Source organism: Lycium barbarum, chromosome 12, assembly GCF_019175385.1.
Source record: "Lycium barbarum isolate Lr01 chromosome 12, ASM1917538v2, whole genome shotgun sequence".
Taxonomy (NCBI): Eukaryota; Viridiplantae; Streptophyta; class Magnoliopsida; order Solanales; family Solanaceae; genus Lycium; species Lycium barbarum.
In genome coordinates, this window is record NC_083348.1 from 61293437 (window position 1) to 61365525 (window position 72089).

The following is a 72089-nucleotide window of genomic DNA, read 5'->3' on the forward strand; positions in this document are numbered from 1 at the left end:
GGGCTGGCTCCGCCCCTGATGGTCGCAGAGAGCAATATGCTCACAAGGGCACCACGACCGTTAGAACCTATAATTGGTAAAGATTTTGTTGATGTTGAAGCAAGCTTTCTATTTTGTTGATGTTGAAGTAAGCTTTCTCACCAAGTTTCCTACTTGAGAAACTAGTTGCTAGGAAAGAAGTAAGGAGGGGATCATCTCACTTTCGATGATTGAACTTGTCATCGATATGCAAATTGGAACTTGGGTAGAGTAAGTTTAAAATCTTTATAAGCTTCTTTTTAATGCTTATAGTTGCTTCATTCATTGTATATGATGATATTTAACTGAGTTAAAAGTTTGAATGGTTTATTGAATTCATATAGTATATGTAAGTGATAAGAATTAAAAAAATAGTGGGTAAATAATAATGTGATGGAAATATATAAAAATTAAACTTTAAATAGTTTAGTGAGATCAAATCTTAAAATTTGTAGAAGTATATATAAAATTAACACTATTATAACAAAAAGAATCGTTAAAAGGAATTATTTTATAACTCGACAGTTACTGTAACTTGAGGTGTATGTGACCTAGGATACGACAAATTATTGAAATAATTAAATGTCCGAAATGATACCTAACAGGCGAAATAGTGGCTAGTGTCTGATATAATTTAGTGGTGTAATTAAGATAGATGTGACCGAGGCTACCATAAGTTAATTGCACCAAGTCCCACTCTATACCTAACAAAGGAAATAGTTCTTTGTGCAGTAATTGATCTTGTGCTCGTGAAAAGGAATCCTACCTATTGCATGATGCAGTTGAATGACTTTCTAACCCCGGTTTCGTGATTCTTTTGTTAAAAAAAAAAAGAAAACAAGTCATATGAGGAGTATATATTAGCTTAGTAAGTAGTATTAGTACATAATATAGTGTTTGTGTAATGCATGGTTCCTAATCTGTCTGTTTTCAATATATCCACAACGTAGGAGGAACTACAAAGAATTGTAAAATATTTTAGTGGTCTTCTGCCTCTTGCTACCATGCTTTGCTAGTCATTTGCAATTTTATTCTACTCAGATGTAGTTATGCTTGACTGAAGTGTCTTCGTACTGGCCAAAAATTATGGCCCCCTATCAGAAATGATTTTAGAATCATGTGACCCTAGTCTTTTTTTTGTTTTTTTGGTTGATGACCCTAGTCTTTTGACATTAACGGCTCTTAATAATTTATTGATCGAACAAGAAGTCTATCATATGATTCGAATATAAATGAGTGATAAAGTCCGTGTTCCATTAACTTAAATTGGAAAAGCAGAGCAATTTCAGGCCACAAGTTGGTAACCTCTGTGGACTATTTTTGTCTTCTCTCTTCATCAAGTGTAGCAGCGTAGACACATTGATTACTTTTGTATACTTCAATTCAGCTGGTGCAGTAGAGTTTATTGAAGGGAATTGAATCCTGCACTGCATCAAAAAAGGCAAATCCAGCTGCACCTACTACTCATTTGTATCAATGAACATATTTTTTTTCAAAAAGATTTAGAACTACTAAGATTTTCATACCGGAGTGACTTCTGAAAGGAATATTTGACATTTCAGGAGTGAATCATTGATGTTCATGTTGTCACAAGTGTTTTGCATCAGAAATCTATTTGGTAATAGACTCATTAAAGACCTAAAGAGATAGCTTTAGCATTTAATTGAAAGTTCCCACAGAGATGGTTTAATCTTTTCATTAATGAATGACAAGACAACAAAAAAGAGACGATACTTTCATTAAGTACAAACAAATGAGGCCTAGCACCACTCCAATGAAAGGCTATTATAGGATATTAGGAGTACAATAAGCGCAAGAACATGAATTACCATAGAGGACAAAGTAAAAAAGCAAACAAAAGTATTTTAAGTTAAACAACATCATCTGAATTACCTAAAATTACAGATTTTTGTGATTGTTTTGTTTAGAGCAAAATGCAATGACGAGCATCTCTTATGCTCTTCCACTTGCTGAGTAAACCGATCTTTGACTAATATTTAGCTCCATCTGGAGATTTCAAGACATAACAAATATGAACAAGGCCCACTACTGAACCAATCATTTCTGGAATTGTTCCAGGTTCCTGCAGCCTAGATTTGATAACTGATTGAAAGGGTGCTTGGGTAAGCTTGTATGTAAAATCAATTTCGACACCTAAACAGTGTTATGTTCAATATCTCATGTTTATTAACTACTTATTTATAATCAGTTAAGTCAAATGAAATATGGTACTATTAACTTCAAAAAGTGGAAGTTGCTAGCTTTGGCTGCGTTAAGCGAGTTACAACTATCCTTTGTCCCAATCATGTATCAGGGATCCCAAGTTAATAAAAACTTGGAAAAAGGTATGAAGTGAACTTATCTAATAGACTGCGGCTCCAAATTGGTAAGCAAACAGACATGACAAATTTGTAGAAAGTACTCGCCTCCCTTATAAAACTGATAAAAGATGAAGTAGTTCTGATTAGTATAGATGAGGGATAAAGGCATCGTTACTGTAGCAGCCAAAATCTGACTGGGCCAAGCCACTGATTTCTGGCATCACACCTAGAGGCGACTCAAGGATTATATTACCGATTCGACTTTGTTGTAATGGCAAAAATTTGACTTGACCAAGGCACTGATTTCTAGCATTACACCAAGGGCTGGTTCTAGGATTTGAACATTATAAGTTTGACTCCAGATTCTGCCACATCCCATTTTATTTAATTTTTTGTTTTGCTTTTATTGTCTGGATATTCAGGAGTTAAAGACCTTTTTCAGAAGCCCATTCACAACCTTCAGTCAAGGTTCGCTCTGACTTCCGTGGTTTAAGATGTAGTGATGGATGCTCCACTGGCAAAGAACTGATATCAACTCCAAAGCAATCAGGCACATCCAGGACTTTATTGCCGTGTTGAGGAATTAGAATAAAACTTCTTTTCCCCTTTGGGAATATATTATTTCATGATAATATTATTCCCACTGCTACTAACAGCTCGTCAACAGCACACCAGTTTTGTCTTCCGTTCTGTAAACTTAGCCTTCTCCCTCCAGCACTATCTTGAATTCTCTGCTTCTCTGAAGTCAGTGGACTTATAAGGTGCACGTTGATTTTTTGTGTATCAAATCAGATCAGTCTGATAGACTTGGGTGATTAATTACTACAGTAGTACATAATAGCTGGAATTTAGATGTTCTCAAATGGTTTCTCGTCTCTTGTTTTGGTTCACATATAGGTTTTAATTTCAGCATTTGCATGTTTCATGTCACATAAGAAATTGTCTCATTAAAAAGAAGCTTCACAATTAAGACCAACCACCAACACAACTTGCAAGTCTCACAAACAAGCACACAAATACTACAAGCCCTTCGCCCTTGATTGGGCTGGTGACGGGTAGATCATACCAACTTTTTTTTTTCTGCAAAGATGTTTGACGCCTAAAGATCTTCACTTTTTGAGATGCGGAAAACAAGCAAAGAGATCAGATTTTGGGTGTTTTGCTTCAGCATGTTCCTTACACTTCACCTCCGATGTTGTGCACATGAATGTCTGCATACACACCTTGCACTGCCATCATCCACAAAACAGAAAAGTTAACTGAGAATCAAAACAATTTTTTACGCAATATGCTATATATATAGGGAAGGAGCTGGCTAATGTTTGTTCTCTCCTAAAATCAGGTATATTTAGCCTATATTTGTAAAAAGGCTCACACTGTGGAACACACGTTATCAATGAGCTCATATCAAAATGCTAAGCAGGGATTAGATTGTTAAAATCTCTTGTATACTATTGGACAGACAAAAAAAATGTATGTAATTAGCAATCAGTCAATCCTCAAGTCCTCAATCCCCAACAATATGTTCGCAATTTAGTGATTTACAAAGAGAAATACTTCAAACACATATGATTAAAAGTAAACCAAACACGAAAGGTTTAATAGGAAAAAACAATACTACTAACAGGATACAGAATTCACTATAGCCTGTTTGGAAAGCCACATGGTAATTGGAATTGATGTAATTACTAGGGTAGTATTTACACAGCCTAGTAATTATACAGTAGTGTAATTACGACGACCTGTTTGTTTGTCATAACGTAATTACGGTGTAATTACAAGTGTATTGTTTGATTGCACAAGTGTAATTACACAGTTAGTTTAATTTAAAAATAAAATTTAATTATAAAAAATTTAAAATTAATATTTAAAAAATAATTGCCTTTATAAATGATATTAAATTAGTTATTTAATAACACATTGTTTCTTGAAAATATATTAATTAATAATCATATATTTTTAACTAATATTGTAAAAAATAATTGATATATAGTTTTCAAATTAATAATATTTAATTTTAATTAATTATAAACCTTAAAAGAAGACTTTCTCTGTGAGAACAAGTCAATTAAATATAATGTCATAACATTATTTAAATGTTTGACACAAAAATCCATCAAATGTAAGTGAAATGTAAGTGAAAAATAAACAGCATACAATGTGAAAGCAACTTAAAATTGAAAATATAACCTAAATTCAAAATTCAAAACCAAATAATACTCTTATGTCAAATTCCAACATTACATAAGTAAGTACCAACGTAACTTAAGTAAAACCAACGTAAATTAAGTAAATAATTCAAAAGAAAGGAAAAATATAAGTCTATAACATCATTCACAACGAACTTCTACTTTAATGTCAGTCGTTATAAGTCAAGTTTGTTAATGACTTATTCTTTCCAATATTAAGAGGTGTAGTTTCAAAAATTAGAATAATAACACGGTTATGCTAAATGAATAAAATAAAAAATACGAGCAATTACATGAAACCACAAGAAGTAAAGGTTGGGAATGAAAAGACCGAAAATGAAAAATAAATACATTTTAAAAAAATAAAAATTAAAAAGAAATTAAAATAATAGAAATAAAAAATAAATTAAAAATAAAAATAATTAAAATAAACAAAAAAGAAACAAACTAAAAAGTATCCATGTAATTACAGGGTGTAATTACACCCAATTCTCAACCCCCTTGAGAATTGGAGAGTGTAATTACACCCTCTCAATTACACCCAATTCCCACATAACCATGTAACTACTTGGTCAAACAAACAGGCCAAATTGTGTAATTACATCCAATTCCAATTACTTGGGTGGCTTTCCAAACAGGCCCTATATATGCATCCCTGTTCTATTTTTTTTTTTTTTTTATGAGATGGAAACCCGCCGCCGCTACCCTTCGAGTGTGCACAGGGTAAACCCAATTCTAATTTTTGACTCAAGACTTGTCACGTCTCAATCTCACTCAAAATAAAAAATTTCCATAAGCAACTAACATAATTCTATGAATATCAAATTGGATAGCTTGAGCTGGTTCGTCTGTAATCAACGACAACGACTGCTAACTTCTTTCTCCTTTCCTCCATTAAGCCATACTCCTATTACCATTAAGCCATACTCATGTCATTTGGCGCTCAATTGTGCAAGATACTCTTTTTTGCTAACTTTGGTTTCTTGGGAGACGCAAGCTTTTGGTTTTCCAGAGCTTCACGGTCAATCCTGTCTTCCCACCTACTCTTCTGCAGTTGAATTGGCCGGTTTCCTACCTATTTCCCATTCATTTCTTTAAGTGCTACGACAAGATCTGCAGGGTTGGAAAAACTCACAAATCCAAATCCCCTGGTCTTACCAGGCTGCTTGTTTCTCACAACCCTGGCCTTGTTAAATGATGGAAACCTTGAAAATGCTTTTGAGAGAATATCATCATTCACCTCATTCCCAAGGTTACCACAGAATAGACGATAATCATTCTCTAGCCAGTCTGCAAAAGTAGGGTCTTCCCAAGTCTGTCCTGCGGCCTTTCAAGGCACAACTTTCTTTTTGGTGTCAGCTTTTTGCTCACTCTCACTGCTTCCAAGTGCAGCTTTCACATTCTCAATTGCTTCCAGTGTGATAGTTTGTGCAACTCCTTGAAATAACTGATGCACCTGTTGATACTGAGGTAAAGAATAAATGCCAGCAAAAGCTGCCGGAAGTTGCACCGTTGGTGGAGCAGGCCCAATGCAGGACGACAGTTGTTGTTGGAGATGAAACGGCGCCGGAAAGCATGTACCATCATGATAATTGTAAGCAGCTGCCGCCAGTGGTGAAGTCACTTGTTGATACTGAGGTAATGAATAAACACCAGGAACAGCCGCCAGAATTTGCACCGGCGGTGGAGCAGGGTCAATGTAGGACTGCGGTGGTTGTTGCTGTAGGAGATGAAACGTCGCAGGAAATTCTGTGCCGTCATAATAATTGTAAGCAACAGCCGCCATCGTTGAAGTCACCTTCGAGGACACATGAGCTATGAGAATTTCTAGTTACCCTATTTTATGAGACTTCTATCTTATTTTTTATTCCTTTGTATTGCAGTAATATCTGGACCCATCTAGCGCGCAGCTCGACTAATCCACGGGGTACATGCAACTAGCATAGGTACTGCATAACCCTGCCTGCCAAGGCTAGGCTAATGAGAAGGATTCACCCCCTTTTGTGTAGAGGTAAAGAATTCACCAAATGTCACCTCTATTGGTCAATGAATCTTGATATCCAAGTAGTTATTACAACTCTTCAACTGCTAAGCCACCTCCTCGAGGAGAATAATTCTATAGCAACAATGATGGAAACATTTTCAAAACTGGATATATGTGAAACTTCTTCATTAATTCCAGCTCGAGTGGCAAGGGGAAGTGTTAGCAATTTTGTCCAACAATATGTATATTAGTCATTAACTTTAGTACTCCTTTTATCATATTTATATGACACTCTAGAAGCGTTTTGTTTTGGGTACCACACTCTAGAAATGTTTGATACAATTCGCAAATTTCATGAATTCAAATTCATTAAACTATTTAAATTTTCACGTAATACTTTTTAAATTAAGCTTAAATTTGCAACCATTATTGTAATATTCTCTTTCACAAGCACTAAGATATATCGGTCAACATAACATATTAAATTATGTATCCAATCAAATTCCTCATAAACTATAACATTGAGTAACAAGAGAACTCACCTAGACTTTTGTTACCCTTTTTTATGTATCTATTCTCTCTTAAGTAGTTACATAAATTCCTTAACAACGATTGTATCTCCATTACTTAGTAACTTTTCCTAGTTAACACTGGTTTTCAATTGGCAATCTTATTTGGCCCTAACTAATTTTTAGTTCCAAAAATTTTCTGATTCAAACTTTCGGACACTAGTATCTCTCAATAGGTACAAGCAGAATTTCAGTTTTTCATTTTTTAGATAATTCAACACAATTCAACTCTTTCAACAGAGCAGTTGATGAACCTTTTTCCTTCAAGGAAATCTAAAACTCTAACTCTAAACTTCAGAAGTAACTGCAGCAACAAAATGGGGTCTTAAAATTAGATCCTAGACTAAGTTCCAACAAAGGGGAAAAGAAGAAGTCCAAGTTGCAACCATACATATAGTGTTCAAAAGGACAATTCAAGGGGGAAAACGAACATATAAAAATTATTGGAAAAACACAAGGTAACTAACTCTCTCCTTTTATTTCCAAAATAATCCCCGCAATGCAGACATAAGTTACAGTTCATTTTACGTTAAAAGGAACCTTTTTTGAGAACGTACTTTAAAAGAAATATTAATTACAAATTGAAGAGTTCCCTCATATCCCACATAAAGGAGCAAAAGGAAAGAGTGAAGAGAACTGGGAAGAAATACTAAATGAAAATAGGGAGCATTGAGGTTTGAATTTGGGCCTTGTAGAAGTTTGACGCACAAAATTGAAAGATAATCAATCATTCATGCATGTTACAGACAATAATCAACCACTCATACAAGAATAATTCTCCAGGTATGTGTTATTAGCGTAACTGCATGAGTATCAGATAATGTGTCATCCACTAAGGCTTAGGCAAAAAAAAAAAAAAAAGAAAGAAAGAATTCACCTTAGACTGTAGACGGGAAGAACTCACTTAATGTCACCTCTGCTGGATATGAATCTTGATATCCGCGGTTGTTCCACTAAGCTACCCCCTCGGGGGCAAAATTTTATCCTATTACTATTGTCAATAGCCTAAACAAATGGAATTTTTTTTCAAAACTAAAGATATTTGCAACTTCATTATCATCCAAATCGAGCGGGAAGAGAGTGTGTTGGTCATTCAGTCTAACAATATGGATATTACCTACTATTTACTTTACTGCTCCTCTCATCCAATTTACATGACACTCTACAAATGGTTGATACAATTCGAATTACATACAACTCTCGCAAATTCCATGAACACAAATTCATTGAATTACTTATATTTTCAATTATTACGTGATATTTGCAACCATACTGTAATATTGCCTTTCCACGCAACAAGACATATCAGTCCCATTAACACATTAAATTTTGTATTCAGTCAAATTCCTCATAAACTGTATCAAGAGACTACTATTAACCTGAGTAACAGAAGAAGTCCCTTCAACATCCCAATTACACATTTTTACGTCAAAAATTGTGTATTAAAAGTGAAATTGAACGCGTTACCTGGATATTCATGGCCTTTTTGTTCGTATCGAGCTGACTTCCTGCATATATGGGACAATTTAAAAGTTAATATAAAAGAGAGCTAATTTATTAATGTAAAAGGTTTCGCGTCTAGAAAACGATTTGAAAAAAAAAAAGGTTTTGCGTCTAAAACAATAGAAAAACACTAAATGCCCTACCAGCTACGTTTTCTCCCGAAACCGCAATCAAATCGGAGTAATTCAAGGCTAAAAGAAGACTTAATTTACCAATAGTTCAATCAGTAATATTCCAAAATTTATGTGGCTCGGTTCCGATTTCGAGAGTCAAATATTTTGATTTTGACCGTGTATTCGGACATGGAATCTTTGACATAAAATTTACATATTTGGTAAAAAGTATACAATTAAAAATCATGGTCAAAGAAAATGAAAACCGAAAGGTGCCACATGAATTGGGAGGGATGCAGTAACAAAGATCTGGATTTAGAGATTACAATTGGTATCGAGGGAGAGAGAGAGAGAGAGAGAGAATATAGAGACCTTTGCCACCCTTGAGTTTCTCGGCATTCCTTTCGCGAGCCATCTTGGCTTTCTGACCGTTGCCACCACCCATTATTTGCCTGCCTGAATGAAAGAGAGAAAACCCTAGAGCTGCCCTCTTTTGTTTGGCGGGGAATGGCAGCTGAGGAGGATAGAAAGGGAATTATATACTACAAAGACTCGGAGTGGGGGGGTTCGCGTCTTACGAGGACTATTTTGTTTTTTTGTTTTCGTTTCTTACGAGGACAAGTTTTGGGACAACAAAAATTTGTGCCACCAAATCAAGTATTCTTAATTTAATTTTAACACCGATTTTTAGCTCTTTTCACGCCTAAATAGAATTAATAAGAATAATATATATATTTTATTACTTGTTTCGTCCTAAAATAAGTGTTATCTTATCAAAAAATATGTTTATTAAGAAATTAATAAATATATGTGAAGTTTACCGGACTAGCCTTATTTATTAGATGTTTTTTTAGAATTAAGCAATATTTAAGAGGACTATTTTTTTAATGTTAAGGGTATAGTTGAAAACACTTACCAATTTTATCTTAAATTTCCAAGAAGACACTTGTTTTGGGATAAATTTTTAAGGAAAATCTATATGGCTTAGCTAAATATTAGTAGTAATTATATTTAGAGCTCGTTTGGATTGGCTTATAAGTTGCTTATAAGCTATTTTCAGCTTTTTTGAATGTTTGGCTGGTCAGCTTAAAGTCATTTTGTGCTTAAAATAAGTTCAAAAAATTAATTGGGTCCGTTTGGCTTAGCTTATCTAAAGCAGTTTATAAGCTGGAAACAGCTTATAAGTCCAAAAAAATAAGTTGGCCTACCCAACCTTTTTTTTTTCTTTTTAGCTTATAAGCTGTTTCCAGCTTATAAACTGCTTTTTTTAAGCTCATCCAAAGAGGCTCTTAGTAACAATAGTTTGAATTAATTACTTTCCATAGCTAAAAGTTATATCTTAATAACAATTATTAACTATTAAGTTAAAATACAGTAAAAAAAAAAAAAAAAAACCATCTCTCACCTCCATTTTCTGTAAACGTTATCACATAGAGATGATTTCTCACCTTCATTTTCTCTCTCCACCATCCCCTGTATCTCTCTACCGTCACTCACCCCTCTCGCCTCTCTATCAGCCGTCTCTTGCCCCTCTCTCTCTGCTGCACCGCCGCAACTAAGGCGGCAGTCATAGCCGTGAACAAGCCGTGTATTCTCGATTTGCTTGAGGAAGAAAACAGCGACGCCGTTGCCGCCACCGCTACCGCCCAAATCTTCATCTTGATGTACAGCTAGCACATTCACAGATCTGAGCGTATTTCGAAGGATATTCCTTTGGCCTCTCATTTCTCCTCCTTTGTTGCACCCATTTCCTTAGCCTTATCGCCATCAGAAATTACCACTCGCCTAGCCATACGTTTCTACTTCATTTTTTTTCGATCTACCTTCATGTTTTCAGTAGATGAGTGAAAGTGAGTGTTATTATTTTTCCCAGATTCTAGGTCCAATTCCATCATATATTGAAATGGAACAGTCTCCCCTTTCCCAAGATCAGAAATATATACCTATTTATTCTTCTCGTGTAGTTAATTCATAGTGTTTTGCACGTATCAGCCTCTCTTTTGTCAATTTCAAGATTAGCTCTGTCGATGTAATCCCCCAAGTTTTGACAATATGAATAGTTCTTTAGCTTCTCTTCATCTGCTAGTATCAGGAAATATTATTTCGTCCATTCCTTCCCATTGTTTTATGCTTGCAATAGCATACTCAACCATCAAAGGATCTACTGGATCATTTTTACTTATATCAGATGGCCCTTCTCCTTCACCATCAATTAGATCTTTTAAAGCATTATGTAAAATGACCTCTGCAAGCTTCTTTTTTTGGCCATGTATTTTATTTTTCAAAATGTCGGTAAGTTTTGAAAGCGTAGCAAATTCTTTTCCCCTTGTGAAGATTGATATCCCGCTTCATTAACTCCTTCTATCCATGTCACGGCCTAATTAATCGTGACCGGAACCGGACCGGTAACCGGTTAGGGAACCGGCCGGTTTCCGGTTAAAAACCGGTTCCGATTTACCGGTTTGAAATTCCAAACCGGAACCGGTCCGGTTCAAAGTGGTTAAAACCTTTTTTTTTTGTATTATATATATATATATATATATATATTAGTATATTGCAGGTATATTTACATATGTTATACAAGTTTATAATTAAAGTTTAAATATTTACTGACTAACAGGCTAACAGCAAGTCAGCAATACAGAATAGTGTTTTTCGTATACATATATATTATATATATATGTATATAAGTATATATATACTATATATACTTATAAATATGTATAACTATAAGTACTATATATACTTATATACTATATATATGTATATAAGTATATATATATATATATACTTTTTTTTTTAATTTCACCGGTTTAACCGGTTCCGGTTTAAAAAATATTGGAATCGGACCGGTAATTTTTAAATGGTTAACCGGAACCGGTTAACCGGTTCTACCAGTTCCGGTTCCGGTTCCGGTTTAACCGGTCCGGTTACCGGTTTTAACCGGTTAAACCGAACTGGTTAACAGGTTTAGTGGCACCCACACTAATTCTCCTAGTGGGCGAATCATCCCTTTAGCCAATTACTTAATCATAAAAATAATCATAAATCAATAACCAGAATTAAATCATAAATCTGTTTAATCTTGCCACAAATAAATAAACTGCAGAAATCCTATTTATTACAACTCCAAAATCCGAAAGTCATCGTACAAGGACTTTCAAGCATAACTGTCTAAACAATGGACAACTATCTGAAATAATCATAAATGTTTGAAATGAAATAGACATCCAAAATAAGAAAGATCTTCAGGCGTCATGGCATGGATAGGAGCTCACCCTCGGATCTGATCAGTAACTAGCCTCAAGCTAAATATGAGGTCTGGACGAAGTCTCTGGCACACAATCTGCACTCAAATAAAAAGTACAACAAGGTAGTATCAATACAAACACTATGTACAGGTAGATATCATGGGCCGACTAAGATTAGTATCATGCATACCATAAAATTAACAAGATGGGCAGATAGGCACAACAACACACAACCAAATAATGTCATCAACAGAAATTAGCCAACACAGGAATAAGATAAGTCCAACCGCAACCATCAACAGGAATAATATGAGTTCGATGCAATGCAACAATGATAGTATCTCAACTGTATACACATGCTACTGGCAATTTTCGCTCAATAGTCATGACCTACAGGGGACCCATGGTGTACATGTACCACTTGCTCCGGAACTGACCCCTGATCACGAGCCCATAACTAGGCCACATCCTCAACCCCTGTCAAATGTGCCTTTATATATATATATATATATATATAATCACAATATGAATTCCAACGTATTTCCAGTTCAACGGTCAATATGGAATATGATCAGTCAATAAGTTCAATGTTAAGAATTACGAGGCACCATGCCACAAGTCATAACACGACTCAGATAATTCAATTCAACAACAGCAAGAATATGCAACCATCTCAATCAACAAGAAGAGTATATTTTGATTCCTTCCTTCTCAAAACACAACAATTCCATCTCAAGTTTTGGTATATGAAGAAATGGCAACAAGCCCACATAATCAGAATGCATACCAACCAAATCATACTTTCTCCTATCAACTTTACTACACATACAATCAACTAACCAAAGTCTAACTCAAGTAAACTATAACCTACCTCGGATGCAGAATTGGAACAATGCAAGCTACTCCGCAACAGGTTTTCCCTTCCGTAATGCTTCGGAACGTTCAAAGTCTGGCAATGTAATGTTAAGTGAGTAATGAATCATCTACTCAAACAAGAACAACAATTGGAGAAGAAAACCCAGCTACTTCTACCCTTTTCAAATGGGTGAACTATCACTTATTGCAATTTCGTCATAATCTTAGTCCTAATGATCATACTATCCCCAATTCGTGGGTTTCTAATCAATCAACCCCTTTCAAACAGATTCTAGGCTAAAACTTCCATTTTTATGTGAACCCTAAGTCTCAATACGCAATTTCCACCATTAATAATCAAGTTCTCATCCTAGATGATCTACACTTCTAGATGAATAAACAACAATTAAATCAACCACCCATCAATTATGTAAGAGTTTACAACTTCTAGGGTTCTACCCTTTTTCTCCACCATTAGAGGACCTTCAATTAATGTAAGAACTTAAGATGAATAAGGAATGAACAATGAAAAGGGTTGAGACTTACCTTCAAAAGAGAACCCACAAAGTCTCTAGGAATTTCACCTCTTACTTTCTAGGGAACAGTTTTTGGTGTAAAGTGGCGAATGGCTCAAAATTCCACGATATAAAATCAGTTTATGCCTTCCGCCGACCGCTGCAGTGGTCTCGCTATAGCGGAGCCTCTCCCGCTTTGGCGAGCCTCATTAACTTCCCGACTCCCCGCGGCGGCGACCATTGCCCCGCTATAACGGGCTCGCTGCAGCGGTATTACACCCCCTACAGCGGTCACATGCGACCAGTGAGCTCTGGTTTTTCACCAGATTTTCACTCAAAATCCCAACATCAATCCGAAGCCCTACAGACACAAACCAGACGTGCACATCAATGTAAAAACATGCTACACACTCACTTGTGGCCTCGGAATTCCTAACAGAGGTCAAATTTACTACGTCAGCCCCCAACGGAAATGAAATAAGTTTTCAAACAATGCACAACATACACACAAGGATAAATTAAGGCCTAAATTTTTAGACTTCTAACTCTTTGAGCTTTCATTAAGCTCATTCCTAGTCTCGGAAGGGTACGGGTAGGGATAAAATGGTCAAAATGCCCATAACGACCTAGCGGGTCGTTACAATCCTAGGTCTAGGTTGAGTTTCGGAGGAGCCCGTACCTTCAAGAGAATTTTGGATTGTTCATCTGCGATTTTCACCTCTATTCCTTGTAATAACATTGATATTTCTCTGAGCAGCACCTTCGAATTCTCCATTCCTACCATAACGTCTTGTAGGTTCGACGAAAACTCGCATGATTTTCTGCTCTTATCCATGTACCAAACTGATCACTTTTAACTCTTCCGAAGCACACATCTTCCTTTCTCGAGAAATAATTTTTTTTCCTTGTGCCCTAGCATTCCACAATAAAAACAAACAAACGATAACTTTCATACCTTAATTCCACCAATTTTGTTTCATACCTTAATTCACCCAATTTGATAAGTTTTTCCCTTGGCAGTGGCTTGTTTATATTTTATATTCATCATCACTTTAAGTCTTAAGTGTCTTCCTTTGCTGGTTCCGTTTTCCGGAATGAAAATGTCTGTCATTCTATCTAGAGCATGTCCAATCTTTCCACCGAGCTCCTCCGACATCCAATGCAGTGGAATGCTCCAAACTTAAACCCACAGTTCACATATATTAAAGGCAGGGGAGTCGCTCTTTATATGATTCAGCAAGTATCTGTCAAATAACCATGGCACTCCAAACAGAACCTTGTTCATGCCTTTTTTGTTCTTAAATATAAATTGGAAGAAATTCTTTTCAACTTTTTAAATTTTTAGTCCGGCAGGATTTTCCCAAACCAATGGCATAGTATTCTTCACTCCCTGAAAGCTCACCTCCTTATCGGAAATTACATTGCCAAGAAGAATGACCTCACAATCCTGCAGACTTGTTTTGATGTCATCTGATTCAATCTCTATCGCATGTTCTCCTCTTTCGTTAGGATAAGTTTTTGAAGACGATCTGTAATTTCTTCATTCATCGGAAAGGATTTTTTGTTGTTGTACTTCGCTTATAAAAGGAGCTCAATTTTCTCTTCTGACAATTGAAATAGAGAGTATTTAAAGTGAAGTTGATGAGTAAAAACATAAACTTTCCAGGTTTCAATAATAAATGAGGATTAAAGTGGTAGTTACAGTGGTTTTGAGATGAATATGCATGGCTGTACGTGGGTAGAAAATGTAGGTAGTGGTAGTCATCTTAATATCTGAGTAGTTAAATTTTAAAAGTTCAAACCCCACTAAGGAGGAGATAACTCTCACGTAGAGAGAATCATCAGCCTAAAAACGAGGGACATTTTAGATCCACTTTTGACATATTAGGAGAAGGATAAACTTTTTCTTATTTTACCTTTAATATTAACTACTAGTTCTCCAAATCATTTCTCAAGTCTAGTGATATTATACACCAGTTAATATGAATATTATGATAAAATATGCATTTCATTTTTATTTATTTTTAATTGGACTACAAAGTTCGTTATGGGCAAGTATAAGTGAATAGAGGAGTATAATATTTAGGAAAATTTACCTGTCATAGCTAACTCTAAGATTTATTTATGGATAATAACTACCTTTTAATTTAATTACTTTTCATAACTTCAATGAATTTTCAATCTATCCATCATACCTATACCAAATAGATAGATTATTCCACTGTATCAATTTTTTCCCTCAACCCCCTCTCTTTCCTCCCTCAACTCTCTCTCCTTTTTCCCTCTCTCTTCTCTCTCGGCCGTCGTCGGTCATTTTTTCTAGCGGAGCTCTACTGGAGCCCAAACAAACAACCGTCTCTCTCTCTCTCTCTCTCTCTCTCTCTCTCTCTCTCTCTCTCTCTCTCTCTCTCTCTCTCTTCCCTTCTCTCATCTCCACCCATCACCACCCTCCACTGTCTCCGCAAATCACCACCATCGAACCAGACCCATCACCGCCCACTACCAAACGACTAACCTCTTCACCGTGAATCACCGTTAAACACCGTCGCCACCCACCGTCAGATCCAGATCTGAAATCACGAAGTTGCAATCAATCCGTCTACATAGAAAAGCAAATAAGGTTTAGGGTTTTTCATTATTTCTCCCCTTTTTTTCAGTAAACCCTAAGATATTCAGAGGTTAAAGCGTCGCCGCTGTTCGCCTTGGCTGATGTCTAAAGCAGTCAGTCCTGGCCCTCATTTTGTTTATAAATCAATCTCTTTCACTTTTAGTTAGGGTTTTGTATAGATTCAGATAGTGTGTTAGTTAGTTGTGTTGTTGCATCACAATCACAATCACATCAATGGCTCCCAAAGCAACAAAGGCGGAGAAGAAGATCGCTTATCACATCAATGGAGATTTGACCGGATTTGACTGTATTTCTTTATTTTTTTAATTTAAATACAATGTATTTTTTTGTATTCGATTGTATTTAGAAGGAGAAACTGTGTATTTAAATAATCAAATACACCCGAATACAATGTATTTTTAAAAGGATTTGAATGTATTCTTCCTTTTTAAATACAATGTATTTTGTAAATTTTTTTAGTATAAATACATTCAAATATAGTCGAATACGTTCAACCTTGCGACATCCGACGGCGACCTTGTGTATTTAATTTGATATAATTCATTAGTTATCAGGACCTTAATTACCGATCCTGCGGGCACCTACCTTATTATCACTTGTAGACGAACTCTTACCCGTTAACCCATTAATAATTAGCCAATTTCAACTTCTTTAATCATTTATTAACAGTCAATATGAATGAATAAATAAATAAAACAAGTCGTAGTTAATAGATAACATAAGTGCGGAAGTCTAACTATTACACCTAGGGGTGGGCGTTCGGTATTCGGTTCGGTATTTTTAAAGTTCGGGTTCGGTAATTCGGTAATCGGTAATTGAAAGTAGATACCAAATACTGAACTTTCAAACTTCGGTTCGGTAATCGGTAAATCAAACTTCGGTTCGGTACGGTATTCGATAATACCATATTAAGTCGAGTTCACTGTATTACATCAATGGTTAGATAACAAGCACAGATTTGGGGTTTCTTAATTTTTTTAGCTGTAAATTTGGATACCCAGATTTGTGCATTTTGAATGAATGTATGTGATTAATAGTGACAGTTGATTTGGGGATTCACCTTTCAAGATTTGTTATGAGTAAAAATTCCATGTCCTTAAATTATGAAGTTGTATCACTAACACATAATTAGCAGCCTCCTCAATGTTTTAGTGCCTCTAAAGCTTAATATTTATACATTAAATAAGAAAAAAAGGAAATTGAAATGCGAAACTCACTCATGCTTTTTCACTTGTTGCCTTGGCCTGTTGGAACTACAGTTTCTGATAAATCATCTGCAACAATTATAAAATGTAAAAGATCAGAATAACAGGTTGTCGTTTTTCTCAACAATCAGTGCTCAAAATGCAATTAACATGATCTACGCTAACGGTTAATAATATAAGGAGAGCATGAGAACTTTCACTATCAAAGAAATGTATAAGCTAAGGACATGGGCTGATGGGCTGATCGCAGATGGGCTGGACTATTAATTTAATGGCCCTCTATTTAATAACTATTTCGGTATTCGGGAAATACCCGAATTACCGAACTTATAATTACCGAATACCGAATACCGAAATAGAATATCGAACTTTTTAAATTTTATTACCGAAAATCGAACCGAAAACCGAAACACCGAATACCGAAATACCGAAACCCTCGGTTCAGTTCGGTAATTCGGTTTTCGTTGTTTTATGCCCAGCCCTAATTACACCCCCAAAATCTGTAAGTCATCGTACAAGCACTCTAACTAATAATGTCTAAAGAATGAAATATATGTCAAATATAATAATAAATAATGTCTGGAATTTAAAGTACACATTTAGAAAGAGAGATCTTCAAGTGGCATGGCATGGGTAGAAGCTCATTATCGAATCTGATCGAGCAAACTTGCTTCAAGCTAGAAATGTAGTCTGGATGAAATCTATGGAACACAATCTGCACTCAAAAAGGGTGCAGCAAGGTAGTATCAGTACAAACACTATGTACCGGTAAGCATCATAGGCCGACTAAGATTAGTTCACTTATATAAGCATAAAATCAACAAGATAAATAGATAGGCACTTAATACTCAAATCCAAGTCACAGAATATCCCATAACAGAGTCACAACCTAAGATGAAGCTTCTAACCCACAACTCTATCAAGTCGCAATAATCTCTGTCAAGTCTCAATAATCTCACCTGATAATCACAAGTCCAAGTTCCGTCCCTAGGTAGAGTCACTAATACACAATTTAACTTAGTCAATGGTCATAGTGATATCAAAATAGGCATTCAACATCCATATCAAAATCAAAACCAAACGAGCATATAATAATGCAGAATAAAATGTAATGATGTGCAATGCAAAATATGATAATGTGCAATGCAATGCACTGGCCAATCACTCGAACTATACATACATGCTAACTGGTGTCATTGCCCGATAGTCATGACCTGCACGGTACCCATGGTGTCCATGTACCACTCGTTCCGGATTCACTCCTCGAACTCGAGCCACATTCAAGGCCACATCCTCACCCTCGATCAAATGTGCCTTTTCACATATATATACCTCTCGTTCCGGAACGAACCTCGGACAATGAGCTCACAACTAGACCACATCGTCACCCCCTATCAAATGCGCCTTTTCATATACATATATCTATATATTGTCACATTACTTTTAATGAGCGATTATCAAGTACCATAAATCAAATAGTATCACAAGTTCAACAAGAAGATTATATTAACTTCTTCACTAATTTCACATCGCAATGTATGTCTCAACGTATTCCAGTTCATTAGTATGTATGGACTATGAACAATTAGCAATATCAATGTCAAACACGAGGCGTCATGCCACAAGTCTTTCATGAATCGTTTCTGAACCATTTCCATCATGTATGAGTGTATGAATGCATAAATGAGTGTAAACAGGGTAAAACAATGCAACAAAATAACAATGAAGGTACAAGTCACAAAGCCACAAGTCATATCAAGACTTAGATAAATCAGCTCAACCATGAAATGGATCATACCAACCATCTCAACCAACATAAGGGTCTATGTCCCCCTTTACTTCCCAACATAACACGTACGCCTCCCAACTAAGTCTTGTATCACCAAGGTGCTCAATTTTTTCTATATATCATCATCAACAGTAAATCATACATCAGGTTTTCATCTGAGCACTATCTTAAGTATATATATCACGACTCAGGTATAAACTCATTGTCCTTCCTGTCTCCAATGATATGTGTCACAATAAGAGAAAATTGGGTGCAACACGTATTACAACACAACAATTCAGGCAACAAGTCTAATCACAATAACAGGGCAACAAGCCATCATCAACAACAATCAACCTAATAGAAATCCACGCCGAATCACCACAGTATAAATACAACTACACCTCATATTTCAGTACACAAAGTAATGGCGACGAGCCCACAAAATCAGAAGTCATACCAACCTAGATAATATCCAACTAAAACACCATGTACGAAGACCTAATCACGCTTTCTCCCGTCAATTCTACGCAATACATACGTTTCGCTAATCAAAGTCTAACTAAAGTAAGCCGTAACCTACCTCGATTGTAGAACAGGAGCCACAAACTACTCCACACGAGCCTTCTGTTTCTGAAGCGCCTCAAATCGATCAAAGTCTAACAATATGATGCTAAGTAAGCAACAAACCATGTATTTAAACAAGAACAACAATTCGGGGAAGAAGACCCACTTACTTCTACTCTTTTCAATGGATGGAACCATCCTTTAATGGTGAATTTATCATAACTTCTATCTCTACAATCATTAACCTTCAATTCATGGGTTTCTAATCAATTTTATCCCTGTCAAACAGATTTTAGGACAAAGTTCCCATTTTTATTAGAACCCTAAGTCTCAACATGCAATTTCAACCATAAGAAATAAAATTCCCTTCCTAGAAATTGATAATCTATACTCTTAGATGATTAATCAACAACAAAATTAATAAACCATCAATTATTTAAGGGTTTACTAATTCTTGGGTTCTAAGATTTTCACCCACCATTGATGAACCTTAAACTAATCATGGAACAACAAAGGGAAAAAGAACAAATAAAGGTGGGGACTTACCCTCCAAGATGCTTTCACCAATGAATGGAATGAAGTTAGCCTCTTTCTCTCTTGAAAACTGACTTTGGGGTCTTATGGGTAATGGTTCGGAGTTGGACTATAAAAATAGGGTGTTCTTCCCCCGTTGGTCACTGCAGTGGTCACCATGGCCGCTGCGGCGGTCCCGCTATAGCGGACCTGCTGGAACAATCCGTACAAAAATGGTCGTAACTCTCTCATACAGAGGCAAAACGCGATGATTCTTTTTGCTATAGCTTTGTAGTTTCGATACGGATCTAATGGTTCAAATCTCACACAAAACAAATGTATTTTGATCAATGTGGATCCCTTTCTATCCAAAGACCTATGGCGAAAACATCGAATACGAGTACGACAAAACCCAAACCCATCTGGAACTCTTCGGAACCTCACCAAAACCTGTGGACAAGTTCAAAATCATCATATTTACTTGTTGGAACTTCCAAAGCATTGACACGGGGTCATCCTAACCTGGCATTAACCGTGGTCAACTCTAACTCCTTAACTTAACTAGTTCCTTCACCAATAACTCAAATCACACTCAAACCTTTCGGGAACCAAACCAATGACTTCACTAAGTCATAGATCGTACTAACGGGACTCTGGGTAAGGGTCAACAAGGATACATGGGTCAAAACCACTATAATGACCTGTTGGGTCATTACATTACTATCAAATTCTGATACGATCAAATACATCAAAAATATATATCTATATGAATGTATATTTGCTTTGAATGAGTTATATGTAGTTGTATTTTGAATCATTGTTTTGGCAATGTACTGTAATGGCTTAATATATATGATGTGCATTTATATACATATGTATATGGCTGAATACATATTTTTGACTGATTTTATGTGTTGTTTGTTTCATTTATATATATATATATATATATATATATATATATATATATATATATATATATATATATATATATATATGTATGTATTTAAATGATTTTATGTGTTGTGTGTATCATTTATATACATATGTATATAGCTAAACAGTGTATTCAAATACAATCGGATACACGCGATTGATACAAGCGAAATTGTATTAAAATACAGTCGGATATACGCAAATTCTGCTACAAAAAAAGCTATGAATGGTAATTATTAAACAAGTAGCTACTGTTGGTTAATGAGTACTTAATTATAGTCATTTCTGTAAGTTGCCCTAATATTTAATGATATTTTTACACGCTATATCACTTGGTCCAAACTTATAACTAAAATGAGCTCATATTTTTAGATCTTATCTGTTTGGTATATCTTGTATATAATTTGAAATACTTAGGAAAAAATTATAATTTTTTAATTTGTGATTATGATTTTCATTTCTTGATGCTCAGAAACTAATTGAAAGTGACATTCATGTTTGTCACTACACATTTAATCATTGTTGGGTGAATTAAAGTGAGCAAATTTAAAATTCTATTGTTGCGATTTTTAAAAGGTTGTGATTAACATTTGAAGCTATTTGGTGAAGATTTAATTCATTTCGGATAAAGTTTCGTAATTGAAGTTTAGATAGGTTCACTGTATTGAAATATCTAAAATAGTGATCAATTGAGCAAGTTTATTATCTTGAAATATCCAGAACTTCTGTTTAGTACTCCCTCTGTCCCAAAAAGATTGTCCTCCTTCCCTTTTTAGTCTGTCCCAAAAAGATTATCTCCTTTCTATATTTAGAAACAATTTAACTTTATGAGATGATTTATAGCCACACAAATATCTAAGGCTTGTTTTGGACCACACATTTCAAAAGTCTTCCTTTATTTCTTAAACTTTGTGCCAAGTCAAAAGAGGACAATCTTTTTGGGACGGAGGGAATAAGTAAAATTAATTTATGTCCACAATTTATGTTTGATCTAGGCTGAAGTAACTAAAACCCCCCTAAACTTGACACGAATTGCAACTTCAGTCCCCAAACTATTGCTACATTTCAAGATACCCCTAAGCTTGGCTAGCTGGATTTTAATACATGGCACAACAAGTGTAGTCACACACCAACAGGGGCGTGAGAGGCGCCACATCAGTTTTTTTTTTTTAAATTAAAAAAAAATCAATTTTGGAAAATTCCTTAAAAAGTATATTTTTTTAAAATCAGAAAAAAAAAATTGAAATGTGGAACACCCATTTTTTAAAAATAATTCTGGATGGGATTTTTTGTTAAAAAATCTGGAATTTTTTAAATCTTGAAAACTTATTTTTTTTAAAATGCGCGAAACCCATTATTTAAAAAAAAAAATCTGAAAAATTGATTTTTTAATTAAAAAACTGGGCTTTTTTAAAATCTGGAAAGCTAAATAAACCCATTATTATAAAAAAGAATCTGGAAAATTGAATTTTTGATTAAAAACCTGGACTTTTTTATAATCTGGGATACTGATTTTTTTAAGAATAAAGTGGAAAACTGATAATTTTTTTCTAGATTTAAAAGTTAATCTAATATTCCGGGATTATTTTTTTAAGAAAAATGGGTTTTCCACATTTAAAAAAAAAACAGTTTTTCCATATTTGTATAAAACTCTAGTTTTAATCCACTGTTTACCAGTTCTTTTTTAAAGAAGTGTCTTAAAAGAATCATGAAAATCTGGATTTTTTAGGACACTTTTAAAAAAAAAATCAAGTTTTCATTTTTTAAATAAAAAATCCATTTTTTTTTTAATAAAAAAGCAAAATTTTTTTTACAGATATTTTAATTAAAACTCTAGTTTTTCATTTTTTTAATCAAATTTTCCATATTTAAAATAAATATTCCATTGTTTTAGATTTTTCATAAAAGAAAAAAAAATCAATTTTACATTTAAAAAAAAAACAATTTATGGATGAAAATGTCAAGTGGACGACAAGTGCATTCCACTTGCCGTGACATGTCTACTCAGGGGTGTATTAAAACTCAGTTAGCCAAGCTTAGGGGTGTCTTGAAATGCAGCAATAGTTTGGAGACTGAAGTTGCAATTCATGTCAAGTTTAAGAATGTTTTATTTACTTTAGACTAAAAATTTTGTTAGGCGGGCAAAAAAAACAAAACCATACCCATTTGTGAAGTTAACCCAATTTAGACAAACAAATTGCACGGTTTGTCCTTTAAATGGGGTTGTCTTTAATTTTTTTACTTTAAAATCAAATTTATACCTAACGAGACATAAATTCTCAAAGATCTGCTTGTGACGCTAAAATTAAACTCATGTCACAAGAAAAAAGTAGTTGAAGGCGAGCACAAAATAGGGGAAATTTAGACTGGCAAGCCAGTGAGCTCCTAGTCAACCGGAACAATTTCAACTTCCATCAGACTGACAAAACAAACAGTTGGAGGGAGTAGGCCTAATACATTGAATCAATTGATCACTCCCAATCCTTTTCTCCACCAGCATATGGGGGTAGTAATTAAGAGCAATATTTGGGAGCCAAATCCAGTCTTCTATTTATTCATATTCCTATCATGCTGCTTCTCAATCTTTTCTTTGCCAATCAACTCCAACAATACCAGAATTTCTTCAGTATTTGATCATGCCCTTCCTTCTTCCTTCATTACTTCCCAAACAAGTTTCCTTTTCCTATATTCTCTTTCTTCGGGTATGCTTTCTAGAATTGGAATTACTCCCTTCTTCCCAATTTATGTGGCACCTTTCTGATTTCGAGAGTTAAACATGTTTTTTTTACCGTAACCGTAATTTTATACCTTTTAACTATTTTGAATTGTCAATCATTGTGAATATTTTGCATAGTTTCCAAATATATAAATTTTATTTCAAAAGTTTTTGAAGATTTCATGCCCGAATTCATGGCTGATAAATTACAAGCCAAGAGGCTGATCAAGGAATATTAATCCATGGCTGCAAAATGCCACTGCATGGATTGCTGCCTACTCAAAATTAGTAGGAAAATTGCACTTCTTGTCCTTCAGCTATTGATCAATTCTGGTGTTGGTCCTTGTAATATTTGGCTAAACATATTTAATTTACGTGTTTTTGATCACTTTATATTATATATAGGAAATATGTGATAGGTAGACTATTTTTTGTACTATATTACCCTCACATACGGAGTAACAATATAATTTTTTCTTTGAGAAAGAATTTATCATGATACATTGATAATTGAACGGTTTAACACTTAATAATTCGTTAAATTTGTGAAGATTTACAGTCAGAAGGATCAAATGCGCACATATCAATTAATTGAAGGTTAAAGGGCTTAAGTAGATATCATAAGGACCAAAATCAGAATTTATCAATATTTGAGGGCCTAAAAGTGCCAATTACCCAAAATAAAAAATAAAAAATAAAAAATAAAAATAAAAACTCATTATGTTTATATATTTTTGAAATTATTTAACTATAGTGGGTTTGGCCGGACCCAATGAAGCAGTACTAGACCCGCTCTTGCTGCAAGCTTAGAGTTTGTCGAGTTACAACCAGCTTATAAACACATATCAGTTACAAGCTATATAATTTAGTGTAAAAGAATGTGTTTTGAAGTTGATTAAGGCACTGTGTACGCTGTACACTGTAATTCTGAATGATTACTGCATTAGTGTAAGTCAAATAAGTATTGTGTCCTCAATGCAGTTTAGTCATATATATGTTACAGCTATGATACAAATCAAACTATTTCACAGTGATGGAAGGATTATGGGGAGTATTTGGAGAGTATGGTATGTTATACAATGATATTAGCAGGGAGCAGATGATTGTTTCTCTGTGTCTTGAATATGCAGCTGCTCTCTTTGTTGGCACCTTTCTAGGTGTGCTCTCTGATTTGATGTAAGACTCTACTTATGTTTTCTAAGTTGACTTTCTATGCCCCTGATTCGTAGAGAGGGGGGGGGGGGGGGGGGGGGGGGACTGAACTTGCTATTTGCCTAGCCAATATGTCAAAAGGGACATTTAAGTTCTTCTCAAGATTTCAGATGAAATATCTTCCATTAACCAAATAATCTACAATGACAGATTTTTACGATATAAAGTAAGGTTGTTTTTACGATTAATCACTGTTCTTCTGAACTGTGCCATAGAGCATGAATTTGAAGCTCTTTCTTTAGCCAGTATGTGTTTTCAATTATATGGTGCTGCGCCGTCTTTACTATAATTAAATTGGTTGTTGCTATTAAGTTGCGAGGTAATTACCATTTAGCACATCATCCCATGCAGTGGGTAACTGGAGATCCAAGTGTTTGGCTTGCTAGCATCTGTCTCTCTCTTGCTTCTACGATCTTCTTCTTCAACTTCGAAACATGGATGGTTGTTGAGCATGATAAGGTTTGTCTTTAGAACCTTTTTTTTTTTGTGTGTGTGTGTTGGTGGGGGGGGGGGGGGGGGGGGTTCATTTGCTCTGCATGAGGGAAGTACAATTGTTTGGAACCTGCTAGTTCGAGTTTTTTGTCCATTTTATCTGGTATAAATGGATGGAGTAAAGGACAAATAAAATGATGTTGGAGCCATATAACTATATTCTTTTCAGAATAGGTTTCTTTGTCATCAGCAGCAGCTTACGTGCTTTCAGCTGAACATTTCCCAGTTCATGTAGACTTTAGACACAGGTGTTCAGATTTTCTCTGACTTTGGAATTATTTCAGTGGAATAGTCTCATATAGTTAACTAAGATATGGATCATTATTTGCAGCTTGGACAGAGGCAAGATTTGGTGAATGACATGTTTTGGTTAATGACTTTTGCTGAATCTGCATTTTTCATTGGAAGCCAAGTGCTTGGGAACTGGTTAATTGGTGGTAATGGAAAGAGAAGTTTGCTTTCTCCTTCCGGTGCAGTTTTGGTAATGGCTATTATTGCTCTGGTTCACGTTAGCCAAGGCTGGAAGGAAGATCCAAAATCAACTATTTTTAAGGATTATCAGACTAAATTTCAAACACATATATTCAAGGGTGCGGATTTTCTGCTCTTGTTCTTATCTTACTTTAACTCTTCAAGACTTTTTTCCTGTTGTGCATGCACACATAATAATGTGGGCTGAGTAACTAATGGTGGTCACACAGCAACAAAATTATGGACTTTTCCTGCTGTGTTCATGCATTCCATATTGAACTCAATGGGTTCACATTGCTCAAAATTCAAAGTGAGATAAGTATGTCCATTGAGTAAATTATCAAGGTCCTATATAACCTTTCGTTTTTTATGTTATTTAGAATGAACTGTGCAGAATTCTGAATTTTCCGCTTTGAGAAACTAGAAACTATTTTGGATGATCATAATATAGTATGGCCTGACAGATTGAATATGCATCTGTATGAGATAAATCATATGGATGATGAATGCAACTTGGTAGTTCTGGAATTCAGATTGGTTAGTAATTTTTCTTAAAACACAATATAAGTCTAAATAACGAGGGATTGTTTATTCCTGATCCTGACAGATAAAAGGATATGGCTTTTATCATGGGCGCAAGCTTCTGTCCACTTCTCCATTGCTATTTTTTGGATCCTTTGGGCTTCAACCATTGTGGTATGAATTTCACTGCCTTTGGATAGATGAAACAAACTTTAACAATTTTCCGGTTGACATTTTTGTTTTATCTCATAGAAATGTTTTTCTAAAGAGGAACACTCGTTTCTCTAATCTACCTAAATATGTAACTCTATTTTTCTTCTTTTGGATTGATGTGCTAGTGAAATATTTCAAGAAACTATGCACAACACTACTCCCTTTATTCTTTTTATAAGATAAGTGCTACTCCCTCTATCCTTGTTCAGATGGATATTATAGAGTTTCTGGATTATACACATGGAGAACACAAGTGTGACTTACTTCTGTAACCTTAAACTTTAATATTAGTTGTTGAAGGTAGTAGCTGAAATTTATTTTGTGAAACAACACAATAGTTGATCAGATTTGAATTGTAAGTCAGAATGAAGTGTGTCAAGGGCAGAGCATTCTTCTTATTACTAATGGAAACCTTTGTTGAATAGATTGATGAGATTCATGCTTTGTGCCAAGGGTGAATTGGCTTTGTTGACTTCTTGTGTATGACTAGACGGTAGGGCTGGCAATTTTGACCCATTTTTCCTAAATGAGCCCATTTTATTCTTTTAATGTGTTGGGTCCTCATTTTCCGGATGGATAAATATGGGCGTCTAGTATATATCAAGTCTTCGCTTAACATATCATGTGGATAAGCCATTTTCCTGTAACTTTAAGATATATAAAGGGAAAATGCATAAATCTCCCCCACCCCCACCCCCACCCCCACCCTCCCAAAAAAAAAAAAATTATCCACTAAACTTACTTTAACTTTACGGCATTGATTTACCCCTATTCTAATCCAAAGTGAAATTGATACCCCTTAGCAATCAACTTTTGGGAAGGGCCTGGAGAGGAAAAATAACACTAGAAAGCAGTCCAAATGTCATCCTCTAATTGGATGATATATAATTTGTTATACTTAGTCATGTTTTTCTTAATATTTTAATTACATATTTGGTTTCTTCTTCTCTTTCCTTTTTCTCTTTTCCCTTATTCTTTTTCTCCCTTTTCTCTTTCGTGTTTCCAGATTTTTCCGACATTGCCATCTCCGGCGGAAATTCTTTTCCCCTGCTCCACGCCATTCTCTCTTTTTTTTTTCCTTATAAATTTGATTACTAGGTTTAATATTACACATAATAAAGAGAAAGATCTAATTTGTTTCTTAGACATTAGATGTGGGTTTGATTGGCCGGAAAATTTGTTCGCTGGTGCCATTTTTTCCGATGAAGTTGACCATGTAAAAGTTTCCTTTCTAAATCACTGATTAAAACACTTCCCTTAGATCTTACCTTTTATAAGTCGAAATCTAAGATTCGAAAGTAGAGATTGAAACCGTACCATCTTCACCAGAAAATCAAATTCCAGCGACCTTTCTTTTCTCTATATAAATGTCTATCTCATCAATAAACTACCGTGTTGAAAAGCTCCTTGAATTATGGGCGGGGTGTGTGTGTGTTGTGAATTTGATAACTAGAAAAAAAAATTGGCCATGAAAGAGAGCTGCCATGAATGTAGGAAAGGAAAGAAAATTGGGAAAGAAGAAGGGCAAAACTAAAAAGAAATAATAAATAAATAAATAAAAATAAAACGATTAAAGAAATAGTGTTATACACGTGTCAGCGCGTGTATAACATTAATCTGGGATTGTTTTGGGAAGAAGGTATTAATTTCACTTCAGATTAGAATGGTCTTTGGGGGGGGGGGGGGTTGGTTTAAACAAACGTCTGTAGAGTTAAAGTTCTGAATTAAGTTTAGTGGACAAGTTTAAGGGGAACTTTATGCATTTTCCCATATATAAATAATGTCTTTTCTGGCCAATATCACTTTGTCTCAAACTTTGGAACATTACCAACATCATGAGGAATCCTGAAATCAGATTTTCTTTCCGTTCTGACTTCAATATCACTATTTTGTTCCTTGTCTGAAAGAACTGGTACTTCTTCTAAAAGTTTTTTCTGATTATAGGCAGATGGCAGAGAGGTTCTGTTAGGTTTAATATATCCGTGCTTTCTCGATGCTAAGATGCTAGGAAGCACTGCGTTTCTGTGGTTCTTCGACCTTTATCACTTCGAACAGAAGACTGCTTGGTGTATGCTTTTGCTGTTATGGGCTTAGTCATGTCCGTCATAGCATATGACTATCAGGTACTTGAATCATGTAATTTCTTGATTTAGTTTTTGATAACAAGCTTTCTGGTCAACCTTATTTTGCCATGTGATTGCAGGAAAGACAAGTTCTTGTGGTGCTATTCTGCATCTTTCATGCTTGCATGGGACTTGGTTTTGCCTTCGCTCGCCAGATTGAGAACCATGTAACTACAAAAGTGTACTATATATTTATTTATTTAAACAAATCATGCTTTCTTAGTTGTCAATGTGGGGAATATATTAAGCTGGAGTGTTTCTTTTGCTCAAGTTTCTTTTCTTCCTACGATATGCAGGTACGTACCTAACGAACTTCGCAGTGGAATAATGAGTTTATCTCTCGCTCCTTCAAATACTATTCTGTTATTCTTTCTTGTGCAGGTCTGTACAAGACACCATTTAATCTGTTATCACATTAAAAAAAAAAAAAAACATATCCACATTTTATAGTGGCATCTTGTGCCCTCTAAAACCCGTTAAAAGAAGGTAGCATCTGGATGGTGAATGCCTAAATGCAGGTTGCTTAGAAATTAGGGGTCTCTCATGATATATGCTAGAGCACGATGAATATGCATTAGTTTTTCTCTCAGCCTCATTTATCTTTTTGTGCTCACAGTTGTGTATTTGAATCATCAACAACACCTTCTGTTTTCTACATTCAAAACATTATTGGTGCATGAATCCATTCTAAAAGAAAGTCAGAGAAGTTAGTACCCCGTATAAACTACAATATATGTTTTATGTAGACATGTTTTCCACGAGGACAGGAATAAGGTGCAATAATACATATAGACTAGGAACAGGGGAAGAAAATATTTCACTGTTTTGAATTAATTCTTGCATCTGATTTTGTTGACTATATATGCAAAATGCCAAACATTATCATGAGACTTCTAATTTATGTTTCCGGTGATTTGGTGAATATTTGATACTTTTACTAATAATTTTGAAAATTTTGTAGAGGGGTTGGTACCGGAATATTGAAAATTCAACCATTATAGCAACAGCTGCACTTGGTCTTTTTACTGCCGCTGGATGCATGTATATGTTGAAGCAGCTGGGAAAGCAACCACACCAGAATTGGCACAAGTTGTGACCCCTTCAATGTCTGAAGCTCTTCTATTGGAAATGAGTAAGCTCCTGAATATTGCATGTTGACTCAAAGAACTTTTAAGCCTCACAACTTCACAAAGAATACGGAGGGACATCCTCTTTAAATGGGAAATCAAAGACTGATGCAGCCATTAACGAGGTGTTTGAAGGAGATTCTCCAATGGAGTTCAATAATCAAATGGCCTGAGACACTAAATCAATATTTTGAGCTTCACTATATGACAAGGAGGGTAATATTAGAGGAAAAGAACTTACCTGTACCTGGTGTTCACTATTGAGAAGCGTGATAAGGCATGGTGGTATAATTTGGGTTTGCATTTCATCCCTTGGAAAGTCTTGTTGATCAGCAAATAGTTATAGTGCCAATCTTTTTTGGGAGAAACATCATCCTTCTTATTTAGTTTTATATACTTTGGTTAAGAAGAGAAATTATAATTTTATGAAGGTTACGATGATTACTGAATTTTTTCTCGGGCCATTCAGACCTCACCGTTTTACACAATTTTGCAGGCCATTGTATTTTTCCGTGAATGAAACACAAGCCCTTCAATTGAATTAACTTCAAATAATAGGAGTAATTTCTTCCCAAGGAAAATATTAAGATCACGTGCAATCCCCGAGGGGATGTTACAAATTTCAAAAATAGATCTTTAACAATTGACTTTGAATTTATTTACTCTATCACTTCATTTTTACTTGTCTACTTTTGACTTTGCATGCTTTTTAAGAATTAATAAATGAAGTATGTATTTTACTACTATAATACCGACATTAATTGATGTATAACTGAATTGGAGTTGGGAAAATGACTTGGAATGAGTAATAAATGCTAAGAGTAAAACAGGAAAAATAAATTATTTTTCTTTTGATATGTGAAAGTAGACTAGTAAAAGTGAAAATCTTATAATAGTGGATAAATAAAAGTGAACAGAAGGAGTATATCAAAAGAAAAACTCTCTCATCTTATTTCACTTAATTACTGTTATTATTCGACCCATTTCCAATAGAAATAATTATCATTCCACTTTATCTCACCGTTGTCGGAACTCAGAACTATGTTCTTTCCCAAATATCATAATGCTAGCATATCTGACCAAGCTTTTATGAGGTTTAAAGTGTTTTTTTTAAATGCTTATTTTAAAAAATTAAGGTGTTTAGCCTATCTTTTAGGAGAAAATAAGTGTTTTTAAAAAGTAGCATACACTATTTTTCAAAAGCTAAAAAAATTAGCTTTTCTCCAAAGTATTTTTTTAAAAGTATTTTTGAGAATATAAGCACTTATGAACAATTTGGCCAAACACTAAGGGCCTGTTTGGAAAGCCACTCATGTAATTGAGTGCAATTACACAGTTTAGCATGTTTGTCAGGCCAATTAATTACATGGTCAGCAGGTAATTGAGTGTAATTGGAAGAAGTATTACACTCTTCAATTCTCAGGGGGAGTGGGGGATTTAAGAATTGAATGTAATTACATTATGTAAATACATGGCTAATTTCTTCTCTTTTTCTTTTTATTTTAATTTCTGTTCTTTTTAATTTATTTTTTATTTCTATTACTTAAATTTCTTTTTTATTTTCACACTTTATATTATTTATTTTTCATTTTCTTTCTTCTCATTTCTCAACCTTTCTTGTGATTCCATATAATTGCTTGTATTTTTTTTCTTATTTTCTTCATTTAGCATAACTACGTTATTATTGTAGTTTTTGAAGCTACACTTCCTACTATTAGAAAGAATGAGTCATAACAATAGCTAGTGATGTTTAAAGTAGATTTCCGTTGTTGAATGAGGTTATAGACTTATGTATATTTTCATTTTATTTTAAATTATATTTACTTAAGTTATATTGGAACTTTTTGTATGTTATGTTAGAATTTGACATAAAAGTATCATGTTAATTTTTTTTTTTTGGATTTTGAATTTAGATTATATTTTCGATTTCAATTTATTTGCTTTAGTACTATTAACTTGTTGCTTTACATTGCATGTTGTTCATTTTCTACTTACAAGTGATAAATTATTATTTTTGTCAGACATTTGAATAATTTTTAGACATTATATATATAAATATTTATCTTTTTGTCACATCCAGCCCATGATGTTCTTACAAAATGTGTGCATTTAATCTTTATAATTAATTAAATTATAATATTATTAATTTGAAAAATATATACTACAATTATTCTTATAATATTACTACTATATATAAGGGAGAATATCAATTTTTTGTAGTCCTCACATGGATTTTTTTGTCTCTATTTTAGCCCTAATTAAAGTTTTTATTACTTTGTGAACTCTTACAAACTTTGGTAAATTTTGAGAACTTTAAGGGGCTTTTTTTATGCCACTAGAGATGATGATGTTATGGAAAAGATTTGTGGTCCCACAAAACATGCTTATACATATTTGAGTCTTTTATGAGAAATATATTAAATTTGTTTAAAATTATATATTTCCTTAAGAATTTATTATAGGCACTTAAAGAATATAATTATCATGTCAATCAAATTCTATAATATAGGCTTAAATTGAATATTGTAAATATTTTTGACATTAATTGAATATTGTAATATTTTTTGATAAAAAATAAGTAAGTTTAATTCCAAAAAAAAAATGAAATTAATTTAACATAGGAAAAGCCGAATTTGGATCATCGAAGATTTTAGTCTAAAAATATTTAAGTAAAATAGCAATTAGAAAAGCCAATGTTGATTATTTTTTTAAAATCTAATATATAAACTAAAAAAAAAATGTTTTCCCTTAACTTTCGGATAGAAGTCTATTGAAAGTATCAAATTGATATTAGAAAAACAAATGAACAATAGCAGATTTTTTTTACAAAATATCTACAAATTAAATTTTGTAAGATCAATTTGGGTCAGGGCTTAGCACGGGCCAAATGACACTAGTTATTTACAAATACGTGATTATTGATTAATATATTTTCAATAAACAATATGTTTCTTAAATACCTAATTTAATATATCATTTATAGAGGCACATATTTGTCATGTATTAATTTTTATGTTTAAACTAATCTAACTGTGTAATTACACTATGCTTATAATTACACTTTAATTACATTATGACAAGTAAACATGCCATCATAATTACTAGAGTGTGTAATTACTGGGATGTGCAATTACTACACTAGTAATCACACCAATTGTTAGGTTTTTGGGTTTTCCCTTCCTATGTGAAATTGGATTAATGAAACCCAATCCAATTAGGTTTTTGGGTTTTTCCTTCCTATGTGGAATTGGATTAATAAAACCAATCCAATTTGGACCAGACCAATTTTACCCCAAATTTCCTTTCTATATAGGATCAATTTAGGTCTTATTTTCAGAACACAAGAGTGAATTCATAGCAGCCATATAGAGAGAAAAACGTGAGAGAGAAAGCAGATTTTCGTCTAAAATTTTTCTGCTACAGCAGTCCGCTTTAAATTGCGTTTCCAGTTTCATTAACCGTTGGATCGTGCTGAAATTTGAACTGGGGGTTCTCAACATCTGGTTATTCGATTTCAACGATGGAGATCGGATTTTGTGGTCTATAGCTCCAGTTTTTTAGTACGACAGTAGCTCGGTTTTGGGGTGATTTCTCTCCTTTCTTCGCTAGTTTTGGTGATATCTTTTATGTATTGTCGCTCCGTTCCTAGCTTTGTTGTTGTAGCCATTTGGAGAACATTGTTGTAACTCTTGTTGATTATAGCGGAGCTTTTGTGGGCCGGAGGTCCCGTGAATGTTTTCTCTTCACCTTAAAGGGGATTTACCACGTAAATTTGGTGTCTCTTCCATTCAATTTATTTTTGCTTGCTTTGCTATTTTATTGTTGGTATAGCTGCTGCCCGTATTTCCATTTGTGCTAGTGTTTATTGTCTTCTCTTGGTTCAAATAGTGTGGGAAGTTTCGACTAGGGTATTTCTTCCGCTGTTACCTCGTCGTGCAATTTGATTATTGCTTGTTTCTTCTCAACAAAGTGGTATCAGAGCTTGTGGTTGTATTTGGTTGTGTTGATTGTCTATTTGAATGATGGAGGCAAATATGAGCAAAATGATTTTTTTAAATGGCAGTAATTACCATATTTGGAAAAGCAAGATGAAAGATCTTCTATTTGTCAAGAAATTGCATTTACCTGTGTTTGCTTCTAAGAAACCCGAGTCTATTGAAGATGAGGATTAGGAATTTGAGCACTTACAGTTTTGTGGCTATATTAGGCAATGGGTTGAAGATAATGTTCGAAATCATATTGTGAATGAGACAAATGCTAAAAGCTTGTAGGAAAAGCTCGAGACACTTTATGCTTCGAAAACTGGTAATAATAAGTTGTTCCTACTGAAACAATTAATGAATATTAGATACAAAGAGGGAAACCCTATTTCTGATCATATCAATGATTTTCAGGGTGTCCTTGATCAACTGTCTAGAATGGGTGTCAAGTTTGATGAAAAAATACAGGGACTTTGGCTTCTTAATACTTTGCCAGACTCTTGGGAAACCCTTAGAGTTTCTTTGACTAATTCTGCTCCCAGTGATGGTGTAACTATGAAATATGCTAAGAGTGGTGTTTTGAATGAAGAGATGAGAAGAAGATCTCAAGTTTCGTCTTCTTCAGCTTCACACTCCGATGTTTTGGTTACTGAAGACAAGGGGAGAAGTAACTTCAGAGGTCAGAATGACAGAGGCAAAAGTAGAAGCAAGTCAAGATCCTCCAGGTACAAGAATCTTACATGTGACTATTGTCACTTGAAACGGCACATCAAGAAACATTGCTACAAGTTTAAGAGAGACCAGAAAAGGCAAAAGAAAGAAGGCGATAATGAAAATCGTGTTGTTGTTGTTGCTGAAAATGATCTTCTTGTTGCTTGTGGTAAAAATGATATCAATCTTGTTTGTGATGAGTCTACCTGGTTTGTGGATTCAGGTGCCACTTCTCATGTCACGCCAAAGAAGGAATTATTTTCTTCTTATACTTCGGATAATTTTGAAAATTTACGAATGGGCAATGATAGTGAGGTTGAGGTACTTGGTATTGGCACAGTTTGCTTGCAAAGTAATAATGGTTTGAGGTTGGTTCTTAACAATGTCAAGCATGCTCCAGATGTTCGGCTGAATTTAATTTCTGTAGGAAAGCTTGATGATGATGGTTATGATCAAACCATTGGTGGTGGCCAGTGGAAGCTTCTTAAAGGTTCAATGGTTGTGGCTCGAGGTTACAAAATGTCTGACTTGTACTTATTTCAGGGCTCCATTTGCGGTGACTCAGTAAATTTGGTGGAGAATGATACTTCATTAGAATTATGGCATAGAAGGCTGAGTCATATGAGCGAGAAAGGGATTGATAACTTGGCTAAGAAGAATTTGCTTTCTGGAGTGAAACAAGCAAAGTTAAAGAGATGTGTTCATTGCTTAGCCGGGAAACAGAAAAGAGTTTCTTTTCAGAGTCATTCACCTTCAAAAAAGCATGATTTGCTGGAGTTGGTACATTCTGATTTGTGTGGTCCTTTTAAAATAAGCTCTCGTGGTGGTGCACTTTACTTTGTGACTTTTATTGATGATCATTCTCGCAAACTCTGGGTATTTCCTTTGAAGTCCAAGGATCAAGTACTTGATGTGTTCAAGACTTTTCAGGCCTTGGTTGAGAGACAGACAGGGAAGAAACTAAAATGCATCCGCTCAGACAATGGTGGTGAATACATTGGTCCCTTTGATAATTATTGTAGACAGCAGGGTATTAAACATCAGAAAACTCCTCCAAAGACTCCTCAGTTAAATGGTCTAGCAGAGAGGATGAACAAAACTCTAGTTGAGAGGGTTAAATGTTTGCTTTCAGATGCTAAGTTGCCAGATTCATTTTGGGCAGAAGCACTTAATACTACTGCTTATGTTATCAATTTATCTCCTACTGTTGCTTTGGATGGTGATGTCCCTGACAGAGTTTGTTTTGCTAAGGATGTCTCCTATGCTCATCTGAGAGTCTTTGGGTGTAAGGCCTTTGTGCATGTTCCTAAGGATGAGAGGTCAAAGATGGAAGTTAAAACTAGGCGGTGTATCTTCATTGGTTATGGTCAAGACGAATTTGGCTATCGTTTCTGTGATCCAGTGAGAAGACACTTGTTAGAAGCCGTGATGTTGTGTTCCTTGAAGACCAGACAATTGAATATTTTGACAAAGCTGAGAAGGTTGATTCTCAAAGCAATGAAAGCTTAGTTGATGTTGATCCAGTTTCTGTGACTATTGCACCTGAAGAAAATCTTCAAAATAATGAAGATCAATTTGATAATGAAGATAGTGATCACGTTCAGAATGACCAACATGATGTTGTTGATGCTCCAGTGGAAGATGATGTGATTGGCCAGCTACCAGTTGCTATTGATGTTTCAGAGAGTTCTCTCAGAAGATCTATTAGAGAGAAAGTACCTTCATCTCGTTATTCTCCCAATGAGTTTTGGGGAGAACCTGAAAGTTTTGATGAGGCCATGGATAGTGAAGAAAAAGAAAGGTGGTTTGATACTATGCAAGATGAGATTAAATCCTTGCATGATAATCATACATTTGATCTGGTTAAGCTTCCTAGAGATAGAAAAGTTTTGAAAAACAAGTGGGTTCTTATGGTGAAACATAAAGATGGTAACCCAGTTCCACGGTACAAGGCTAGATTGGTTGTCAAGGGCTTTAATCAGAAGAAGGGAGTTGATTTTGATGAAATCGTTTCTCCATTTGTAAAGATGTCATCTATTCAGGTTGTCCTAAGCTTGGTTGCGAGTCTAGATTTAGAGTGTTTCTTGATCGCCGGGATGACGGTTTCCTCCACATAGTCGGGAGGGGGAGAATTGTTAGGTTTTTGGGTTTTCCCTTCCTATGTGGAATTGGATTAATAAAACCCAATCCAACTTGGACCAGGCCAATTTTACCCAAAATTTCCTCTATATATAAGATCAATTTAGGTCTTATTTTCAGAACACAAGAGTGAATTCATAGCAGCCATATAGAGAGAAAAACGTGAGAGAGAAAACAGATTTTCGACCAGAAATTTTCTGCTACAGCAATCCGCTTTAATCGCGTTTTCAATTTCGTTAACCGTTGGATCGTGCTGAAATTTGAACGGGGGGTTCTCAACATTTGGTTCTTCGATTTCAACGGTGGAGATCGGATTTTGTGGTATGTAGCTCCAGTTTTCGAGTACGAATAGTAGCTCGGTTTTGGGGGTAATTTCTCTCCTTTCTTCGCTAGTTTTGGTGCTATCTTTTATGTATTGTCGCTCCGTGCTTGGCTTTATTGTTGTAGCCATTTGGAGAACATTGTTGTAACTCTTGTTTATTATAGTGGAGCTTTTGTGGGCCGAAGGTCCCGTGGATGTTTCCTCTTCACCTTGAAGGAGTTTTACCACATAATTTGGTGTCTCTTCCATTCGATTTATTTTTGCCTGCCTTGCTATTTTGCTGCTGCCCTGATTTCCATTTGTGCTAGTGTTTATTGTCTTCTCTTGGTTCAAATAGTGTGGGAAGTTTTGACTTGGGTATTTCTTCCACTGTTACCTCGTCGTGCAATTTGGTTATTGCTTGTTTCTTCCCAACACCGATTACCAAGTGGCTTTCCAAATAGATCCTAATTGTTGATCAAAAATATTTTTTAAATTGATTAACGAAACACACATTATTTCTTATCAAAAATACTTTTTAAAATAAATACTTTTAAAAACTTGACCAAATTGATTATTATACTTCCTCCGTTCCAATTTATATGAATCCATTTGACTGGGCACGACATTTAAGAAAGAGGGAAGACTTTTGAAACTTGTGGTTCAAAATAAGCCTTGAAAATTTATGTGGCTGTAAATCATTTATAAAGTGAATTTCTTTCTAAATTAGGAAAAAAGTTATTCATTTTGACATGAATTAAAAAGGAAATAGGTTCAAACAAATTGAAACAATGGAAATTTTTTGACAGGTTATTCTTTTTTTTTTTAAGCGTAACACGGACAAGCAAAAAGAAATGTTAAAAGGAAAAATCTAAATCTAAAACTGGTGGGGAAATAACTGTTGACAAAACCGAACCACATGTTAAAACATTAACCAAAAAAAAAAAAAAAAAGTGGCACCGTCTTCAACAACTACCTTAATCTTAGAAATGAAGAAAAACTCTACTCTTCACTCTCTCTACCCTCAAATTCATCAATTTCTTTTTCTTACAATTTCAGGTCTATCCAATCACATGACTATCTCTCAACTAAGCAAATGTTATCCTGGATTTATTATTACAAATCGGTGGCTGAGTACAGAGACCGAGTCGATTAAGTCCGAATTTACCGGACCTAACGCTTACGAGGTACTAGGTGTATCAGAAAGAAGCACCTTTGCTGAAATTAAAGACTCTTTTCGTAAATTGGCTAAGGAAACTCACCCTGACCTTGCTCATTCCACACAAACTTCTAAGCGATTTGTTGAAATACTTGCTGCTTATGAGGTTATGCATTTCTTCCCTACAATTTTTTTTCGAGGAAATTAGTTAAAAAGGATCTTTACAAAATGAATAGAGGTATATGACCTGGGCGATTCTGAAATAACGCAGAGACCATCTGTTATTTTCTTTATTTATTTAATTAATCAATTTTCATTTTCCAGTCACGCTATTCCCTTAAAGTGTTTTTCCTTACTCTCTCTGTCTCATATTAGTTGTCACATTTCCCTTCTACACGCCCGTTAAGAAATCATAAATAAGAAGTATTCCCTCGTTCCAATTTTAGCGTCTTAGTTTGACTGGGCACAAAGTTTAAGGAATAAAAAGAGACTTTTAAATCTTATGGTTCTAAATTAAATGTGTATGTAAAGTGATGAGATGTCTTTTGAATATTGTGGTTATAAATTTGTCAGGCAGCATATTTGAATTGTTAACTTACTAAATATACAAAGAAATTCTTTTTGGGACAAACCAAAAAGGAATTAAGACACTTCAATTAGGACGGAGGGAGTATTTTTTACTAATTTACCCTTAACTCCTTTCAATGTAATTAATAGTGTTTACTTTAAAAAATAACTAATTTTAAAGGAAAAATGGAAAAAAAGTTAAATTAATTCTATCTTGATTTTATAAATTGACAAGTAGTTATTTTTAGTAATCTTGACAACTAATATGGCACGGAGGGATTTTTTTTTTTTTCCTGAATGTTTCCAGCCTCAATTTACTTTGTTATCAGGATAAATATAGTTGTTGGGTTGTTCTTAGTTCAATTCATTAATGTGGAGTATTTGTTAATAGCACAAAGTAAGGATTTAAAATTTGTATACTAAAAAAATCGGGATGTTTAACTTTGCCTATCTTAGCAAAGTATAGCTGGTTCCAAGTCTGGATAGAGGAGGAGCGTTGTGGAGGGGTTGAGTAAAAATTAGTCTAATCATCTGAAAATTAAATTCGTGGACAGAGCGGAGTGGATGCACACGGGTTATATAACTGACCAGAATTAGTTTACGATTGTTGAGTACAAAATAATTGGGAGTTCCTCTTTTTTTGTTTTTTGAGATGGACAGATGAAAACAAGCGGAGTTTCGACAAAATGAGGGATGCAACACGAGGAATAATTGGGATATTTACGAGCCTCAATTTTCATGTTGCTTGACAGTTTAATTGTACATAAAAAAGGAACATAAGCATAGGCTTTGTGGCAGTTATTTTCTTAATTCAGGACCACATGTACTAAGCTAGAATATGATTTTAACACATCTAAAGGTACTATTGTGAAAGCAGAAGGGCCATTATATAAGGCAAGCATGCCTTTTTCTAGGGGAGAATGAGATTAGGTGAAATCATGTTACTTTATGGACATGGACACCACTATGACAGAAGCTTTTCATTCTTAGTTAATGACTAAGTTCACTAAATCAATATCCTAGAAGTCCTCTAGAATTTCTGAAGTATTACAAAAATGATATGTCACGCATATAACATGGTGAAGAGTGATATCTTTATGTACTAGAGACATACAGGTATTTACTTGGATGATCAATGGAATGCAGATTCTATCCGATTCTGAGAAGAGAGCGCATTATGACCAGTATCTCTCATTTCGAAAAGCAATTGTTGATATGCATTCTAGACAAGGTTCTAAAATGTGCACGTATGAATCATATAGCACGTCAATCAAGGAGATGGAAGTTGTTGAATGGTTAAAGTGGTATAGACAAACAGTAAACGACATATTGGCTGAAAAAAGGGTAGTATCTGGATCAGGCTATTTTGATGCACTGGAAAGAGATTTCTACTCAGCATTACATTTAGCGTTCTATGGCCCTGAGATTGAGTCAGATCTCCTTCCTGAATTTTTTGAAGCCGAGGAGCGATCAGTATACAAAACAGCTGAGGTTCTGCACCTGGTTTTTGGGCGAGATCTTTTTGGGATGGTCTGTTTAGCCAAAAATGTTCCTGAACTGTCAAATGCTTCTAGGGAGAGACTGACATCCTTAGAATCAGAGTTGTGTCATTCCCTTGAGAATATCCCTATGAAAATGCATTCGGAGACAGCTGCTTCTGGTTCCGATCAAAATCAACTGAGAAGTTCCAATTACCATACATCAGATGCATACAGAGACTTAGAATTGCATGTTGGAGGGAGACTTGTTGCTGTGGCAACAAGAGTTCCACCTAGGAGTAGATCTAATGAGATACAAAATGAAGGATTTGATGACTGCATTCATGTTTACCTCAAGTCACATGAAGTCCAAAGAATTCCCAAACATAACTTAATGGACTTTGGATTGAAGTCTGCCATTCCACTGGGAACGATAACAGGGTTGGGAACCAGTCCTGATGAAGGTTCTTGCGATGTTTACGACAACAATGGTGTAAACACCCATGTGATTATGAAGCATCGAACATTGCTGGTGAGTGTAATAACTACCGTACTCTTTAGCTTTTATCCGGTCAAATATCCTTCGTTAGAAAAAGAAGAGGGTGGCAAGGTGAGTTGGTGCAGAGAGCAAAACCTGTCTTTCTTTCTCTATACGCCAGGTGCTTATGAGAAGTAGCTGTAGATTGCTGTAAATATTTCATAAGGTTGGAAGTGTAGTTCTAAGGTTGCTGTCTGAATGCAATAAAAAAAAAATCATGGCCTTGCTTTTGATAAGAAAGCCTAGAAATTATTTTGGTTGGTATTGAATATATCTTAGTCATGTTGATATGTTTACTTTAGGTCCTACTCTTTCCAAGAGTCTTTTAGCCCTATTAGAGATTCTTATGTCAGTAGGAAATGTAGAGAACTTCTAGTACCTTTCATATTTATTGTTATTTTGTATAATGTTGAGTTCCGATGAATTAAATGGGGACCATGAGTAGTGAGGATTCAAATAGTTGTCTGCAACTTGTTTGGGACTGAGGCATAATAGCTGTTGTCTTGTTCACTTATTGAAAAGCAGTTCTAGGATTTGCTTTCTCTATGATTTTTGGTGTTTTGACTTTATTTGTTGGTTGGTGTTGCACATACTTGACTTGCAACTCTGGAACTTAGTTCTTGGAAAGGCCGTCTGTCTCTTGGTTTAAAGAATCATATTCATAATTCTTCCACTTTAATTTGCGTGAGAACTTTTTCCAGGTAAGACACATGCACTGGTATCAATTAGGAGATGAAGTATCAACCTGTGAGTGCAGATGCAGCAGAGCGAAGCTACCTCCAAGCAAGTATAGTCCATAACTTAAACCTTTTGAGTCAATACTCATCAAGAGTACAAGCTATTCACTTCCTAGATTTTTGTCGAACTACCATGACGTTTGTGCCTATTCTCTAGTTACAATGTAAGGTGAAGAGGCGGGCTTAGAGAGAATCAGATTATTAAGCTGGATTTAGTCTATCTGATTTTTGTTTGATGGAAAAGAAAAACTGAAAATGAATGACATAGTTAGCGGACATTATGTCTAGTCATCCACATTTAACTATGAAAAAACTGTGGGTCCTGATCAATGTCTTGTTTTTCTACTTCTATCACTGTTGTCTTTCCTTTTCTCTCATTCTACCTCTCCGTTCAATTTTAGTTTCTCTTTCTCAGAAGGTGTAACTATGAAAGCTTATGGTTAACTATTGAAAAGACAAAAGGTTAGAGATAAAAGTCATAGTTGGGCTCCTTTCATTCATATCACAAGGCTCTGCTCTTCCTATGTTAGTAGATATGGTGCTTGTTTGCTGGAAGCATAGGAACTTCCGACTCCAGTGTCCATGAATCTAGTGGATCAATTTGTTAGATTTGTTTTAGATTGGATTTGTTAGTAGTTTAACGAATTTCCGGCTCCTAGAGACACCAGTGGCCAAGTATAAATTTTAGCAGAAGATAATGCCATTGGATTGTGAAATTTTTGTTTCATTCATAACTTCAAAGCAGGAAATCCATAGAGCATTGGGCTTAAGGTATTCATATCAGAATGTTTTCTGGTAAAACGCCTTTTAATACAAGATATAGGTCTCTCATTGTCTCTTGGGGTTTTTGTTTATTGATGTTATTAGTAATGATTTTTCTCTACCAACAGATTTTGGCTATTTGAACCTCGATGTGGCATGCATGACATTGGAGGTTGGTATGTGGAGACATTTGGCAGAGATAAGAAAGGCCGAAATGTGCCATCTCAGAGGTATTGGGATGGCTTAGAGGCAAATGATCACTTTGAGAAGTAAGTATCTGGTGTACAAGCCTCAAATATATGAAATTGAAATTCTCCACCCATTTGATGATAAACCTATGCGTTATGGCACTTTGGCAGAAACAAAATTAGGTATTTATTATTTGTGCTGATAACTATGCTTTGCTGTGTTGCATCTTGATAAATTCATCGAACTTTACAATGCAGGATGTGTTTGCACCCTGCTTGAAAAGATCATTGTGAAAATCTTTCTATACTTCTAATGAGCCTAACCGAAGCCACTCGGCTGGAAATGGTTATCGTTCTCATTATGAGCCCGTTTGGATTGGCTTACAGCTTAAAGCTGTTTGCAGCTTATAAGCTGAAAAAAATAAGTTGGGGTAGTCCAACTTATTTTTTTTGGCTTATAAGCTGTTTTCAGCTTATAAGCTGCTTTAGATAAACTAAGTCAAATGGGTCCAATTATTTTTTTGAGCTTATTTTAAGCATAAAATGACTTTAAGCTGGCCAGCCAAACACTCAAAAAAGCTGAAAACAGCTTATAAGCCAACTTATAAGCCAATCCAAACGGGCTCTATATCCCATGAATATGGAAAATATATCTTCAATTGTAATAACCATGAATAATCCCCTTCCCCTGATGTTGCATAAACAAATTCCATATGAAATGTTGTTGGACTATCTTGTAGGCTTGAAAGCAGTAACGTGGGTTTGATGTGCAGATATATTCTTCAATGTGCAGGAGACTACATCCAGCAATGTACTTGCTTGCTCTTGCCTACAGGACTCTAGATATTGAACATTCAAGGAGAAATAAACAGAGAATGAAGGATCTTATGGAGTCAAACGTATCTAGAGTTCTCAGCTGGTGCAAGAGACTAGTACGCTGAAGACATTTAGCTTTATGATCATATCCCTGGTCAGCTCCGGATCTATTAGGCAACTGTATCATTTTTGAGAAAGGTAACAAAATTATACTCATCAGCACAAAGGCAGTGCTGAAAGCTATATTTACAATTCCCAGAAAGAGCTGATGAAACAGATGATTTGCACTTTCTAAAGAATCGTCATATAAGCTAGGTCATTGATTTGGATGGCTCGTGGATTGATGAGTCAAACACCATGATCCGTGCACACAAAAGATTTTTCTCATGTGCTCCCATTGAATTCACAATCATCGTGCAGCGGCGTAGAAGTGCTCTTTCAACTGCCAATGAGATTGCTGTGCTGCTGCATTTCCTGGTCTCTCATTTTTGGTGCCACGACCTAATGTGATAGTATGCAAGGTGACTCCAGCTAGCACACTAAGGAATTGGAGCTCAGTGTTCCATTACAATCTAGTTTGGTTACTGAATGGAGTAGATTGAATTGGTGAAGCACCATCAAGAATGATACCGTGTTAATATGAAGAATTGCATGTTTGCTGCCTTTTGCATGGTCTTCGGTGACACTACATAATACTAAACTATGCTGATCCTTATATCTTGAAAGCCATATTTGGGTCATAACATTGTTGAAACCGAGTAATGCCTCAAGCCAAGGGAGTGAAGCTGGAGATTTCATGGAGAAGCATGGTGTTAGCACATATGTTAGCTATTGCTGTTCTCAGGTGATGGCTTGCATTAAAGGGAGGGTGATGATCAGATGATTGAGTTGCACTAGCTGTAACTAGTTTACTTATTATGATTCTTGTACTTTTGTTCTTGGCATACAGGTTTTCTAATATATAGAACATCAAATAGTTCTCCGTGAAAAATAAAACAGTTCGGGGTTAGTATATTTGAGTTCAATTACACAAATCTTGTAAGTAGTGGGAGACCTTTTATCATGGTGTTCTTTTCGTTTTGTTTTAGTGGGTCTCCCATTTACAATACTGCATCAGCTGGCGCCAGATCAGACAAATCTTTTATGCAATTGCACCGTGAACAATGTAATTTCATAATGTTTAAATGTATCTCCAATTTCAATTTTTGGATACTCAACTTGATGTAACAATCTTGGGCTGTTCCTTAAAATGAAGACCGTTGAATTTTCTTTGATTGCTGAACTGTTCAGGATGAAATCTTCGGATCCAGCTCCCCTCCAGTAGGGGATCCGTCCAGTTGCTCCGGTGCTACCCGAAATAAGCTACACGTGTCCTTTCAATTGTTCAAAGGACCAGATTCATTTCGCTAACCCAGATATTAACTATGGTTACATATATCTCTCACTTAGCTATGCAATCTCTTCGAAAAGTAGAACGACAAGACGATGCAGAATGCTCACACAATATCACTCCTTTTCTTAATCACTATTTTCACAAAAAAGAAAATACAGTTCATCCGATATCTCTCTATAAGAAGAGGAGAACAAATCTAAAAGATGCACAGGGTTTAAAACATTTTAAAAATCTTAGCAAGAGCAATGGCGGAGCCAGGATTTTCATCCAGGGGTTAAAAAATTCTAAAAGGTAAATATACGAAGAAGTCAGGGGTTCAACATCTATTATATATACATAATAAAATAATTTTAACTTTGAAAATACACTTTAATTTTTCACAACCCCTGGACATACGCTGGCTAGCAAGGAGAGTGTATTCAACTACTCTAAAGCTTAGTTTTGGCAGAAATGGAGATCCAACAGAGCTTTGTTGACTTCTTCGGTACAAAAAATTCAACTTGGAGTTTCTTAGAACTATAAAAGCCAAATAGAGGACCCAGAGAAGCCATGAAAATTGAAAAGAGAAATGGTTGATGCACTTGGATGCAGAATTTGGGGTTTCTCATGAAATACCGAGTAATGTTTTTCTTGGGTTTTCTTTTTCTCCTATTGTATTCATAATTATATTCTTCAATTGAGACTACTCACTCCGATTCAACATTTTTCCTTTGTTTGTTCCAATTATTTGATTTACACAAGTAAATATTACATCTACCTGCTCTGTTTTCTAGATAAATTTGGGATGTGTTTCTTGGTAGCAGCTAAAGGTAAACGAAGAGAGGAGAGAGAATTATTGGTAACTATAGTTAATACTCTGTATTAGTTATTGAGTTAGCAAAATGAATATGGTCCATTAAAAAATTATAAGGACACGTGTAACTTATTTAGGGTAGCACTGCAGCAACTGGACGGATCCCTTACTGGAGGGGAGCCGGATCCGAAATCTTCTACTAGTTTATTATATGAAAAACAAGTGTCACTAGTAATATCTCAGTTCCAACTTCCAACCAGTACCCATCCCTGCTAATACTATGTATTAGTTGTTGGTTCACAAAAATCAATTCCTTTTAAAGAAAATTTAAGTAATGCCCCAAAGTCATCAGACAAATTAGCATGGGGGAGTGGATCAATCAGTTCAAAGAGTGCGACGAAGCAATAAAGCTAGTCAAAAGAGTAATTTTCTACCAACTAAGCAATAGCGTCATGAAAGGACCTTGTGCGTTATGGGTACTAAGTTTATACATAAATAAGTGTTGACTACTTTCGCATTATTTAGAAAATTCATTTTTTAAAATCGGTGGAAGATCGATGAATTTCTTCCTTCATCAGTTCACATTGTTTATTCAATAAAATGTTTCAGTGGGTCTACTGATCTAGAACAACACAAAACTTCATTGAATATTAAAGATGAAACAAATTAAATCCCATGGCATTTTGTTATCACAGAAGAGTTTATTTTATTGGATTTGCATAAAGGACAAGAAAGACATAACAACTTCATAAACCCTTTTTTTTACCCTAACGACCGAACACTTACGATAACTGACTTGACAACAAGACAATCACATAATTGACCAAATTAAAAACTCGATACTTGCACTAGTCCCAAATTTAAGAACTCCAATCAGCATTGCACATTAGTGAGTTCCAGAACTCTCTCCCTCATCGGGATCAGGGACAACCTTCAAATCAAATTTGGAGCGCTCCGCCAAAATATTATTTTTTGCTTTTTTTATTTTTTATTTTGTCCAATCGCAACGTGAGTGCTACCAACTTCTCCAACCTGTGTTTATCAGGAGGTATTTCTAAACCAGGGTACAAGACCCTATACCTTCTTTTTCTACTTTCTTCCTCTTCATTGAGTACTTGTGATTCATTACAAAAATCATTAAATGCCTGAAAGACATATGATTTCCCCACATCAGGTTGATCAACCACCTGAGAATTATTTAGTTTCCAATAAAGGAATTTATCAATTATATTTCTATACTAGTGGAGCCATAGGAATCCACTAGGTGAAACGAGGAGAACACCAACATCTTCTTCAGTCAAAGTTGAAAGCTCATTCGCTTGCCTGAACAGGCTCCGTTTCCTTTTTGAAAAGGTAACGCAACGTGCTTCTTTAGATTCAACCAATTTCATCTCAATCTTTTGCCTACCCCTACACACCTTCGTTTCCATTGCAAAGCGAATACTGAAAGAAGAAATTAAGCAGATGTTTTGGTTGAATAAGCCTGTGCAATGCCAACAAGGATGCCCATGTAATTTATAGTTGGTGCACTACTCCGTTTGTCATGCCTATTGCCACGTGTAATTAATGTATTCATTTAATGTGAATCCATTATCAGATTATCACGAATCCGAATAAAATTGTATTACTATAGATTCCACTGCAATTGCAAGTAATTAAGCTTAAACGAATGAAAAGACAAAGGAAACATAACCACACATTAAAATTAATTTACATACATATCTAATGTTATTTTCTTAAAAAAAAAGTCTACAACTCTAACTCATAAAAACCTTATAAGGTGATTTTACACCTCTAATTGGTTGCATTTATTGTTACTTTTTAACCTTGCCTTGCTTTACGAAAGTCATTGAATTAATTAGTTTCTTTTTTGACATCATCTTTAACACTTGTGCTATTTTCAAGGTTTCCACTTTTAAGTCATACTAGTTTCTTGGCAAGTGCAATACACGTGCATCCCGAATTATGTAGTATATGAGATTTTGATAATATTAATATTGTTAAAATAAAGTTTAGTATCTAATTACGCATAAAAAATATAAAGATGCTCAGTAACACAAAATTCACATAATGCATATATTACAACACACATAACTTGATCCCTAAATAAATTAAATATTCTTCTGAAGTAATTAAACTAACTGAATTTAGTAGTGTTCTAAAGTTACAGTTAACAATTAGAATGAACAATCACTCCCACAGGTAAATAAATAAATAAATAAAATGTAAAGCGCCAAAAGATAGCCCAACATAATTTCGTGAGCAATTAGGATTCAATTGAGTTTGGACCCCTTCATGAAAGGTAGCTCCCTCCCTACTTTCAATAAATATCATATGAATATCTCTAAATTTTGCTGAAACTCATAACTCCGATTTAAATATTTATAAACAAGTTTCGATATTCTATAAAGTCTGCTGCATTAAGAAATATCGATATTTTAGGAGCCATTTTCCTGAAACTTGGAGATTTATAAACAATGTCTTTTCTGGCCAACATCACTCTCTCTCAAACTTTGGAACATTACCGCTATCATGAGGAATCCTGAAATCAGATTTCTTTCTGTTCTTACTCCAAGGACCATGTTGCTCCTTGTCTGAAAGAATTAATATTTCCTCTACTGATAGAATATACAAGTCAGGAGTGACAGAATTAGGAATGAGGCTATTCGGGACAAGGTGGGAGTGGCCTCGGTGGAACACAAGGTGCGGGAAGCGAGACTTAGATGGTTTGGGCATGTGAAGAGGAGAGACATAGATGCCAAGTGCGGAGGTGTGAGAGGTTGGCCATGGATGGTTTCAGAAGAGGTAGGGGTAGGCCGAAGAAACATTGGGGAGAGGTGATTAGACATGACATGGCGCAGTTACAGCTTACCGAGGACATGACCTTAGATAGGAGGGTATGGGGGATTCAGATTAGGATAGAATACTAGTAGATAGTCTCGTTTATCCTTTCTTATTAGTAGTCGCATTATCGCGCTATAAGTTCTTGTGCTTTGATTTCTGCTACTATCTGTTATTTCCTGTACTTTGACTATCTTATTTTATCTATGATAGCTACTGCCCCTTTGCAAACTGCTTCATCATGGATTAGTCGCTTTCGTTATTTTCATTTCCATATCGCTTTGAATTTCTTGGCCTTATCTGACCTCTTTTTATGCTTTTTATTGAGCCGAGGGTCTTTCGGAAACAGCCGTCCTACCTTGGTAGGAGTAAGATCTGCGTACACTTTACCCTCCCCAGACTCCACGTTGTGGGATTTCACTGGGTTGTTATTGTTGTATAGAATATACAAGTCCACCAAACAGTATAGAGAATCAGGTTCTCTATCTGTTCCCTTAAGTAAGGCAGAAAGTAAATAACACAAAATAGTTACGAGGAAAATTCACTGCACAAAATATTAAAAATAACGACCCACTGCAGTAGGATTTGCTAAAACTTCATTATAAATGAGCAACCTCAGATTACAACCTAGGAATTAAACTCTTAATCCCCCCCCCCCCCCCTCCCTTATAATAACTCTATTGCAATGAACACACCTTGACTAACTCTAGCCAAATGAATAACTCAGAAAGGTTAAAAATCTGTCCTACCATGACACTTCTTGAAAGTAGTGTAGGAATACAAGATAAAGAACAAAAGACAAAGACTCAACAAACCTAAGGACTTAATACATCTTCAGTTATTGGGAACTGATCCTTTTGTTTGTCGTGACTTTGTTCTTGAGAGCACATTGAGATGCGGCCACTAGCACTTGAGATGAGAGTGATTTTTCTGATTTGCAAGTGGTAGGTTTTCACTTGTAACATGTTGTTTATATAGGTAGAGCAAGTGGATTGATGTTAAAGTGATATTTCATATTGCTTTGGCCACTAGCGAACTGCAGCTGTGCTGCTACACTACTGCCAGTCGATACAGTGTCAGCAACCTTAGAATTGTAGTGTTGACTTGCACTGCCTAGAATCTGATCCCATATGGTTCGACTAAAATCATATCTGGTTCCTCGAATAAGTTTGTCAAATCATCAAACACGAGATAGCATAACTTATCAATTTCCTCCTTTTTGATGATGACAAACCCACAATTTATTTTCCCACTGAGAACGAGATTCTCCACTTATTCCTCTTGAGAATCAGACCTATCTTTCAACATAACAACATATCAGCAACTAGCTTTTCAGCATTTCAGCATCGTATCATCCTTAATTAGCCCCCCCCCCAATTTACTTCCCCTTTTGGCATCATTAAAAAGAGTAAAAATAGTAGCATGAGCAAAAACAGAGACAGTAACATTAATGCATGGCCACTGGGACGACATTAACATGAGCAACAACAAAAACAAACAAAGTTAAATATCATTGCATAAAACAGAGAGAACGCCCAATTTTATAATCGCAAAAAACTTAACAGTTCCAAAAGTACAAAATATGATAATTAATCAAACATAAGTACCACAATCATTAAACAAAAGGATGGAACAGTCTTGAGCATAGGGAAGCAGAGGGTTGTAGGAGGAGGACATAGGAAAAAGACAAATGGACGGCTAAGCGGATGGACCAGGTCAAGGGATCATTTTAAGGAGCTTGTCGATCCTTTCATTCGCAGGTCGCTGGTCATGGACCACTTGCCCTGTCAGTTCCTTCACTTTCGCCTTCAGTTTTTCAACTTCATCCTTTAGCTGAGCATTTTTTTTTCAACGGCCCACTGGCACATGGTTCCTCTTCTCCCATTGTACAATTCTGAATCTCAATTTTCAGAATTGCATTTTCAGCTTTCAACCGACTGATCTCTTCATTTGCTCTCTCTTGGGCATCAATCAGACTCGAGATTATGGAGCCACTGCCAACCCCTCCCTTCTTTGACACACATTCACACTCCTCAAGAGTACCCAGAGTGAATGTTTGCTTCCTGGTTCCCATTGTCACCTTTCCAACCTTGATTTCAAAATGCTCAAACACCTTGTAGAGAAAGAAGCCATATGCCAGTCCATGCCTGCCATTCTTAACGGTGACCACTTTTTTCATGTGCTCTATCATCAGAGCAGGCAAGCTAACTGGAGTAAATGTGGTCAAGGCTTCAATGAGATACAAGTCTGGGATGGCTGCTATAAATCTTCTCTCAGCACGAGGCAACAACACCTTGTTTACCAATTCAAATAGGAGCTGATACTCTAGCTTGAGCTGTTTCAATGTAATCAATATTGTTTACTTTAAAAAATAACTAATTTTAATGGCAAAATGGAAAAAAGTTAATTAATTTTATCTTAATTTTTTAAATTGACAAGTAGTTTGGGATGGACATTTTTAGTAATGTTGACAAATAATATGGGACGGAGAGAGTAATTTTTGAATGTTTTCTGCCTCAATTTACTTTGTTATCAGGATAAATATAGTTGTTGAATTGTTCTTAGTTCAATTCATCAATGTGGAATATTTGTTATCAACACAAAAGATTTAAAATTTTGTATACTAAAAAAAATTGGAATGTTTAACTGGGCCTATCTCTGCAAAGTATAGCTAGTTCCAAGTCTGGATAGAGGAGGAATGTTGTGGAGGGGTTGAGTAAAAATTAGTCTAATTATGATGAATCATCTGAAAATTAAATTCGTGAACAGAGCGGAGTGGATGCAGATGAGTCATATAGCTGACCTGAACTAGTTTATGATTGAGGAGTACAAAGTAATTGGGATGTTTAAGAGCCTCGATTTTCATGTTGATTGATAGCTTAATTGTACATAAGAGAAACATAAGCGTAAGCTTTGTAGTAGTTATTTTCTTAATTCAGAACCACATGAACTAAGCTAGAATATGATTTGAATTACAATTCAAAGATATATGAACTGTTCTGTTGGGTATTATAATCTTCCACATTTGTCATGGTATACTCATTTTAACACATCTAAAGGTACTCCTGAATTCTGAAAGCAAAAGGGCCATCATAAAAGTCAAGCATGCTTTTTTCTGGGGGAGAATTGTTGGGAAGAAACAAGCAATAACTAAATTGCACAACGAGGTAACAGCAGAAGAAATAACCAAGTCGAAACTTTCCACACTATTTGAACCAAGAGAAGACAATAAACACTAGCACAAATAGAAATCCAGGCAGCAACTATACCAACAATAAAATAGCAAAGCAAGCAAAAATAAATCAATTGCAAGAGACACCAAATTTGCGTGGTAAAACCCCTTCAAGGTGAAGAGGAAACATCCACGGGACCTCCGGCCCACCAAAGCTCCACTATAATCAACAAGAGTTACAACAATGTTCTCCAAATGGCTATAACAACAAAGACAAGCACGGAGCAACTGTTGACACCCAATTTTATCCCGCCTCTCTTCCAAAATACCTATTTTTCGCTTCTAACATTTTCGGGAAAATTAAAAAATATATATATTATATTTTACTATTATTATTAGCCTTTTATCAAAACCGGGGTTTCCTTATTATATTACAGTTACTAATTATTATTACAGTTCACAATTTTTATCATTTTCAGTATTTTACCAGCTTACGCACACGCATAACATTTATCTTTGCATAATTAAACAATAGTATTTATTTCAGTGCGAATTGTCGGAATATTATTGCACGGCTAGTACAACGCCACTTTTATCCGAGCATTGAAGATTGCATATTTTGTATTGAGAAATATTTAACACAAGTTATTTAGACAGGTCTTTTATTTAAATTTAGAAGCCAAACTATTCTTTGCACTCGGTCCATATTTTGACTTACCGGACCCCAAATCAAAGTCCGATTAACTCCTAAATATTTTTGGACTAGCCCATATCTCTTATCTCAATTTTTAGAATAATCCGTGTTTCAATTTATTAGTCTATTCTTTTAATACCCGGTCTAAAAATTGACCCAGTCCATAAATGGACCGGGTCTGACCCGTTTCGTACAAAATAAGGGAAACCCTAAAGGGTTTCCCCTCATTTTCTCACCCCGCCTCCTTCTTCGTTCCTTTCTTCTCTCTTTTCCTCCATCTCCGCCCCTTTCCCATCGTCACTCCGCCGCCTTTCTCCGTCGTCACCACCATCTCCCCATCGTGCTATTCCTCCCTCTCTCTCCCACGTTACCCACACACTCCCCTCCCACTCGCCACTGTCCCTCGCACTCATACCCCTCTGCCATCTCCACTCCTCACGCCACTGTCACACCACTTCACTTTGTTCCCCACTTCGTCACACCACCCGCTCCTCTTTTTCATCGTCATCGTCACCTCATCTCCACTTCACCTTGCCGTTCCCCACTTCTCTCTTTCATCGTCATCGTCTCCCCCACGTTGCCTCTGCCGCTTCTGCCCCTTCCACCTTCCTTTGTTTCCCATGCCTCTGCGCTCCACTCCTTTTTGTCCCCGCTCCTCTCAAACTCAAACCGAAAATCAGTCTATAAGTATTGGTTTCATCATCCATTAAAGGGGGGATTTTTTGGATCGAAAAGATACCTTAATACTTCTTGATAGTCATTTTGGAATACAAGTCTTCAATTGTTCCAGTTCCCCTTCAAAATATCGACTTTTAATTTTTCGATATCGTCACAAAATTGAATCCTGTTCTTTTTTTTGCTGTGGATGTTCGTTTGAATCCGATCATACGCAAGTTCGAATTTCAGTAGTGTTCGAGTGGATATCGAAGTCCCGCACCCACTTCGCTGCACCCGAAGAAGGTAAATTTCCCTCCTTTAGGTTATTTTAGCATTTGTTTGAGTGTTTGAAATCGTTGATGCGATTTGTTGGTTTAGTTGTATTTTAATTTTTCGTTTGTAGTTATTTTGGTTGAATTAAGCATGTTCAGTCCTGTTCAGTTCAATTCTGTGATTGTTTTAGTTTTATATACAAATTTAGTTTAGCCTGTTTAGTTAAATATGCCTTAGAAGTTATTTCAGGTTAGTCTGTCTATGCTAAGCATGTATCATATATTGGTTTGGCTCTATGTTAGTCATGATTTATATGTTGTCTTGCTAGAATTAATCAGTTAGTGAAATTTAAATGTCGTTTGTTTTGAATCTGATTGCGAAGTATACGTTAGTTCACATTCTACATGTTACCTGCTCAAGCATTGTCTGTTATTGGCTTTGTTACTCCCTTACTGTGATAGATGTAATGCCATGGTTTGATCAGATGAGCTGGTTTTCTCAATGATGTGGCGGGAACCAAAATGTTGTTTTATCTCAAAATGTGGTTAACCTTAGAATGAGATTTATATGTTTACTAGACACAAAATGACATTTTTCTGAGATTGAACATCGTATAACTTGAGTGCTCTCGAACGATATTACTTAGTTTCGTTTAAACAGCAGTGCATAGGTAATAATCTAACGACATCTATCTACACTAGAAATGCCAGCTTTTGTTTTTGTATTGTTTGAATCCCCTGGATATGAGTTCATATTTAAATATGACTTAGTTGAAATGGCAGGATCCCCAACTTAAACTAATAAAGTTTGTCCATTTCTTGCCTAATATGATGTCACCAAAGCCCCCCTGTTAATGGCTATATTACGCTAGACATTAAATATAGAACAGCATGTCCTGACTTCCTGGATATCAAACTAAGTCTTCCATTATGAGAACACAGTGTGTATATTTTCAGATGTGATTGGTTTGAGTCTCATTTTGAGTAGTGAAGTTTCCTTAGGAATCCTGTTAAATGTTGGACTCTTTTTTAAAGGGTGTAGTATGCCCCTTTATGATAAATTAATGAACTGAAATGTTGGGTGTGTTTGGATATTTTAAATTGTCTCTGATTGTTTGAACCATAGCTTAGGTTTGTTCCAAAAGACATATCCAGTTTCTACATTCCAGCATGCTTAAAAAAGAGTTTAAATTAGTTTGTTTGCTCTTATGTCTGAGTATTTAGTTAAGCAGTTGTTTCAGTTGTAACAGTAAGTTGAGGCTCTCCTCTTTCTTTATCTAGATCCTGGTTTAAGAACTGGAATAGTCAGTTAATTAAATTGATCAGTTGGCTATTTAGGTATTGAGTTAATGTTTAGTTTAGATTATATTTATATGTGTTGATAGTTGCTTAATTATTGTCCACTATTCACTAGTTTAGACATACATCCATATTTCAATCTTATTCTAGACATGTGTGTCTATGCTGGCGCTCTTTCCCATCTTTTTTTTCAGTGAGCTTATGTTAATGCTCCCAGTGTGTATATCTATTTATTCTTGGGCCAAGTCTTATTTGTGTAGCTTATTGCATACTATCTTGGTGGTTCATGGCTGGTACTCTTGATAAAAGTTTAGACTAGCTTGAATTTGCTTTACCCTTGAGGTAAAAAATATATTTTGATATAAGCCTCTTCGTTTATTTGTCTCAGTCCATGTCATTTTATTCGTATGATGCAGTTTACATCTGATTTGGCCTGGTGTGATTAGGTTCATACAGCCCAGTCTTGACTTATTCCAATTAGGATTCACATTTTGTCTGACAATACTGTGGGAGCTGTTGATCAGTCTTGCACTAGTTTAAAAATAGTTGATAAATACTTGTTTAAACATTGGTCTATCGAACTGGTCATGTAGTTTGAGTGATTGCTAATCTTATTCTCTGTGTTGTTTGAATCTGTTCAAGGCCTTTCCTGTCCTCCCCGTCGCCATTTCATTCTTAGATATATATAGCATAGACACAACCTACTGGTCTATTTTGAGTTTATATTTTGTATGTTTGACCTTATTCATTGATTTGAATACTAATTCCTTTTATTTTCATTTTTTATGCATGACCATCGCAATACTAGTCCGAGGGACTCGTTCTTCTTCCACATTCAATGTTGGGCTAAAAGCCCAACGAAATTTGTCGAGTCAGCCCCCATCAGTTGCTGGGCCACGGCCCAATAGCAGAAACAGTCCACAACAGCTATTATAAGAGGATTTCGGGGTTAAGCCCAACAGCTTGCATGATCACAGCAGCCCAAAATGGGCTGAGCCTATTCATTTATTTTGTGCCTTTATCTTATTTCCTGTGCAGTTAACTTGTATTATTTGACTGACCCTTTACTTTGTTTTTTTGTTTTCTTAACTTAGATGAATCTTAGCAAAATCAGTGGGGTTAGTTTAAGTAATGGGTAGTTAGTCCAAGGAAACTAACAATTAATTCCATAAATTTATAATGTCTAATATTTATTTTATTTAGCATAATTGATTTGCAAAATAGCATGAGTTCATATATTGAGTTAAAAGAATCACATTTCATGCTCACTATCTCAGAAATTTCAAAACATCACTAATAAGCAAATATAAGTTCAAATACATTCTATGAATAATTTTTTCAAAGTTTATCCAATAATCTACTTCTTTTAGTCAAGTACAGTTAATATAAAAGAACGAAAACTCATACCCTATCCATCACATTTTAAAGAAAATAAGTTTAGGTATTTTACATCATCATATTGATATAATACAAATTTTCTCTAAAGTTCACATTCTGCGAGTTATATTTTTGCAAGTCTTATTTTCAAGAACATTATTACATTTTCAATCAAGGTTTTAGCATGTCCAAATTTTATTTTAAATAGCCTTTAAAATCTTCTTTTATGCAATACATCATATTTTCTACAGGTATTATTTCAAACAACATCATTATTATTTTCATTTAAAGTCTTAGCAATATTTATCAGTCCTATTTTAAAAAAAATGGCATTTTAAGTTTTCTTTTATATTATATTTTATGTAAATCTTATTTTCACTAATACTATTTTCCATTTTTAAATTTAAACATTATATTTTACTCTCAATTAATTAACCTAAGTTTGGTCGGATAACCGTAAGTTAACGGATTCTAAAGGATGCCTAAACCCTTCCCTTTAGGATAATATAGAGCCCTTACCTAGAATCACATTGGTTAAGTAGACTATTAACAGAGGTTTAGTTTTAACTTTACCTTAGTTAACATCTAGGTGTCCTAATTCACCGTTAAATTAATTAGGTGGCGACTCCTTAAAATCAAAACAAAATAGGAATCACCAACACGTCATACTCCTTAAATCTACCCGGTTAAAATGGGGTGCGACAGCAACAATACATAAAAGATAGCACCAAAACTAGTGAAGAAAGGAGAGAAATCACCACAAAAAATGAGCTACTGTTCGTACTCGAAATCTGGAGCTACATAATACAAAATCCGATCTAAGCTAGAATATGATTTTAACACATCTAAAGGTACTATTGTGAAAGCAGAAGGGCCATTATATAAGGCAAGCATGCCTTTTTCTAGGGGAGAATGAGATTAGGTGAAATCATGTTACTTTATGGACATGGACACCACTATGACAGAAGCTTTTCATTCTTAGTTAATGACTAAGTTCACTAAATCAATATCCTAGAAGTCCTCTAGAATTTCTGAAGTATTACAAAAATGATATGTCACGCATATAACATGGTGAAGAGTGATATCTTTATGTACTAGAAACGTACAGGTATTTACTTGGATGATCAATGGAATGCAGATTCTATCCGATTCTGAGAAGACAGCGCATTATGACCAGTATCTCTCATTTCGAAAAGCAATTGTTGATATGCATTCTAGACAAGGTTCTAAAATGTGCACGTATGAATCATATAGCACGTCAATCAAGGAGATGGAAGTTGTTGAATGGTTAAAGTGGTATAGACAAACAGTAAACGACATATTGGCTGAAAAAAGGGTAGTATCTGGATCAGGCTATTTTGATGCACTGGAAAGAGATTTCTACTCAGCATTACATTTAGCGTTCTATGGCCCTGAGATTGAGTCAGATCTCCTTCCTGAATTTTTTGAAGCCGAGGAGCGATCAGTATACAAAACAGCTGAGGTTCTGCACCTGGTTTTTGGGCGAGATCTTTTTGGGATGGTCTGTTTAGCCAAAAATGTTCCTGAACTGTCAAATGCTTCTAGGGAGAGACTGACATCCTTAGAATCAAAGTTGTGTCATTCCCTTGAGAATATCCCTATGATAATGCATTCGGAGACAGCTGCTTCTGGTTCCGATCAAAATCAACTGAGAAGTTCCAATTACCATACATCAGATGCATACAGAGACTTAGAATTGCATGTTGGAGGGAGACTTGTTGCTGTGGCAACAAGAGTTCCACCTAGGAGTAGATCTAATGAGATACAAAATGAAGGATTTGGGTCCTCCTCTTTCTATGATTCTTTTAGCCCTATTAGAGATTCTTATGTCAGTAGAAAATGTAGAGAACTTCTAGTACCTTTCATATTTATTGTTACTTTGTATAATGTTGACTTGAGATGACTTAAACGGGGAACGAGTGTAGTGAGGATTCAAATAGTCATCTCCAACTTGTTTGGGGCTGAGGCGTAATAGTTATTGTCTGTTTCCTTTTTTAAAAGCAATTCTAAGAGTTGCTTTATATATGATTTTTGCTGTTTTGGACTTTATTTGATGGTTGGTGGTGCACATACTTGACTTGCAACTCTGGAACTTTGTTCTTAGAAAGGTTGTCTGTCTCTTGGCATAAAGAATCATATTCATAATACTTCCACTTTAATTTGTGTGAGAACTTTTTTCAGGTAAGACACATGCACTGGTATCAATTAGGAGATGAAGTATCATCCTGTGAGTGCAGATGCAGCAGACCGAAGCTACCTTTCGAGCAAGTAAAGTCTATAAATTAAACCTTTTGAGTCAATACTCATCAAGAGTACTAGCTATGCGCTTCCTAGATTTTTGTCAAACTATCATGACGTTTGTGCGTATTCTCTAGTTGCAATGTAAGGTGAAGAGGTAGTCTTAGAGAGAATCAGATTATTGAGCTGGATTTGGTCTATCTGATTTTTGTTGGATGGAAAAGAAAAACTGAAAATGAATGACATAGTTAACGAACATTATTGCTTACAATTTTATTGATGTCTAGTCATCCACATTTAACTGTGAAAAATTGTGGGTCCTGATCAATGTCATGTTTTTCTACTTCTATCACTATTGTCTTTCCTTTTCTCTCATTTCCATCTCCTTTCAATTTTAGTTACTCTTTCTCAGAAGGTGTAACTATGAAAGCTTATGGTTAAGGTTAACTATTTAAAAGATAAAAGTCATAGTTTGGGCTGCTTTCATTTCATTTCACAAGGCTCTGCTCTTCCTATGTTAGTAGATTTGGTGCTTGTTTGTTGTAAGCATAGGAACTTTCAACTCCAGTGTCCATGAAGCTAGTGGAGCAATTTGTTAGATTTGTTTAGATTGGATTTTTTTTGTAGTTTAATGAATTTCCGGCTCCTAGAGACACCAGTGGCTAAGTATAAAGTTGAGCAGAAGATGGTGCCATTGGATTGTGAACTTTCTTTTTCATTCATAACTTAAAAGCAAGAAATCCATAGAGCATTGGGCTTAAGGTATTCATATCAGAATGTTCTATCTAGACTTATTAATGATGAAATTGATGGGGTTTATGCTAGATTTTGATGAATCTAAGGTTGTTAATCATTTATATCCCATTATTAGTGTTGAATTCACGGGTTCGAGCCATGAAAACAACCTCTTGCAGAAATGCAAGGTAACGCTGCATACAATAGACCCTTGTGGTCTGACCCCTCCCCGGACCCCACGCATGGGAGCTTAGTGCACCGGGCTGCCCTTTATTAGTGTTGAATTCTTGAATCAAAGAGCTAGGGTTTATACCCAAATTTTGGGGGTTTTGCTTCAATTTCGAAATTAGGGGATTCCATGAGTTAAATCAGCAATTAGTGGTTGGGTTATGATCACCTAGTGCTTAATTTGATATTTTTCTCCCGAATTTCCCGTTTTGGCCTTGTGAGCCCCGTTTCCCCGTTTTCCCAATTTCTAGGGTTGGATTTGACCTAAATTGAATGGTAGCAATATTAGTATCGTTCTTCATGATTTCTAATCTAGATTTCGATTATGCTTAGACTACGTTGGTTCTGAGGCTTAGCGGAAAGGCAAGACAAAGGAGTGAGTTGTTGGTGTTTAAGGTTCAGCCATCCAGGTAGGTTATGGCTTACCCTTGGTGAGACTTCGTGTAGCGAAACATATATTTAGATGATATTGTCGGAGATAGCATGTGAACCTTCGGGTATGAAGTTGGGTTGGATATTGCCTTAGGTTGGGCCCTATTGTGTGTTGGGGGCTAGCCACCCCGTTGTGTTGTGATTTGATTGTTCTATTGTGTTGGCTTGATGCCACGTGTTGTTAGTAGATATTGGAAGCTGTTGTCCCATCTTGATTTTGATATTGTTGGCGTACCCACTGTTGGTACTTGTGACTCTGATATATTGTAAGCGTACCCACTGTTGGTACTTGTGATTTGGATATATTGTTGGCGTACCAATAGTTGGTACTTGTGATATTAAGCATGATTATTGTTGATGATACATGCATTGCACGCACTCTCATTCTTCATGATATACTGTTGAGATACTGGTGATACTGATGAAACACCGTGATGAGTTGGGCTCAACTTTTACTTGAGTGACGTGAGAGTCCGATATCCGATGTTCGTTTCGGAATCGTGGATTGAGTGAGTGCATGGACTCCGCCGGTCCCCCAGGGTGGTGCCGATGAGAACCCCCCGTGGGCAAAGATCCGGGGTCCTGTCTGTCTGTTGGGCAAAGATCCGGGAGGGTGGCACTTAGACTTCGCGAGTCACCTTGGGTTGTGCTACCGAGATGCCGATATTTCCGTCCGAAGGACATGTGTACACAACATTTGCATGGCATTGCATTGCATCCATACATTATTGCATTGCATTGCATCTATACATTATTGCATTGCATTGCATTCACGGCTTACATTGGGATGATTTGGTGTTGTACTTGTGATGTTGAACATATTGAGACTTGGTGCAATTGGTATTAGATGCTTCACTTAGGCGATGACGTATACTTGGCTTCCATTGTGTTTGATTTATACTTGTTTGTTTATCTGCCTATCTGCTTTATTGTTTGAATTATGTTAGCTATGCCTAGTCGGCCGATGATGCCTATCAGTACCGTTGTTTTGTACTGACCTGCACTTGCTGCATTCCTTTACGAATGTAGAGTATCAGGTTGGGTCTGCTTCCATCTCTCATAGTTGATCGTCTCCTTCTTCGTTGTTGCGAGTTTTCAGGGTGAGCACGGACGTTCGCTGCCTTGAAGACTCTTCCTATTTTATGTCTTGTTTTGGTATTCTGAGACATAGACATATTTATGTATTATTATTCCAGACTTGTATATTTTTCATTAGATGCTCTTGTATGACTTAAACTAGACCCTGAGAGCATTTTCCTTCTTCCGCACTATACTACTATATATATTATTGTGAGACTTATGCATTTATTCTTTCCGCTTGCTTGATTGATTGATTTATTTATTTATTTATTCATTAATGTCTTTATTTATCGTTAGTTCGAGGGTTCGCTTACCGAGGTGAGAAAGGTAAGTGTCCGCACGGTCTAGCCGAAAATAGGTCGTGACAAGTTGGTATCAGAGCCCTAGGTTAACAGGTCTAAAATTCAAGAGCGTGTCTAGTAGTGTCTCATGGATCGGTACGATGAGCTCCATACTTATCTGCGAGAGGCTATAGGACATTTAGGAAATCTCACCTTCTTTCATTCTATCATGTTACTTTATTCAAATTGGTATCTGAAAAGATCAAATTGATATCTAACTCTTATCTCTTCTCTCACAGATGGTGAGGACTCGAGTTATGATGGCCCGAGGTCAGGTGCCAGATCCCGCAGCTACGGCTGGCGCCCGAGGGCGAGAGACAGCCAGAGGGCGCGGTTGAGCGAGAGGCCGCGGGGCTGCCCCAGCTAGGGGCAAAGCTTCTGCAGTTAGGGCTGGGCATAAATTCCGAAAACAGAAAAACCGAATCGAAACTTCAACAGACCGAACCGAACCGAACTAGTTTGGTTCGGTGTTTGGTATCCACCTTCAAAAAACCGAAACCGAAATAGCCGAACCGAAGTTTGATAAAACCGAACACGCACTGAAAGTTAATATATTACCCAAAAAAATTAAAATTGTCCAGGCCCATTAAGTTTAAAGCCAAAAAAACCTAATTGTAACAAGCCCTCTTTTGCATTTGTATCCCTAATTTTCTACTTCAGTTGAGAAAATCAAATATGTTAAGGAAGACAACTAGGATGTGTCTTTAGGATTAATATATGTCCTTTATGTGATTCCTTAATTATTCTTACGGTATGTATATAACACCTAGTAATCCTATATCATGGTTATAGTTTTCTATTCTTGTATATCCTGTTTGATTTTGATTTCAATTTATCAGTTTTATGTTTTATTGCTTTTGAGAATATGAATTAGCGTCAAGGGAATCGCTTCTAATATCATATCAAAAGAATCGAAGTCTAACCGAACCGAACTTTAAAAAACCAAAACTGAAAGGACCGAACCGAACTAGTTTGGTTCGGTGCTCGGTGTCCACCTTCAAAAAAACGAACCCGAAATAGCCAAACCGAAGTTTGATAAAACCGAACCGAAAAACCGAACGCCCACCCCTATCTGCAGTAGGATAGCGGTGAGAGAGATCTTCGTCTCCCGAGGCTGAGTGTCAGTCGGATCGAGGCCAGGTAGCAGAGAATGGTGTGGCCCTAGCGCGGACACAGCATGACGTTACTTCTGATCAGGCTATTCATGACCTATGTCCAGTGTTTTACTTCATCTTGATGCCCAGTAGGCGGCAGCTGGTGTTACTACTCCTGGCGGAGGATTACAGACCAGAGTTGGTGCGTAGACCTCTAAGCAAGGACCTACTCGGGTAGCATACCCCGCTGCAGTTTTGGTTCCCCGCATTAATGCGATACTCACTCTTGAGTATAATATTAGGCCCATGGATGGCGCTGTTATGATCGCGTTGGATCAGGATCTTGTTGGGCGATTCAGGAAGTTAGACCGCCAAGGTTTTTGGGTACTTCTTTTGAGGATGCTTATGAGTTTATTCTAGATATGCATGAGTTGCTGCACCGGATGGGGATCATGGAGATCCACGGGGTTGATTATGTGCCCTACCAGTTTTGCGGCGACGCGAAGATGTGGTGGAGGTATTTCGTGGCTTGCAGACCTGAGGGTTCCCCTCCCTTGACTTGGACTCAATTCTACCGGGCCTTCCTTGAGAAGGATGTGCCCCGATGTTTAAGAAAGGCGCGTAGGGAGGCATTTTTACACCTTGAGTAGAGGGGCATGTCTTTGGAGTCCTATGTGACCCGGTTTCTTTACCTGGCCCATTATTCCACTCCTTTGATCCCTACTGAGGCCGACAGGATCATTTGGGAGACTAGTGGGCTCTCTACAGATTCCTTGTCTTCAGATGGAGTTTATGGGGGCTTCCTTCTGGTCCATTATTGAGCATGCTTCTGTGGTTGAGGGCGCTAAGGCTCGTGCGTTTGGTGGTATTGACAAGAGACCACGTGAGACTAGGAGTTGTGGTGGTTCTAGTTCGAGAGGAGCCGGTCAGTTTTCGAAGCCGCGTCAGCCATATTCCTTCCGTCCTGTGCATTTATCGTTACAGGCTTCCCCCAGTGAGCCACCCAGGCAAAGAACTCTTGAGAGTTCGTTTTCCAGACCAATAGACAAGGTTGTTTCATCCGGGTCTTCAGCTTCGACGTATCTACCTTCATCTCCTATTACCTGTTTTTCTTGTAGAGAGGTTGGGTATGTTGCTAGGAGATTTCCCAGACCCAAGCGGGATTATCAGCCGCCGAGGAATCCGACATCATCTGGTGGTCGAGGTGGGGCTTTTTAGAGGGGCGGCGGTCAGTCAGGTTGCAGTGCTTCTCATGGTTCTAGAGGTGGTTCTCAGAGTGCGAGAGGGGGTTCTCAGACTGGACGTGATGGGGCCCATTTTTACTCATTTCCTAGTAGGCCTGAGGCAGAGACCTTAGATGATGTGATTTCAAGTAGCATTTCTGTCCATCATAGAGCAACATCTGTGCTATTTGATCCTGGATCCACCTATTCGTATGTATCTGCATTTTATGCCGTTGGTTTGAATTTGCCTTATGATAGCATAGATATACCTGTTCATGTGTCTACTCCGGTTGGAGACTATGTGATTGTTGATCGAGTTTACCGGTCTTGTTTGGTTACTTTTATGGGGTATGACACTTGGGTAGATTTGATGATTCTCGATATGGTTGACTTTGATATTATATTGGGGATGTCCTGACTTTCTCCTTATCACACGACCTTGGACTTTCACGCCAAGACAGTCACCTTAGTCATGTTGGGCATTCCTAGGCTTGAGTGGAGGGGTACTCCTAGTCCCACTCTGAAGAAGATCATTTCCCTTCTTCGGGTGAAGAATTTAGTAAGTAAGGGGTGTTTAGTCTATTTGGCTCATGTTCCTGATACGATGGCTGCATCTCCAACCCTTGAGTCTATTCCTATAGTAGGGGAGTTCGCGGAGGTATTTCCGTCAAATCTGTCGGGTATGCTACACGATCGCGACATTGATTGTTGTATTGACTTGGATCTGGGCACTCGCCCTATTTCTGTTCTGCCACATCGGATGAAGCCTTGGGTTGCTTCTGTGTTATTCGTGAAGAAGAAATATGGGGCCATGAGGATGTGCATTGATTACCGCCAGTTGAACAAGGTTACTATTCAGAACAAGTGCCCTATGCCTCATATTGATGATTTATTTGACTAGCTTCAGGGTGCTTCGATATTTTTGAAGATTGATTTGTGTTCAGGCTATCACCAGTTGATGATCAGGGGGGAGGATATTCCGAAGATAAAATTTCGGACAAGGTATGACCACTATGAGTCTGTCGTGATGTCTTTTGGGGTTACCAATGCCCCGACTGCATTTATGACTTTAATGAATGACATCTTTAGGCCATTTCTTGATTCCTTCATGATTGTGTTCATTGATGATGTCTTGGTGCATTCCAAGAGTAGAGGGGAGCATGAGAGCCATCTTCGTTCTGTTCTTGGGTTGTTGAAGAAGCATAGCCTATTTTCTAAGTTTTCTAAGTGTGAGTTCTGGTTGGAGTCTATGGCATTCTTGGGCCATGTTGTGTCTAAGGATGGGATTATGGTTAACCCACAGAAGATTGAGGCTGTGAGGTGTTGGGCGAGGCCCACTACTGTTACTAAGATTCGTAGTTTTGTGGGTTTGGCCAGCTATTACCGTCGCTCTGTAAAGGGTTTTGCTACTATTGCTTCATCCTTAACCAAATTGACTCAAAAGGATGTTCCCTTCCAGTGGTCAGATGATTGTGGGGAGAGCTTTCAAAAGCTCAAGCTTCTTTTAACTTCAGCCCCGATTTTAGCATTACCCGTGGAGGGTAAGGATTTCGCGGTCTATTATGATGCCTTTTGTGTTGGCTTGGGTACTGTGTTGATGTAGGAGGGTAGAGTGATAGCTTATGCTCCTCGTCAGTTGAAGATTCATGAGAAGAATTACCCTACCCATAATTTGGAGTTTTTGGTCGTGGTCTTCGCTTTGAAGATTTGGAGGCATTATTTGTACGGTGTTCATTGGGAGGTTTTCACCGATCACCGTAGTCTTCAGCATGTGTTTACCCAGAGAGATCTTAATTCCAGGCAGCACCGATGGATGGAGCTCCTTAAAGACTATGACATCTCTATTCTATACCATCTCGGGAAGGCCAATGTGGTAGTTGATGCCTTGAGTCGCAAAGCAGTGAGTATGGGGAGTTTAGCTCGATTGATTGTTTCCTAGCGTCCGTTGGCCATGGAGGTTCAGACTCTATCCAATAGTTTAGTTTGCCTTGATATTTCAGCCCCAAGCCAAATTTTAGCTTGCGTAGAGGCGAGGTCATCTTTATTGGATCGGATCAGGACTCATCAGTTTGAGGATGCTCAGTTGAGTAAGATTCGAGATACAGTTTTGAGGGGTGAGGCCAAGGAGGTCGTGATTGATTCTGAGGGAATTTTGAGGATTAGAGGGCGCGTGTGTGTTCTTCGTGTTGGTGATTTGATTCAGTTGATCTTGTCTGAGGCACATAACTCTTGCTATTCCATTCATCCGGAGGCGACTAAAATGTACCGTGATTTGAGATAACACTATTGGTGGCGTCGGATGAAGAGAGATATAGTGGATTTTGTGGCTAAATGTGGTAATTGTCACCAGGTTAAGTATAAGCACCAGTGACCCGGTAAGGTGCTTCAGAGGATGCCCATTCCGGAGTGGAAGTTGGAGATGATTACCATAGACTTTGTTACGGGTCTTCCGAAGACCCTTGGCAAGTCTGACTCAATTTGGGTGATAGTTAATTGGTTGACTAAGTCCGCTCACTTTGTTCCAGTTCAGGTTTCCTATACCGCGTAGAAGTTAGCTAAGTTGTACATTCGGGATATTATGAGATTTCATGGGGTTCCTATTTCTGTTGTATCTGATCGGGCTACTATTTTCAGTTCCCGTTTCTGGAGGGCGTTTCATGAGAAGTTGAGTACCCGATTGGATCTTAGTACAACTTTTCATCCCCAGACCGATGGCCAGTCTGAGCAGACCATTCAGGTGCTCCAAGATATGTTGAGAGCGTGTGTTATTGATTTTGGTGGTCACTGGGATCAACACTTACCATTGGTAGAGTTTGCGTATAATAACAGTTATCATTCGAATATTAGCATGGCGACTTTCGAGGCTTCATATGGTAGGAGATGTAGATCTCCGGTTGGTTGGTTTGATGGATTCAAGGCTCGACCTTGGTGTACGGATTTATTGACAGAGTCCCTTGATAGAGTGAAAGTTATTCAGGCTAAGCTTTTGGCAGCTCAGAGTCAGCAAAAGATGTATGCGGACCGGAAGGTTTGGGATTTGGAGTTTGCTATTGATGACCATGTTCTATTGAAGGTTTCACTCATGAAGGGTGTTATGAGGTTTGGTAAGAGGTGCAAGTTGAGCCCCAAGTATATCAGCCCGTTTGAGGTGGTTGACCGTGTGGGTGATGTGGCTTATGAGTTGGCATTGCCGCCAGGCTTGGCGAGAGTTCATCCGATTTTTCATGTTTCGATGCTGAAGAAGTACCATGCCGACGGTACCTACATTGTTCATTGGGATTCTATATTACTTGATGAGAATTTGACTTATGTGGAGGAGCCTATCGCGATCTTGGATAGGCAGGTTTGAAGGTGCAATGGAAGCACCGCCCTATTGAGGAGGCTACTTGGGAGACCGAGTCCGACATGCGTAGTTGATATCCCCAGTTTTTTACTGATTCGGGTATTTCATGCATCTTTTCTTTTCTTCGCTCGAGGACGAGCGACGGTTCAATTAGTTTCTGATATAACGACCCGTTTGGTCGTTATAGACTTTTCGGCATTTTCGCCCTTTTTCCGAGCTTTGTTAGCTCACTTTTGACCCGAAGGAACAGTTGGTACGCTTCTTGAGGTGTCTAGATCAGATTCTAGCAACTTTTTATGAAATTGGGCTTAAAGTGAAAAATAGTTGACCCAAAGTTGAATTTTGGGTAAACGGACCTTTTTTGGAAATTCGTTGATTTCGAGAGGTTTAGATGGTCATTTAGAACTAGTGTGTATATCTTGTTCGGTTCCTAATGCACTCGGGTGCATTTTGGGACTTGGGTTAGGAAAGTGAAATTAAGGTATCGGGGGTTGACTCGGTCAACGAGACCTCAGTTGGGAATTCCGAGGCCACGAGCGCATTCGTAGAGTGTTTTTATGAGTGTCTATGTGTTTGTTATGTGAGCAGATGGCCTCGGGATTAGTCGGAAAATCGGATTAAATTGTGAAACTTGGGTGGATTTTCTTGTGTCTGGTGCTTGCTTTGGCGGCACCAGCACCGTGGCATCGATACCGCTGGGGCAGTCACCCTGCTGCTAGAGCGGTCCAAGCTAATTGGGCTTGACCGCTGAAGCGATCAAGGGACCGCTGGAGCGTTCCCAGCGCCGCCAAAGCAGGTGATGGGCAGTGGGTATGATTAATGAAGTGGTGAAAGCCTTTAGTCCCTCATTTAATACCATTGCGAAAATAGAACTCTTGGGATCTGTTCTTGGAGACTTTTAGTGGAGATTCTTGGTGGTAAGTTCTCCTAATCCTTTTACTATTCCATTAATCCTAATCATCTTAGGATTCTGTTTTTTTAATCAAAGCCACCATAAAGGTGGAAATTTATTTATAAAGAAGATATGTACATATCAATCCAAAAGTGATTGATCAAATAAATAAATGAACTAAAAATAGAAATGAAAAGGAAAGGAAAAGTGGAACATGGTAATACAGACTATGAATTTGAACAGAATATTAACAACTATTCAAAAAAGCCTTGACTTGATAACATCTATCACACTTTCAAGTCTCACAGGTGGCATGTTTCAAATCGTTTGAATCATTCTTCAGGCATCTTAAAACTGCTGTGATCTTCTGTCCAAACCATCATCTATATGGGAGCCAAAACCACTTTCAAATCTGCATCAGTGTCAGAGGAGCATACATCCTAGACTAGATATGTACTGTCCATACTAGTGCATACAACATTTGAATCTGCATCTGTTGCTTATCAGTCTACTGGTCATTGAAATCTGTCAATGTTCAGCTTACTCTTTATCATGAGACCAGGTTTGTATAGTATTTGATCCATAATTATCACAGCCTGCTACTTTGATCATGTGTATCACAACATTTGAACTAAGGAATGAGCATGCCAATCACACTAATACCACCTAATATAGATACTGCAAATACTCATAATCAGGTGACAAACTGTGCTCAGTGATGATATCAATCTGGTGCTTTATCTTGAATGGTTCTTATTCTCAAGTTTGGAATTCCTCTCTTCTCCAAATTCAAAATCCTCTTAGCTTGACTTGGCAATTCCTGAAAGTTATGAAACTGAACTGATCCTGCAAAACCAAAAACAAAGTTAGTTAAAAGATCTGCAAGCCCATTTCCTTCTCTATGTATATGCTCCATAGAAACTGTGTGATCAGCCATCATCCTCTTGATATCATCCACTAACATTGAGATACTCCAAGGAGCCTTCCATTCATCATTTAGAATCATCTTCATGGTCATGGAATCTGTCTCTATGATCACTGGAAAAAGCTATTTTACCACACAGTGCCTCAGTCCCAATCTACTAGCCTCAGCCTCAGCCACAATATTTGTTCCATCTGCCAAAGTTTTTGCAGCTGCATACACCAGATCTCCCTTTTCATTTCTTATACAAAAGGCAGCAGAACTTGGACCTGGATTTCCTTTAGCAGCTCCATCTGTATTGCACTTGTAAATTCCAGGTGCAGGTCTCCTCCATTCAATAATTCTACAAATGACAGTAGGCTTATATCCTTCAAAGAATTGAACCATCTGGTGCCATATAGTTGGAATGTTCATCCCAGGGAACTGAACTTTACATAACATATGAATGTTCATATTTATGTCATACAACACTCTATTCAGATTCATATTTCCACCATGAAGCCTATTATTTCTCCACTTCCATATTTCCCACACTATAAAAGCAGGCACTGCTTTATATATGGTCTTCATTTTGAAATGGAATTTTGCTTCCCACCAACTTCTTATAGCCTGGTTGACCTGAACACAGTTCATGCTCAGTACTGCCCCCACATTGAAGTATCTCCAGACCTTTGTAGCCAATTCCCCACATAGAAACATATGATTTATAGTCTCTATCTGAGCATTTTGACAGCAGCAACACTTTGAGACTAATGGAATACCAATACTTTCCACCACTTCATCAATTGGGACTTTAAACTTCCACAATCTCCACATAAAGAATGAAATTTTAAAAGGCACCCCTTTAACCCACATATTCTGAAATGGCACTATCACATTAGCTTTTTGTCTCAGTAATTTCCATGCATTGCTCACTGTAAACTTGCCTGTGCTTGTCATCATCCACCAAGGTCTATCCCATTCATTTGATGCATACTTAATGTCAATTTCCTGTATTATATGCTGCACAATATCCTCAGGAAACAACTGCATTAGTTTGCTGATATTCCATTTTCCATCTGTCATAAGTTCTGAAACATCTTCAACCTGCTCATTGATTTGCCAGGACTAGGGAACCACATAATTAAGAGCACCTAGCTTAGTCCAATTGTCAAACCAAATGTTTGAACTTCCAATCTTTGGCTCCCACCAGATTTCCTGTTCTATACTTTCCCTTGCCTCCAACATCATCTTCCAGACTTGTGACCCTCCCTTCCATTGAATCACCTGAGGAATTTTTTTTTACAGTATTTATTCCACATAAAATTAGCCCAAAGAGAGCTAGTGGTTCTAAACTTCCACCAGAGTTTAGCACATAGAGCTTTGGATGTGTCATAGATAGACCTGAAACCCAAACCACCTTCATGTTTGGGAATGCACATGTTTAACCAAGCTGCCTAGTGTCTGCATCTTCCATCCTCCTTATTATTCCAAAAGAACCTGGCAAATATCCTATGTAGTTCCTTTATAACACATTTAGGAGGTCTTATAGCAGATAAAACATGAATTGGAATACTTTGAAGCACACTAGTGATCAGCACTGCTTTTCCTCCATAGGATAGTAACTTGACCTTCCAAGTTTGTAACATGTCTTTGATTTTCTTCAATAATTCAGTATAATCCACCTTCCTTTTTCTGGCATGAGTAATGGGAACTCCAAGATATATAAAAGGAAAGTGTCCTCTCACAAATCCTGTTATTGTTTCTACCTGCTCACTTAACTCCTGTGATACCTTGCTGAACAAATAGAAAGAACTTTTTCTCCTGTTTATCATCTGTCCAGATACTTTCTCATATTCCTGAAGAATGTCCATGATCATCTGCAAAGATTGGATATCATCTGATGAGAAAATGATTGTATCATCTGCATATGCCAGATGATTCAGATCAACACTCCACTTTGGCATCCCATATCCCACAAAACCAGACTGATCAAACAAAGAATTTAAGGCCCTTGAAAGAACTTCTGCAGCAATGATCTCCTTGCTTGACACCCCTTGTATAATGAAAGAAACCATGTGCCTGGCCATTTAAAAGAACTGAATACCAATTATTTGCCAACAACCTCCATATCAGATCAATGAAGAATGGAGAAAATCCCATTTTTCCCACGACTTTACAGGGATATAACCATGAGACCCTATCATATGCTTTTGCCATATCCAGCTTAATTACAACATTTGCTGGTTTTCCCCTCTTCCTTATATCAGTAACAATTTCCTGTGTCAACAACACATTCTCAATTATATTTCTACCCTTTACAAAACCAGACTGATTTGAAGATATCACCCTTGTAAGTAGCTTATCTAGTCTTTCATGCACTACTCTGGATATGACCTTATTGATAAAATTACTAAGACTTATAGGCCTCATATCAGAAAATGTGTCAACAACATTCTTCTTTGACAGTAAAACCAGATGTGTGTGAGTTATTGATTTTGGAAGAGTTTGTCCTTCAAAGAAAGCTTTAACCACACTATATACATCTGCCTTTATCACCTCCCAACACTTTTGATAAAATATACTAGAGAAACCATCAGGACCACAAGCACTATCTCCATTTAATTCAAATACAGCCTTCTATACTTCCTCCATGGTAGGTTGCTCAGCAAGTAAAACATTATCCTCCTCTCTGATTAGCTCTTGAATGTTATTAAGTATTGGTGAGTCTTCACTAACCTCCTCATGAGTAAATTGCTTGTGGAAAAAATTGACAGCTTGTGCAGCAACACTATCAACATCCTTAAGCCAATTACCATCATCATCTTTTATCTTCCTAATCTGAATTCTCTTTCTTCTTCCTTTTACCAGGCTATGGAAATATCTTGTATTCTTATCACCTTCAGAATAACAGTCCATCCTGGCTTTTTTCTTCCAGAATTCCTCCTCATAATGAAGATATAGTTTAAGTTCTGCCTGTGCCCTTTGCATGACCATTCTATTTTCTTCTAATGGATTTTCTTCAAACAGCTGCTCTTTAATCTTAACTATTTCCTCTCTTATAACAAGCTGTTTAAATATGTCCCCAAAAGTAGTCTTACTCCAAGTACTTAAGGCAGTTTTCAGTTTCTTCATCTTGAGCTTAAATGACAGAAATGCATCATCAGTTAAGACTGTATCCCATTGCTGCTTAACAAAATCAATAAAATTATCATGTTCCACCCAGAATTTGAGAAATCTGAAAGGTTTGATAAACTTTTGCACTTGATCTCCACATGATACAAGTAATGGTGCATGATCAGAACCAGTCCTTGACAAATTTTCCACTTCTAATTGTCCAAACCAATTCTGAAAGATATCATTATAAAGCATCCTATCCAATCTCTTAAAAATACAGTCATTAGAAGCCCTACCATTCCACCAAGTGAAAGGACTCCCTTTGAAAGGCCTCTTATGTAGTTCACAAGAGTTCAAACAAAAGGCAAAATCTTCATATTTCTTGTGGCAAAATTGGTTGTCCTCCTATTTTTTCTTCTTCATTCAATAAAACATTGAAGTCTCCACCAACCAGCCATGGAGATGTCATATTACTAGCTAAGAGGTATAGATTGTCCCACAACTGTAGTCTCTCCACTTCAGAACATTTAGCATACACCATTGTGACCACCATATCCTTACTATAATCTTGGAACTGCAGCTTTACAGTAATAGATTGCTCAGTAACCAATAGAATCTTAACATCAACATTATGTTGAACAAAGAACCAGATTTTTCCATTACAGTTGGAACCAGCATAAGGCATTCCAAGTTTCCTTCTGTATTTCTGAATTTGCCTCTGATGTTGAAAAGGTTCCATCAGAGCTATCAAAAAGAACTTG

At 36.4% G+C, this 72089-nt stretch overlaps 3 protein-coding genes and 2 pseudogenes across 9 annotated transcripts; 3 read left to right on the forward strand and 2 right to left on the reverse strand.

Moving 5' to 3' along the window:
• Positions 1-3192: 3192 nt before the first annotated feature.
• Positions 3193-9228, reverse strand: LOC132621189 (uncharacterized protein At2g23090-like). Its single transcript, XM_060335356.1, has 3 exons — positions 9070-9228; positions 8549-8589; positions 3193-3568 (listed from the first exon to the last, which is right to left on the reverse strand). The coding sequence occupies exons 1-3, from the start codon at positions 9140-9142 to the stop codon at positions 3449-3451; spliced, it is 234 nt and encodes a 77-aa protein (XP_060191339.1). The 5' UTR covers positions 9143-9228; the 3' UTR covers positions 3193-3448.
• On the reverse strand, positions 3509-8542 carry LOC132621188 (uncharacterized; annotated as a pseudogene).
• Positions 9229-23238: 14010 nt separating the features above from the next.
• Positions 23239-30260, forward strand: LOC132623243 (uncharacterized; annotated as a pseudogene).
• A 7456-nt stretch (positions 30261-37716) lies between these two features.
• LOC132621291 (uncharacterized) lies at positions 37717-44459 on the forward strand. 7 transcript variants are annotated; one of them, XR_009575480.1, is made up of 6 exons: positions 37768-38265; positions 39783-40676; positions 41384-41469; positions 42310-42450; positions 43163-43383; positions 43501-44459. XR_009575480.1 is itself a non-coding variant. In XM_060335504.1 (5 exons), exons 1-5 carry the CDS (start codon positions 37930-37932, stop codon positions 43210-43212), a joined length of 1560 nt encoding a protein of 519 aa, XP_060191487.1. In that variant the 5' UTR covers positions 37717-37929; the 3' UTR covers positions 43213-44459. The 7 variants fall into 7 exon arrangements, 4 of the variants coding, with proteins under 4 accessions (XP_060191487.1, XP_060191489.1, XP_060191485.1 ...); XM_060335504.1 differs by having other exon boundaries at positions 37717-38265; positions 43110-44459; XR_009575481.1 differs by lacking the exon at positions 43501-44459 and having other exon boundaries at positions 37731-38265; positions 42310-42552; positions 43163-43298.
• Positions 44460-56815: 12356 nt separating this feature from the next.
• On the forward strand, positions 56816-57607 carry LOC132624305 (uncharacterized). Its single transcript, XM_060339105.1, has one exon. The coding sequence runs from the start codon at positions 56816-56818 to the stop codon at positions 57605-57607; it is 792 nt and encodes a 263-aa protein (XP_060195088.1).
• Positions 57608-72089: the final 14482 nt, after the last annotated feature.

Excerpts from the sequence above, each read along its gene's own strand:
- LOC132621189 (XM_060335356.1), bottom strand. The coding sequence starts at position 9,142 with ATGGGTGGTGGCAACGGTCAGAAAGCCAAGATGGCTCGCGAAAGGAAT. Across the intron at positions 8,590-9,069 it reads GAAACTCAAGGGTGGCAAAG|GAAGTCAGCTCGATACGAAC; the intron begins GTCTCTATATTC and ends CCATATATGCAG. Across the intron at positions 3,569-8,548 it reads AAAAGGCCATGAATATCCAG|TGCAAGGTGTGTATGCAGAC; the intron begins GTAACGCGTTCA and ends GGATGATGGCAG.
- LOC132621291 (XM_060335502.1), top strand. The coding sequence starts at position 37,930 with ATGAAGAAAAACTCTACTCTTCACTCTCTCTACCCTCAAATTCATCAA. Across the intron at positions 40,677-41,383 it reads TGAAGCATCGAACATTGCTG|GTAAGACACATGCACTGGTA; the intron begins GTGAGTGTAATA and ends AACTTTTTCCAG. Across the intron at positions 41,470-42,309 it reads GCGAAGCTACCTCCAAGCAA|ATTTTGGCTATTTGAACCTC; the intron begins GTATAGTCCATA and ends CTCTACCAACAG.
- LOC132624305 (XM_060339105.1), top strand. The coding sequence starts at position 56,816 with ATGCAGATTCTATCCGATTCTGAGAAGACAGCGCATTATGACCAGTAT.